Genomic DNA, 72,089 nt, shown 5'->3' with positions numbered 1-72,089 from the left:
TTGCCATCCCTGGAGATGAGGATGTCCCACCTGGCACTGACCTCCTCCAACAGGACTCCCAGGCACTCATCCGAGAATGAGCAGGCTGAGTGCCCACAGGACTTGCCCTCCAGCCTGGTGTGCCCAGCAGCTGCAGATGCCATTGCAGCTCAAAGAACGGTTTCATCAAACGACTCCAAAGCTGCAAAGTGTCCCCTGGCAGCCTTCAGGGAGCTGCCTCTGCTGCTTTTAAATCCACCATCGGGTCACCATTGGACCTGGCGCTCGGCAGGCTCCCGCCCCCGCCCAGCCCTTCCAACCATTGAGCAGAGACGTTTCATGCTGGGCGACCCTTAATTGGTCACCCAGCATGAAATCGCACTGGAAGCGCAATCTCACCTGGAAGTGGATTATACGTCTACTTCCGGGCCCGCCCACTTCAGGCCCATTTGTTTAATTGCAAATATTTCTAAATAAACTTTTAAAAAACCTCAAGGGCAGGATTTTACGCGTTGGCGAGCAGGGGTGGGGCCCGCTCGCCGATGCGTAAAGTGACACGTGGTGACGTCAGGGAGAACTCCCAACCTCACCGCGCCCCATTTAAATTTTCAGCTGCGCTCCCGTCGACCTGTCAATGTCCAATTGAGGCCATTGACAGAGTCAATTAAGTAATTAAAGGACCTGCCCATCCAACTTTAAGGTTGGCGGGCAAGCCAGGGGCCCCGGTGGCAAACAGATAAAACATGAAACCTCATCCACGGGCAGGATGAGGTTTCATGTAGATTTTTAAAAATTTTAATAAAGTTTTTGTGAAAATCATGGAATTGTCCCAACTCATGTGACATTGTCACATGAGGGGACATGTTCGGGAAATTTTACTTTTGTATTTTTAGATTTTTTACATTTTGAGTCGATCTCCCTGAGGCTGCACTTAGCCTCAGGGAGATGAGTGCGCTCTTTCATGCGCATGCGGGAAAGAGCGCACTCTCGATTTTGGGATTTCCCCCCCCACCCGCCCGCACAGGGAGCACATAGCGCTTCTGTGCGGACGTCACGCTGGGCGGGCCTTAATTGGCCTGCCCACGTAAAATGGCGCTGCACCCCCGATTGGGGGTGCCGATCGGAAGCGCGCCTGTGCGCGTCCACTCCTCAACTTCACCCCAACGGGGGGAAAATTCAGCCCCAAGGATGTATATTATCGAAGCAACGGCCAAGGATAAGCTCTAATTATCATGTCTTTCCTTTTCCTCATTCTATTATTGTATTTTACCCTTTAAATCTTCGGTGGAGGCTTGCATTCATTAAGATGAGGAATCTCAGTGCTATTTAGGAAAGGTGAAAGAGGTAAACCAGGGAATTATTGACCAACATCTGTGGTCATGTGATTACCAGAATCTCTAATTAAGGGCAGAGTGACAGAATACCTTGAAAATATTCAGCTGACCAGAGAGCCAGCATGGTAGGTTGTGCCTGACAAACCTGAATGAGATTTTTGAAGAGGTGACTAAAGCAATGGACAAGAGACTGACTATGCATGTTAATTATATAGATTTTCAGAAGGCACATGATAAGTCCCTCATACAAAATTATTAGCTAAAGTTAAAGCCCATGGAATTGAAGGCATTTAATTGACCTGGCTAGGAAATTGACTGAGCGTCATGCAACGGAGAGTAGGGCAAATGGGGCAGCTACTCCAATTGGCAGGATATGACTAGTGGTGCCCCAAAATAATCTGTGTTGGGCCCTCAACTATTCACTGTATTAATTAATGACTTAAATGTTGGGATAGAAAGCCACAAATCCAAATTTCCCAATGACACAAAGATAGGCAGCATTGGAAGCCATGTGGGGTAGGCATAATTCCAAATGTGGATTGGAAATGTCTATTTCTAAACGTTCAGAATCCTGTAGTGCCAATTGTTGTCGTGGGTTACTGGTGTCAGTGTCAATTCTTCACACCATGTTCATTAGAACCGTTGAGGGTGTTTTTAAACTCAATTACACCCCAAAAGTGGACACGGATGGGGAATAAGTGAGTGCTAAGTACAGAGGAGATCGGTTCTGCTTGATCTCCTATTTTCAGCTCCGTCAAATTTCCTAGTCAGGTCTGGGGCAACATCTGAAGTCCCATCATAACAGGCAAGTGCTTCATTAATGCAGTCAAAAGGGGTCAGGGATGTTTTGCATGCCACTTGTGCAAGTCTGCAGCAGACCAAGCGCAACCCCCACACAATGGAAAACCGGCATCCAAGTTCGGTAAGAACTGATTGGTCAGTTAGGAGTAAAGGTCAATGAATAGAACGATAAAAATGTTTAGGTCATTTCTAGTCTTTTATTTTTCCTGCTAACACTTAGGTTTGCAAGCCAACATGCTAAGAAGATTACATGCAGATAGATGCCAAGGCAACACAGAATGACTGAGACATGCTCTGTGTCCTCCTATTGGCAACTGCTTTCTCAATTTAGCAAGTCAAAACCCTTGTGAAAGCTCCTTTTCTTTAAAGGAGCAAACTCACTGGCATTATCAACATATGTGAGTGCCTGACTGACTCTTATGCTGCAAAAATGCCTGTGACTAGGGCTGGCACATGCAAGAGTGGTGATGATAACTTGAAACATGACTGCACATCCTTGCTGGCAAACTACAGTCCTAATGGATAGGGAAGGACAACTCTCCTTGCAAGCTCCTCATGCAGAACTTCCTCACCTTATAGCAGCCATCAACCAGTGTCTGTTTGGGTGGAGGGGGTGGGTGTGTGTGAGGTTTGGGCAGGAAATTGGGTGTCCCTGATGCCTCTTAAAATTAGCCTGCACCTCATGAAGTGGAGGAGCAGTCTGGCTGTCGACAGAAGGAGCACTTCTGAAGGGAAAAATGGTTGTAGATCAGGCTCCCAGATGCTCCACTGCTGCTTTGGGTGTTGTGTGCAGGCAGTGAACAGCAGGTAGGAGATGCTGTTACCCCTGGGGGACAGAGAGCACCTCCACTGTCAGTACTGGAGGAGGAGGCTCAGCCAGTTGCTGTCTTATCTCTGTAGGGATTAGTATTAACAGGGGCATTCAGAGCATCACTTCACTCTAGCATCACTTCATTCTAACACTCTGTTCTTGCACGGACCCACCGGAGTGCTGTGGTGTCACCCCATTAGAGTGGCCTTGGCTCCATTGGAGAGGAACTTGCTGTCCTGTCTCGCTGCACCAGTGCCCTTGTCAGTGTCACAGACATCAGGACATCAGGCTGCTCCGCCACTTGCCTACAGGCCTATGTCTGCACTTAGAGTCCTTTTTACCTTCATTCTTGCCTGTTACTTCTTAATCCCCTGCCACTTGTTAATGTCTTTTGAGGGTCTCCATGGGCTTTCAGAACTTATATCCAATTATTGTAACACTCCCCTTTAATTGACACCAGCCCTTTCAATTTGACATGCACACAATTTTCCTCTCTGACAATCAAGCTCACAGACTTATGAGTCTTGTGGAACATAATTATGCAAAGAGCTTACACCAGAGGGTTGAGTGCTAATAGGACTGAATCTTTCAGAAGGGATTTAGACTAATTCTTAGCTATTTTGAACAGATAAAAATCAGCCTCCAACCTTTAATAATCAGAGTCTGGCAATGTATCAATGGGACACCAGCTTGATTTAGACTGCTCTGAAGAGCATTAAACAAGGAGCACTTCACCGGATGCTAAAATGCCACTGTCTGTAATTTTGGTTTTAAAACATAATAAAGATATTCCTTTTCATTCAAACTTCAATCATGAAAAATCTCCAAAACAAGTTAGGAACTTCGGGACCAGAAGCAGGTCTGTCAACACCTCAGGCCTGTTCCATCATTCAATTAAATTCTGGTCAACTTGTAGCTCAAACATCTGCAGCCCGTGATACCTTTACCCAAGTAAAATTTATCGATTTCAGCCTTGAAAGCTCCAATTGTCCCGGTATCCACAATATTTGGGAGAGAGTTCCAAATTTCTATTACTCTTTGAGTGAAAAGGTGTTTCCTGATTTAGTTCCTGAATTGCCTAACTTAAATTGAAGATTATGTCCCTACTATTTGATTCCCCCAAGAGAGGAAATAGTTTCTGCGTATTTACCCTATCAAATCCCCTCAAAGTTTAAAATGAAAATACTAGGAGGTGTCAGCTGTGGCTCAGTTCATAGCACCCTCGCCTTTGAATCAGAGGGTTGTGGGTTCATGTCCCACTCCCAGAAAACCAAGAACTGTGATTGTACTCAAAGAGTTGCAAACTGTGACTGTTGATAACTCGAAAGGGTATAAAGTAAATCATTTTGAGGTGTCAGCTCTGGCTCAGTTCATAGCACCCTCGCCTTTGAATCAGAAGGCTGTGGGTTCATGTCCCACTCCCGGAAACCAAGAACTGTGAATGTACTCGAAAGAGTTACATGCGATCTGTTGATAACTCAAAAGAGTTACAAAGAATGGTCTGGCCAGATGGTATGTAGTGTATCTAGCTATGCTGTCCCTGATCAGGGGCTGCTTGGTGTCAATCATGCACATTAATTAAAGCCTGCATGATCAATTTCTTTCCAAAACCAACCATTCTTACAGTTGCCATGAGTGCAAATTTAGAAATGCTTCACACTTGAGCTATGACACTTAATGCTGTGGCTCCTCACCAATTCAAGTCTAAATACATTTCACATGGAGCTGCATACAGAAAATACTTTCATCCTCAATCTCAGGCCCTAAAGGAAGAACAGTTTGCTATAATCCAGTGCACCACACATTCCCCCACATCTCCCCCACCCGCACCCCCCCCCCTCCTTTTATCATCCCTTTCCTTTGAAAAGAGATACACAGAAATGACAAGAGAAAAAAGATAAAAAGAAAAATGAACAAAAGCGGTTCTCAAGATGGGTTATCATTACAAACCTATTCATATCAGACTGACAGTCACGATCTCCTTTATCATTTCAACTATTGCCTCCCTTAACTGACTATGAACAAGCTACAGTCTACATTATTTAAAAGTGAAGGTTATTTCATTGTACTGTATGTAGCATCATCTTAAAGACCATTGTGAAAATCTATTCCAGTGACATCATGGCCCAAATACTCATTCACGCAGAAAAACAGGTGCCCAGGGGTTTAGGTGCATGTCCCAACTGCTTATTAATGTGGACATAGAGACCCCATGAAATTAGCGGTGGGACCTCATTATAACGGGTCAGACATGCAGCCAGCACCACCTGTGTGTCTGTTTGGGTGGAGGGGATGGGGGTGTGTGAGGGTTGGGCAGGAAATTAGGTGTCCCTGGTACCTCTTAAAATTAGCCTGCACCTCATGAAGCGGAGGAGCAGTCTGGCTGTAGACAGAAGGAACACTTCTGAAGAGAAAAATGGTTGTAGATCAGGCTCCCAGATGCTCCAGTGTTGCTTTGGGCATTGTGTGCAGGCAGTGAACAGCAGGTAGGAGATGCTGTTGCCCCTGGGGGACAGAGAGCACCTCCACTGTCAGTACTGGAAGAGGAGGCTCAGCCAGTTGCTGTCTCATCTCTATAGGGACTAGCAGGGGCTTTCAGAGCATCACTTCACTCCTGCATTATTTCATTCTTATACTCTGTTCTTGCACGGACCCACCGGAGTGCTGTGGTGTCACCCCATTAGAGTGGCCTTGGCTCCAACGGAGAGGAACTTGCTGTCCTGTCTCGCTGCACCAGTGCTCTTGTCAGTGTAGCAGAGCTGGGCCAAACTGTCCTGTCCCAGATTCTGTCCTATGCAGTCAGTCTCTCAAGGCTCAGAGATGCTCAAGCTCATCTACTATGTCCATCTGAAATAACCTCAATTAAAGTTTAGCAGCCTTCTCTCTTGCAAAAGTTGCCTCAGGGTTTAATAGCACTGGGGAAGGTGAACAGCACACAAAACAGGCACCAAGGAGTTGCACAAGTGTGATCCCTAATTATTCTCATTGAATATAAACTCAGTTGTTGGGTTTTTTTCTGGATTTGGTGTTAATATTTGTAGTGAGCTGGGGGCAGGATCCATAAGGCTGGACTGGATTGGCAATAGCGTGGTGGTATTGAGGATGGTGGTGATAAGGGTTGCAGGACTGTTTATGTACTGGGGAAGGGAGGGGTGGTCAGGCACTCTTGGATCAGGTGCTCTCTAGGAACTGTGCCATTTAGGGGCACTGGTCATGCTCCTTCTAAATCTCCTCTTCCACTCCCTATTACTTAGGTGCTGGTAAGGACTGGCCCCTCAGTATTGCGAAGGTATGGAGCATGCAGCACACAAACAAAAATTGGACTGTGAATGACCTCAGCTTGCACCGTCCATGTTGCAGTCAGTTTCTTCAGGTACTCAGCAGCCAAACCAATGGCCCTGAGAGCAACCACTGGAGGCTGTCAAATGAAGGGAAAGTTGAAAGACTTTTATTTTCCCTATTGTGCGTCTAAGAGAGCAGTTTTGAACCTTCCATCTACAGATTAAAACTGTGGACTGCTGTCAGCCACCACTCGACCCCTCCCAATTTTCTGCCCCTCCTCCAACGCACTTGAAACTATCATGGAGCATCTGAAGTGCACAATCTTGCTGCTCCCACAAGTGGGACCCTCTAGCTTGCCAGATGTGGCAGGCAGATTTTTTTTTGTCGTAGTCCTGATGCCAGCATTATTGAGGGCGGGAAGTTGGCATTGAACCGGGATCGCTACTCGATTCGGCCACATGCCAAACTCTCAGGTCTGGTTAAACAGCCTTCTTTAATTCTGGCTTCAAATTTGTGACTATTTTCAATGGACTAAACAAAAGTAATAATATGTGCATAGATATATTTCATTATTCGCAGAGATTGTGACACTTATGGTTAAACCACATCTTCAAAACTGTTTGTCTGAGTTATGCAGCAAAACCACCAATTGTTAATACTCAAAACCCTGATAAACAGGAAACACGTACAGATGGTTGAACGAACACTGTAGGGAGTTTCTGGACAGTTCAGAAAAAACACATTGACAAGTAAAAATACATCAACAGAATAAACTTTTCCTTGCAGAGACATTATTTTAAAACATAAACCCCACTAGTTATGCAGTTGAGATGCAAGACCATGTGGGTGCCTGCTTTTGACAACAGCCAGAGCCTTAAACAGAGTAGCAGAGTTCCCTTTTGCCATTACCAAAAACTAGGCCCTGTCAGGCAGTGAGTACAGTGCGTACAGGGGTACATCACTGCTGTGCATATAACCAACTCACGAATCCAGGGTCTGGTTAAGCTTTGGGTGTCCAGATGGTGGACACTGATGGTGAAAACTGATTCCACCCAATCCCACCCAGTCACCCACCATGGAGCTTACAATCAACTCCATTCAGCTCAAAGTCATTTTGTTGTGAGAATTGAATTATCAAATCATTTGAATAAAGGGAATTTTGAGTTGGTAGGAGTGGATTATATTTGCTTCCACAATTCATTGATTTCCCTCTGACTAGCCCATCAAACATGAGGTATGTACACCATTATCGACTCTTGAATTCTCATTGATCTAGGAGAGCTATACTTAGACCAGATATTAACCTACATTATCCACAGAGATTGAAATAGAACGAAAAACAAGAGCAGGCAAACCTATTAGGTTGTCTGTTACTCTCCTGTTCCCTCTGGGCCTGTCTTGGTTGGGCCTCCTGCTCAGTACAGACTTGAATTTCTTTCATCTCCAATGTTATGCAACAGGACACATGAGGCAGAGAATATATGCAAGTATCACTAGTTATTGCACTTGTAAGTGTGTTCTCTCATGCCTGGCCTAAAACCACAAATAGAAATTAAAACTGAAAATCTATGTGGCCCTGAAATTATGGCAAAGATCAGCAAATGTAGTTACCCAAAACTCTTCTCTTTGCTATTTTAGTGGGGATATTAACCCAGTTGTAAAAGAATATACCATTGTTAGGAATGTGTTAGATTTCTTTTCCATTCTTTCCCATTTTTTCCCATTCCCAAACATAGCTCACTTATGACCTCGGCCGGAATGTTCCGGCCCCGTTGGAGTTGGTCATCATGGTGGGTGGGGTGGAGCAATATGGCAAGAAGGCCAAAAATTTGTTTCATGCCATCGTGAAACTAGTTTGTGTTTATCCACTCCACCCATGGCGGGCTGTGTTTCCTGTCGCCGCACATCGGGAACCTAATTTCAATACTTTAGCATCTCAGTATAAGCCCTGCTCGCCGAAATCACCCCACATGCTGGATTACCCGGGCACATCGGTGTGATTACTTGCCAACGTGTTTTAGGGGGGGCTCATGGGCAGGTCTCTGCCTACCAGACCAGCTGTAAGGCAGGAGGGGCTGTTCAACAGCTGCAGGGCTAGGCCACTTCTCCGCCCTCCCCAAGCAAGCCTGCACCCTGCAGCCACCCCCGCCTTACAGCTGGTCTGGTAGGTAGAGACCTGCCTGTGAGTCCCCCTAAAAGTGATGTGGTGCTGCTTGCCAAGCCTGGCGCTGATGACTGCGAGTGCTGCCCGAAGCAAGGCAGGCAAACAAACCTCGACATCCCGAGCGAATTGTAGCTCACCAAGAGCGTGCCGCTTATACACAGTTGTGAAACACGTCAGTGTGTAATCACACCGACTTGCCCGGGTATTCCAGCGCCAGGGGGATGATTCTAGCGAGCAGGGCTTATAATGAGATGCTAAAGTATTGAAATTAGGCTCCTGGCGGCAGCAGAACCGCGGTCCGCCATTGATGGGTGGAGCGGACGATCGCAAACTGGTTTGATGATGACGTGAAATTTTTGGCCTTTTCGCCATTTGTTCCACCCCCCACCACCCACCCGCCATGACGCCTGACACCAACGGGACCAGATAATTCCAGCCCCAGTTCTGTTCTGAACTTATTGATGGGAGTCAGAATCATACCGCACCATCGCCCAAAGGATATTTCCTACTTACAATGTATATCCTAGTTCCGAGATGTGTCAAATAATTTCATCATCTTTGTTGCCTCTAATTCCATCCAACTTGTCCAACTAATTTCTTCCAGTTTTGGATTATATTGTAAACTTGGCAGCTTTCTTTCTTTATAATCCAGTTATACTGTGTATAAACTTAACCTCCGGGGATAACAGCTGTTGATGTCTTAATCCTTTGCAAACCTTCCAATGGTTTTGGTGACATCCTTTCATTGGCTTAATAACTTTATATTTGATGACTTTTAGGATCAAAATTAAAATTCCGGAGATTGGGTTTCAAAAGAGGTCATGTAACAATGCTTCTTCACATATAAGACCTGAGGTTTAAATGGAACTCAAGCAGATGGTACTGATTTTATTCTCTCCATACAGTGCTAGGGGAAAAACTGGGGCAGTTGCAATCCAATCCGCACCAGGTCCGAATCCACAGCACAAAGATATCATAATCCTACAGCAGTTAACAATGAGAATTTGATTTTTCTAAACTTCACATTTAGCTTTCGAGACTTGAAGGTTGAGATATTTGGAAAGACAAAGCTAAAACTCAAACATGATACATACCAGTGAGTACATGAACCTCCACAGCTAGCCAGAGAACAGAGTGTTGCTCCTATTCTCTCAAGCACCAAGAACCAGGAACCAATACACCAGGGAATGAAATTGCAGAGCCCTGCCAGATCAATAAAGATCAGAATGATGTTTATTGCCATGATTCAAAGACTGTGCTGACTAACTAGGGAATAGGGCTATTTATGCTTCACTCGTCTGCCAAGGAATCTGGCTTTGACTCACCTCGAGAGTGTCCAGAATTGAATAACTCTACCCACTGGACCACCAGGAATTAACATGAAACTTAAAGAACAGTATCAGATATATAAAAGGACACAGAAATATTGGGTGGAATTTTCTGTGCCCGCTGGTGCCAGGTGTGCTCGGTAGCGTTAGTGGACAGCATGGCAAGAAGGCCAGAAATCGGTTTCACGACATCGTGAAACCAGTTTGCACTTGTCCACTCAGCCCGTCAATGGCGGCCCACTGGGGAGGGATGTACACCGGTGTAGAACATGTCTTGGACTAGTGTGACATGCAGAAGCTGGGACTTACCCACCAGGGCCTTGCTCACATTGTGGACATCTGAGGAATAGAAGATGCTGGAGCCCGACAGCAACGGCACACTAGGGCACGTCCATGGCATGCTGGGTTGATTCTCATGGGCATGGCTCTGCTGAGAAGCAGCTCACGGAAGATGGAAGGTCACCATTGAGGGTCTGCTCACAACGGATGATGGTCAAGGGGGTGGAGAGGAAGGTCCAGCTGTGTTTGAGAGAGGAAGATATACCGGGGGTGGTGGGAGAGGAAGAGGTGTCAGGATGGGGTGAGGTCGGGAGGAGGGGGAATGAAGGTGTCGGGGGGAGGTGGGGGGGAGGGAGTACAGGGAAGAGGTGGTAACAGGGGACAAGATGGCAACTGGGGAGGTAGGTGTAAGGCGGGCGGAAAGTGTGAGGGAAGGCGTTCAGAGGGGGAAGGATTGTGGAGAGGATAGGGAAACAGGGTGAGGAAGGAGTGCGGAGAGGGGAAGAAGTAAGGCCAGAGGAAGAAGTAAGGGTGTCTGAAGGAGTCAAGAAGAGGGAAGGACCAAGCAGGGGAATGGGGGTGAGTCCAGGGGCAGAGGGGAAGGGGTTTCAAGGGGGCAAGGGGTGTGGAGGAGGGGATATACAGATGAACATGTAAGGGAGCCCATGGCTGCCTCCAGGGGAGCAAACTGAGGGTGGGTGTGGAATGAGGAAATGATGAGAATGACCGAGGGCAGAATGAGGCGGTAGGGTGGGAGGGTGAGGGTTCAACAGTAGCAGTAGAAGGGATGGCGAGGGTGGTTGGTGGGGACTCAGAGGCAGACATGGACCCTGGGGGTGAGAAGGAGGGGGTCAGGGAGGTGAATTTGGATGGGGTGGGATTTTCGGGAAGGAAGGGAATGTGCACGTTCACCTGGACATCACCGAAGGAAAAGGGCTGCGGCTGGTAGGTCATGAGGGGAGGTGGAAGGTGATGCCGGGGAGGGGAGGGGTGGGGGGGGGGGGGGGGTGCGGTGGGGGGGGCGGGGGTGGGGGGGTCAACTGTGATGGAGCAAAGGAAATGGGTGACGGGGGAGGGGAAAAGACTGGGGAGCACATGAAAAACTGAATCTAGACAATGCTGTCCAAATCGAAAGTGAAACGACAGTCGTGGTGGATGAGACCAGGTGCAGCATGGGAGTGTGATCATTGGGTGGGCGGAGATGCAGATCAGTTCAGATGGACAACTGAAAGTGAACCCCAGCAGGCAGCATTCAAAATGCTCAGGACATTGAGGTGAGTGTGATACATGAAGGAGTCGCGTGCGTGGGAGAGTGCTCGCACGAGGCTCTGAAAGGCCCTGACACACACACACACTTCTCCCTCCAGAATCACTCATTGGTCAGCTGCTTCCTCTCCGGTGACAGAGGATGAGATTGAGGGGGTCACAAGCAAAGGGGACTCGGAGTGAGCGGACAGCCTTTGAGATTCCTGAGTGGATGACCCAGGGGTGTGCAGCTGCCGGACCTCCTCCCTTCGGGGCCTGGGCCTGACTCCCTGAGGGGAAGGAGCACCTGGAGGAAGGTCAAGGTGTCCCGTTTCCCTCTCGTGTTGTCACTGCAGGAACTCACCCATGTCTCCCTTGATGGAGTGCAGGTCTGCACACATCTCCACATTCTGCTAAAGCAGGGTCTCCATGGTGTCTGCCATCCTCCCCATGGAGACCTCCATACACGTACATGTGGGCACCACTTCATCAGAGAGCAGGCGGATGCACTCCTCTGACTCGCGTGCCACTCTGTTGAGGACTTCCAACTGCTCTGTGTGACATTCCCATGCCTTCTGCTGACTCTCCAGGATGAGTTTGAAGGCCAAATGCAGAGGCTCATCATCTAACTCAGACCTCACAGTTGCCCTTCCCCAGCAGTCCTCCGAGTGCCGGGGAGCTTGGCCGAACGTTCCTCTTTCTCGTGCGGACACGTGTCCATATGGTGACTACCAGGTTGTGAACCCAAGCCTGCTCTAGATCTAGGTCGCACCAAGGTGTGTCTCTGCACGGGTGCAGGGTGTGGGTAAACGCTGTGACGGGTCTTCCATTCTGCTTATTTCCAGCTCTTCAATGGAGGAGGTGTCCCCTTGGCTGGAGGTGAGAACCTGGATGGAGCTGAGGGACTGGCTGGCTGAGGGTGTTGGTTGCTTGGCAGAGCTCGCTGTGAACCAAAGCCGAGATAATTAGTGCCTGGCAGCAGAGTCAAAAGCAGGAGAGAGAGCACTCATAGTTGTGTTGAAAGAGGGATGATGTGGTGCAGGATCCTTACAAGGGTGTTCGCTGCTGACCTCACCATAACCGCAGGCATGGTCCTCGTCCTCACCAGTCAGCGCGATGGCACGCTCCTCAAAGTGAGTGAGGGGCCTAATGTGGGCTACTCCACACCCCCCCCGGCCTGGGACCTCTCCCTGCTGATGTGAGTCAGCTTCTCCTGCATGGAAACAGATGGAGAGAGTGTGAGCAGGACACATGGCGCTGCATGGAATGTTTGTGTGGTGAGCAGAGCCATGGACAGGTTGAGGATGCGAGATCAAGAAGGTATGAGCCTGATGGGGATATGAGGGTGTGTGTGAGAGTTAGTGGTGTTGTCCTTTGAGGTGTGAGATCCCTGTGGATGTGTGATGGGATTGTGAGTGTAAGAGTTGAGAGTGATGAGAAGAGTGACTTACACTTGTGGAGCGGATGAGACCATTCATCCTGTAGTGGCACTGGGTGACTGTCATTCTTTGCAGGGCATTGGCACTGACCAGCACTACCACCAGATCCCATGCAGGATTAGTGAGGTTGCTGCCTCTCCTGTGGCCAGAGTAGGGGTTGTGCACATCACGGCAGGCCTCCATGGCATTTAAAAGGCACTCGAGGGATGCGTCACTGAAGTGAAGGGCTGCACTTTATGCCTTTTGCCTTTTTTGGGCCACCCTGTTTTCCGTGCGGCAGTCCTGGGCTGGAATCGCTGAGAGGTGTGCACATGGCTGCACTTTAAATGTGGCGCCTGGCATGATGAAGCGGTGAGGTGATGTTGTGGTGGGTGAATGAAAGCCTGCCCGCCATGGAAACGGCATGTTTCCTGGGAATACATAATTAATGCAGCGGGATTGGAACGATACGGCATGAGAAGCCGCCATTGTGGCTGGAGGGTAAAACATCGTTTTATTCACCTGCTACCGCACTTAGTGCAAATCTAGGGCGATTCCACCCATTAAATCATCAGGTCAGGAATGTTTTGCGCTTTGCTTTAAGAGGTTAAATAATTAATCCTTTGTTTCAGGTTTTGACCCAAATTTTCTTACTTTTTTTCCTGATTCAGCCAGTTCAATCTCTTCCAACTTTTGCTATCTTCTTTAGTAGTCCCTTGGGATCAAGGATGACTTACTTACATTCCAGTTCAATGGGTTTTGAGATGGCTGGTAAATCCAATGGGCAATGTGTTGACTAACATAACATAAGATGACAAGAAATAGGAGCAGGAGTAGGCCATTCAGCCCTTTGAGCTTACTACACCATTCAGTGAGGTCTCATGGTGAATCTTCCACTTCAAGACCATTTTCCTGCACTATCCCTGTATACCTTGATGTTTTTAATATGTAGAAATCTATCAAACTCAGTTGTGAACATACTCAATGACTGAGCCTCCACAGTCCTCTGGGGCAGAGAATTCTAAAGATTCACCACTGTCTGAGTGAAGAAATTCCTGCTCATCTCAGCAATGGCCTGCCCCTTATTCTGAGACTGCGTTTCCTGGTTCTAGACTCCCAGCCAAGGGAAACATCCTTATTGCATCTACCCTGCCAAGTCCTGTAAGAATTTTGCATGTTTGAATGAGATCACCTCTCATTCTTCCAAACTGCAGAGAATAAAGGCCCAGTCTATTTATTTTGACTCTGTCACATGCGGGGCAGGTGGCGCTTCAATGGTTGGGTAAATGGGTTGTTTGGAGGCTTATGCACTCCGTCCGACGCCTTGACTTCACCTCTGCACATTCCTGACAAAGTCTTCGTGCCTTCCCAAATGAGCCTTCTCCATTTTGGTCAGTCGCAAGCCAGAGTCTCCCTTGAGTCGATAGGGACATTTTACCTCTTTAGGGATGCCATGAGGACATCCCTAATGTGTTTCCGCTGTCCTCCTGGGAGTCTCCTGCCGTAACCGAGTTCCAAGTAAAGCAATCCCGGAGTCTGGTGTCACACATACAAAGGACATGTCCCAACCAGCGGAGCTGGTTTTGAGTGATTAGCCCCTCAATGCTGGGCGTGTTAGCTTGGGAGAGGAGGCTGCTGTTGGACCGCCTTTCTTGCCATCAGGTTTGGAGGATCTTGCTAAGGCACCTCTGGTTGCCAGTGCTTTGAAGTGCCTGCTGTAGGTTACCCAAGTCTAAGAAGTACACAGGAGCATGGGGATCGCTCCTATCTGGTAAACCATGAACTTTCTCTTGGGTTCGAGATCCTGGTCCTCAAATACTCCTTTCTTCAGTCAGTCAAAGATTGAGTTGGCAGATTGAAGGCAATGATGAGTTTCATCATCTATGTCTGCCTTCGTTGAGAGGAGGCTCCCAAGATACGGAAAATGGTACACATTTTCCAGGATCTCACTGTTGATCTTAATCAACAGCGGGTATATGTTTTGCTGTGGGAACTTTTGCTGTAGAATCTACTCGCACACGAGAGACAAATATCTTAATTTTGTCTATATTCATACAAGTACAACCAGAATTTTCATATTTTCATTTCTCTTCATTTGGCTTATGCCAAAGCTCTTATCCAAAAGGAACCTTTACCCAGGCAGGAATCAATTCGATACGATCCAAGTTTCCTAAAAATATATAAGTAGCTTTAACGTTACCAGAACCTTACCAACTTTTGGTTTGGTTCCAGCCAGGAAAAACATTGACTTGGCCAATCACCATGAATGCTGGAAATTTGTGGGTACACAACAATGATATTCAGAACATGCAGAAGGATCTGATCTTTCTGTATACATGTGCCAACCTTTGAAAGCGCAAGTAAGGCTTCTTTAAATGACAGTAAGGTCTTCTTTAACTATTTAAAAAGGAACATAGACCCCTTAGAGCATAGGGTTGGGGAAATAATAATGGACAACCAGGAAATGGCAGAGGAGTTGAATAAATACTTTGCATCAGTCTTCACGGTAGAAGACACTAATAGCATTCCAAAAATACTAAATAATCAAGGGGCAAAAGGGGGGAGGAAATAAATACAATAACTATCACTGGAGAAAAAATACTAGAGAAACTAATGGGGCTAAAGGCCATAAGTGCCCTCGACCTGGGTTGCATCCTAGGATATTAAAAAAAGTAGCCACAGAGATAGTGGATGCACTGGTAGTAATCTTCCAAGAATCCTTAGATTCTGGAAAAGTCCCAGAAGATTGGAAAACTGCCAATGTAACAACTTTATTTAAAAAGGGAGGGAGATAGTAAAACAGGTAACTGTAGGCCAGTTAGCTTAACATCTGTCATTGGGAAAATTGTAAAGGGTGTAATAGCAGAGCATTTAGAAATGTATAATATAATCAAACAGAGTCAGCATGGCTTCATGAAGGGGAAATCATGCCTGACAAATTTATTAGGATTCTTTGAGGATAGATAAAGGGGAACCAGTAGATGTAATATATTTGGATTTCCAAAAAGCGTTCAGTAAGGTACCACACATAAGTCTACCTAATAAGATAAGAGCCCTTGGTGTTGGGGCAGTATATTAGCATGGATAGAGGATTGGCTAACTGTTAAAAGACAGAGAGTTGGGATAAGGGGAAATTTACAGGATGGCAACCTGTAACTAGTGGAGTGCCACAGGGATCAGTGCTGGGGCCTCAATTATTTACAATATATATTAATGACTTAGATGAGGGAAGTGAATGTACTGTTGCCAAGTTTGTGGATGACACAAAAATAGGTGGGATGGCAAGCGGTGAGGATGACACAAAGAGTCTACAGAGGGATTTAGACAGGTTAAGTGAGTGGGCAAAAATTTGTCAGATGGAATATAATGTGGAAAAATATGAGGTTATAAACTTTGGCAACAAGAATAGAGGAGCTGAAAATTATTTAAATGGAGAAAGACTGCAGAAAGCTGCAGCACAGAGGGATTTGGGAGTCCTCGTGCATGAATCCCAAAAAGCTAACTTACACGTTCAGCAGGTAATAAGGAAGACAAATAGAATGTTGGCCTTTATTTCCAAGGGAATGGAGCATAAAAATAGGGTAGTCTTGCTAAAACTATACAAGGCACTAGTTAGACCACACCTAGAAAACTGTGAACAGTTTTTGTCCCCTTACCTAAGTAAAGATATATTGGCACTGGAGGCAGTCCAGAGAAGGTCACTAGGTTGATCCCAGGTATAGGGGGTTTTCTTATGGGGAGAGGTTGGGTAGTTTGGGCCTGTACTCATTGGAGTTTAGAAGAATGGGAGGCAACCTTATTGAAACATATAAGATTCTTAGGGGGCTTGACATAAGGGAGGCAACCTTATTGAAACATTTAAGATTCTTAGGGCAGATGCTGAGAGGTTATTTCCCCTTGAGGGAGAGCCTAGGACCAGAGGGCATCATTTCAGAGTAAGGGGGTGCCCATTTAAGACAGGGATGAGCAAGAATTTCTTCTCTCAGAAGGTAGTGAATCTGTGGAATTCTTTACTTCAGAGAGCTGTAGAGGCTAAGTCATTAAGTATATATTCAAGGCTGAGATATACAGATATTTAATCACTAAGGAAGTCAAGGGTTATGGGGAAAAGGCAGGAAAGTGGAGTTGAGGATTATCAGATCAGCGATGATCTCATTGAATGATGGAGCAGACTCGGTGAGCCAAATGGCCTACTTCTGCTCCTGCACCTTATGGTCTTAAGCCCATCCAAACATTCTGGCAATGGAATTGGATTCCATAGCGCTGCTGATGTTGGTGCTACAGAAGCCTCAAAGGATTAAAATGGCACTGGCCACAGTCCCGGTTGCTTCTGGCGCAGCCTGTGCAGCACCCACGCTGTGAATCATTCTAGCGTGGGTCTGTCATGCATACACAGGAAGCATCAGAAGAGGTCCTAACATGGCATCAAGCAGCCAATTTGTACTCATCTCACTAAATTAGTCCGCGCATATTCACTCAACAGTCATGCTAATCACTCACTGCTGAACAACTGCACGAGGTACCCCCCTCTCTCCCCCAACTAGTATTATTTAAAGGTTCATTCACTAACTTGTGGGTGAGTTGCTTTTGACTTAATGTTGTTCTGGCAACTTTCGTACGAGTACTGTGGCCTGTGTTTGGCAAACTGCTGTGTACATTCAAGGAGGCACCCGGATTTAGTGATTCAACTTTGCACGGGATGGGGGGGGATGTGGTTGCATTGCCTCTGGTTCTGCAACATTAGCAACAAGTGAAGTGAAGGCTGCAGAGTGGGGAAGCTCTGTGAAGAGGAACAAGGAGGGCTCTACACAGAAGGCCTTCATGATCACATATTATTCGAGAGCTCTCCTACCTCCACCTCACACAGGAACAATTAATGCCTGAGGTGTTTCAGCTTCGACAAGGTGGTGATCACAGAACTGTGCCACATCCTTTAATACAACCTGAATGCTCGAACCAGGATGAGGATAGAGCTGGCGGTGGCTGTAAAGACTTTGAACTTTTACACATCTGGGCCTTTACAGATGGTAGAGGAACAAATCTGCAGGGAAATTACAGAGAGAGATGCAGACATTAAAGAATAGTCCCTGGGATGAAGGGGTTATCTTATGAGGAAAGGTTGAGCAGGTTGGATCTATACTGATTGGAGTTTAGAAGAATGAGAGGTGATCTTATTGAAACATATATGTTTCTGATGGGTTTGACAGGGTGGATGCTGAGAGGATGTTTCCCCTCATGGGGGAATCTGTAACTCGGGGGCACAGCTTAAAAATAAGGGGTCTCCCACTGAAGATGGAGATGAGGAGGCATTTCTTCTCTCAGGGGGCTATTAGTGTTTGGAATTCTCTTCCCCAGAGAACAGTGAAGGCTGGATCATTGAATATATTCAAGGCTCAGTTAGACAGATTCTTGATCTACAAGGGAGTCAAGGGTTATCGGGGGCAGGCAGTTAAATGGAGTTAAGGTCGCAATCAGATCAGTCATGAAATTCTTGAATGGTGGAGCAGGCTCAAATGGACTGAATGGCCTACTCCCAGTCCTATTTCTTATGACCTTATGATCAATGAGAAGAGAAAGGATCTAGCCAGGGTAAAATGGAATCAAAAACTGACAGGAAGAATGCTAATGGGGCAATAGGTGATCTTTAAGGAAGAGATGCTTTAGGTACAAACTAGATCCATTTCAACAAGGGTGAAAGATAGGGGGACCAAAAACAGGGCTCCTTCAATTATGAGGGAGATAGAGATTAAGATGAGGCAAAAGAAAAGGGTGTTTGATGTATGTCAGGTGAATTCTTCAAGTGAGAATCAATTCAAATACAATAGGCTGAGAAAGGAGGTGAAGAGGAAAATAAGACTGACAAGGAGCGAGTGTGAGAATAGAATGGTGGTCAACATTAAGAGGAAACCAAAAATCTCCTATTGGCAAGTAAATAATAAGTGGATAGCAAGAGGTAGAGTGGCCAATTTGGGACAAAGAAGGTGATATATGCCTAGAGGCACAGGCAAGGTGAGAACACTTTAATGCATTGGTGTTCCTAAGGAGGAATCTGGCAAAATACCAGTAGAATCAGAGATAGCAGAAGCAATGGTTGGGGTGAAAATTGAGAGGGAGGAGGTACTGGAAAGGCTGGCTATATTTAGGGTAGATAAGTCGCCTGGCCCTGATGACTTGCATCCTAGGTTGCTGATGGAAGTGGGAATAGAAATAGCAGAAGGGCTTACCAGAATCTTCCAATCTTCCATTGATACAGGGAGGTAGCCAGAGGATTGGCGAGTGGAAAATGTGACACACTTATTTAAGGACAGTGGTAGCAACTAAAGCTAGTTAGTTTACATCAATAGTGAGTAAAGTTTTAGAAGCAATAAGCAGGGAAAAAATCAACAGGCACCTGGAGAGGTTTGAGTTAATTGAGGAAAACCAGCACGAGTTTGTAAAAGGTAGATCATATTTGCCTAATCTAATTGAATTTTTTGATGAAGTAACAGAGGTGGAATGCAGTCAATTTTATCTATATGGATTTTAAGAAAGTTTCCTTGTGAAACCATATCTGGAGTACAGTGCACAGTATTGGTCTCCTTATTTAAGGAAGGATGTAAATGCATTGGAAGCAGTTCAGAGAAGGCTGACTGGACTAATATCAGGAATGGGCAAGCTGTCTTATGAGGAAAGGTTGGGCAGGCTAGGCTTGTACCTGCTGGAGTTTAGAAGACTAAGAGGTGACTTGATTGAAACGTATAAGATCCTGAGGGGTCTTGACAGGGTAGATGGGGAGAAGATGTTTCCTCTTGTTGGAGAATTTAGAACTTGGGGTCACTTTTTAAAAACAAGGGGTTGCCCATTTAAGACAGAGATGAGGAGAATTTTTTTCTTTCAACGGCTTGTAGGCCTTTGGAACTCTCTTCCTCAAAAGTCGGTAAAAGCAGAGTCATTGAATATTTTTAAGGCAGAGCCAGATAGATTCTTGATACATTAGGAGGTGAAAGATTATTGGGGGTAGGTTGGAATGTGGAGTTGAGGTTATAATTAGATCAGCCATGACCTTATTGAATGGCTGAGCAGGCTTTAAGGGCCAAGTAGCCTACTGCTGCTCCTATTTCATATGTAGTTCAATGGGGGACTTTAATTACCCGAATGTAGACTGGGACAGTCGTAGTGTAAAGGGTGGAGAGGGGCAAGAGTTCCTAGATTGTGTTCAGGAGAATTTTCTACAGCAATGTGTGTCCAGTCCAACAAGAAAGGATGCACTGTTGGACCTGGTTCTTGGAAATAAGGTGGGCCAAGTAGATCAAGGCCAGAATTTTGTGTCCCATGGGTAGGTGTGCGCCTGACCTGAACGGGTGTAAAATCATGCGAGGTGACGTTGGGTATGTGTCCCAACATTATCGCGTACTCATGCGATATTGCTCTCGGCGGGTGCATGCAATAGTCGGAAGAGCGTCCACCAACAAGGAAGCTGGCAATTAAGCCCATTAACGGCCCAATTGTAAGCAATTTTTTTGTGGCCTGTCCAACTTTACGGTTGGGAGATGGGCCAATCAGCTAGGCAGGCTTTACATTTTTGATGAAACCTCATCCAAGGGCGGGATGAAATCTCCGTTAGGATTTAAAATAAAAGAAAATATTTGGGGACTGTTTTTTTTTGTGAGGTATGCTTTCAGGCGCTCGATTGTGCGGCTTGGACATTTTTTGTGTTTTTTTTATTATTTGGAGGTCTGCAGCTCCCTGAGGCAGCTGTCTGTCTTCAGGGAACTCAGTGGAAGCGCTCATCGGCACCCACGGTGACATCGGCACCCACCCTCTTCCTGCCCCCATCGGCAGTGCTGAGCCTTTCTCAGGCCCACCGATCGTGGGTGCCCAACGAGTGCAAGATTCAGATCCAAGTGTCAGTTGGGGGAACATTTAGGAGACAGTGATCATTGTATTGTACGGTTTAGGAATGAGGTAGAAAAGGACAATGTGCAATCCAGACTAAGAATAAGTAACTGGGGGAGAGTCAACTTCAATGAAGCAAGAATGGAGCTGGGCCGGTTAGACTGGAACCAAAGATTCATAGGAAAAACTGTAGCTGAACAATGGGCTACCTTCAAAGAAGAAATGGTTTGAGCACAGTCAAGGTATACTCCCTCATAAGGGAAAGGTAGGGCAAACAAATCCAGAGCTCCCTGGTTGAAAAAAGGAGATAGAAATTAAGATAATGAAGAAAAAGTGTGCTTATGACAGGTGTCAGGTAGAAAATACAATGGAGAACCAAGCAGAATACAGAAGGCTTAGAGAGGAGGTGAAAAAGCAAATAAGAGAAGCAAAGAGGAGTTATGAGAAAAGGCTGACCGCCAGCACAAAGGGGAATACCAAGGTCTTCTTTCGGCACACAAATAGTAAGAGGGTACTAAAAGGAGGAGAAGTGCCGGTTAGGGACCAAAAAGGGGATTTACGCATGGAGGGAGGGGCATGGCTGAGGTGTTAAATGAATACTTTGCATTTGTCTTTACCAAGAAAGCAGATACTACCGAGGCCACTGTGACAAAGGAGGAAACTCTGTCGCCAGAAATGTTCAAAATTGATAAGGGGGAAGTGCTGGAAAAATTGTCGAAACTCACAGTTGACAAGGCACCGGGACCGGATGAGATGCATCCAAGGATATTGAAGGAAGTAAGAGAGGAAATTGCAGGGAGCACTGGCCATAATCTTTCAGTCTTCCCTAGACTCAAGGAGATGCCAGAGGACTGGAAAATTGCGAACATTATTGTTCAAAAAGGGTGGTAGGGATAAGCCCAGACCAGTCAGCTTAATTTCAGTGGTGGGGAAGCTTCTTGAACCAATTATTCAGGACAGAATTAATAATCACATGGAAAACATTGAGTTGATTAGGAAGAGCCAGCATGGATTTCTAAAGGGGAAATCATGTTTAACTAACTTGCTGGAGTTTTTTGAAGAGGTAACAGAGAGTGTTGATAAGAGTAATGTTGTTGATGTGGCATACATGAATTTTCAAAAGACATTCGATACAATGCCACATAACGGACTTGTGAGAAAAGTTATAGCTCATGGAATAAAAGGGACAGTAGCAAATGGATACAAAATTGGCTGAGTAATAGGAAACAGAGGGTAATGGTCAATGGATATTTTTCAGGCTGGAGGAAGGTTGGTATTGGGACCCTTGCTTTTCCTGATATATATTAATGATCTAGATCTTGGTGTGCAGGGGACAATTCCAAAGTTTGTAGATGATACAAAACTTGGAAGCATTGTAAACTGTGAGGAGGACAGTGTATAACTTCAAAAGGACATAGACAAGTTGGTGGAGTGGGCAGATAGGTGTCAGATGTGGAAAAGTGTGAGGGGATGCATTTTGGTAGGAAGTATGTGGAGAGACAATATAAAATAAGGGGTACAATTCTTAAGGGTGTGCAGGAGCAGAGGGACCTGGTGTATATGTGCATAGATCATTGAAGGTGGCAGGACAGGTGGAGAGAGCAGTTAATAAAGCATATAGTATCCTGGGCTTTATTAATAGGGGCTTAGAATACAAGAGCAGGGAGATTATGATGAGCGTATATAAGACACTAGTTAGACCTCAACTGGAGTATTGTGTACAATTCTGGGTACCACACTATAGGAAGGATGTGGATGCATTGGACAGGATGCAGAAGAGGTTTACGAGAATAGTTCCAGGGATGAGAAACTTCAGTTATGAAGATAGCTTGGAGAGGTTGGGACTGTTCTCCTCGGAGAGGAGAAGGCTAAGAGGAGATTTTATAGAAATGTTCAAAATCATGAGGGGGCTGGATAGAGTAGATAGGGAGGAACTGTTCCTGCTCATAAAAGGATTGAGAGTAAGAGGGCACAGATTTAAAATGATTTGCAAAAAAAGCAAATGTAATGTGAGAATATACTTTTTCACACAGTGAGTGGTTCGTGTCTGGAATGCACTGCCTGGAAGTGTGGTGGTGGCAGGTTCAATCGAGGCATTCAAGAGGGCATTAGATAATTATTTGAACAGAAACAATGTGCGGGGGTACAGGGAAAAGGCAGGAGAATGGCACTAAGTTTAAATGCTCATTCGGAGAGCCAGTGCAGACACGATACAGCTTAACATTCTGTGATTCCCAGTACATTGTCTATCACATATCTGGGAAGTGACGTAGGCCATCTACATCAGGAGAGCCGAAAATTATTTTCTCCCTCAGCAGGGAGAAGCAGGATGAGAGGGTAAGTGGTTTTGCCAGAATAGCAGGATTCCTGATGGTGCAGGGAGCGATCAACTGCATGCAGGTGGCCCTGCCAACCTCCCAAGCCAACAGGGAGAGACATACGAACTGCAAGGGCTACCATCTATCAATGTGCAGCTGGCATACGAACATATCTCATGAGATACTATCTCGTATCAGTGAATGCCACCTGTCCTGGCAAACGCCACGATGCTTTCACCCTGAGGCTGTTTTTGCTCCTCCACAGGGAACCAGATGCTGGTTCACAGGGACAAAGATTACCCCCTGTACCCCCTGTTCATGGCTCATGACTTCCCTGCATCACCCGATCACACAACAACAACAAGCATATAATAAAAGCCATGGAGCCACCAGATACATCGTGGAGCAGGCCATTGGTGTGCTCAAGCAATGCTTCCAATGCCTGAACTGTTTGGCCCTTCAGTATACGCCAGAGTGAGTGCCCAAGCTTGTCAGTTCTATCGCATCCTCATAACTTTGTCATCATGAGAGAGCAGCCATTTCCAGCAAAACCCAGAGGCCAGCTTGGAATGAGGAGAAGGATAAGGAGGATTAGGAAGAGGAAAAGCAGGAAGGATGCATCTTAGACCCTTTCTCTCTGGATTGGCTGTCTGAGAGTGCCTGCTCAGCCTCTGGATTCCATAAAACGACTTCACTTTATCACCATGAACCCATATGACCCTATCATTACATCCACCTGAGGCACCCCAGCACGGCATCCCCTTCGTCACCATCCTACAATGAAAGCCACCCACATTTTTATCTTTATCCAACAACACATCCAATTATACAATCGGAAGTAAACTATTTGCCCCGTACATTCCTTTGGTGCCTGTCCTCATGGTACCTTTCCCTGCCCGAGTGCTCCTATGGACTGCTACCTGAGTACCTGGTGGAAGACTGCTGACTTCCATCAGGGGGAGACTGCAGATGGCCTTTCAGAACAACCATGAGCAGATCTGGCTCCACAAGGTTCCAGCTTTGGACTGCAGCCCCTCAGATGGGCGACAGCAGTCTGGGCAGGTTAGCTGAGAGGCAATAGCAAGGGCAATGTTGGAGTGGCACTGGTGGGAGTAAGAATGCTGTCATCCTGAGAGAGGACAGCAGGTTCGTGCTCAGCACTACCGCTCCCACGGGCCGACATCTCATCAACTGGAGTAACTGGTTGGAGGAGAGATTTTGAGTACTGAAATATGCAGCTATGACAGCAACTGCCTGAGGCAATATGGCAGCAAATATGGACCACATGACCTGTGTCTCCATTGCAACATTTAAACATTGGGTACTTTCCACTTGTGCTTCTGTGGAAGTTGAGACATTAGCCACTGGACACCACATCACAGCTGGGTCTGCAACTGCTACTATTGAGTTGGTCAGGGGATGGGTTCCAAGCTCTGTACAAAGCCCTCTGCCATGTTGGAGTCAGACCCTTCCATATTACTTGATGGTGACAGGAGGCTGCCTGGTAGAACTGTCAAAACACCAAGCACCTCTGTGTGCACATGTTCATCATCGTTCTCCTATAGGCCATCGGCATTCTCATCTGAGTCCTCTGCAGCAGAAATAATCTGCAACCTCATCCTCTGGAAGCTGGTACACCACCTATCCTTGATCCCTGACCTAGCTGCAGCCCACTCATGACACACCATATGCAGACCCTGACTCTATACTAACATCTAAAGTTTGTGCAGTGTCAGTATCTGCTGGTTTCAAGTTTCAAATCAAGGGATGGTGCTTCTTCATCAGAGGTTTGGTGTAGATCTCTTCCAAAGTTACACCACCTGCAGCCTGAAGTTTATGCCAGATAGCAGGATGAGGCTGGGGGTTGAGAAGGGGCATAAGGAACATACGATCATCCTGAATGCTTTCAGCGGTGACGGATGCTATATACTCTGTGATGTGCAGGACCATCTCCTCCATTGGGATGAAGTCGTGCCTGATCCCCAATGGTTCTTTGCTGCTCTCTTGTATTGTGGGCAACATTGTCTTGCAACAGAGGCAGAATGTCAGTGGTTGTATTGCACTGTTTTTGAGTGATGTGCCTGCCTTAAGTTGAACGGCTGGAGGTACTTGGAAGCAGTGAGAGGTGGGTATGAGGCTGGCATTATTGGAAGGCTTGGGAGGTTGAGGTGGAGTATTTGAATGTTAGGTGTGAGTTCTGAGTGTTAGGGACTGCTGATTAGTGAGTGATGGGGTGTGGCGTGGTTGGTGGTATGATGGGTAGGAAATATCATGTAAAAATCCATTCACTAGCCTTGACTACCATGAGGCCATTAAACATCTTGCAGCATTGCCACCAGATCTTCAGGGCCAGAGAAGCATTGACCTCCCTGGCAGCAGCTCCCATTCTATTCGGAGGGCATTCCTTGGGAGCCTTCTGGCCCCTCACAGACACAGAGCAAGTGACAGCACAGAGCACAGCGGGGGCAGGGCCATGAAATATGGTGAGCCATTCAAAAGCCCATTGACTTCAGCAGGACCATAAAATCCCACCAGTGTAAAAGTCTGCCCATAGCATCTACCTCCACAACTAAAGCCTCCAATGTCACATTTGTGAACCCAGGGTCGCCTCTTTGTCCTGGCACTCCATTTCCATTCTCTTCATTTGCCGCAGTCACAATTCAGTGCAGCAACTTTTTCAGAGGGACAGATGGCCTTTAGGAGCTTGAGGCTAGCTAGAGCACGTCCTAGCCTCGCATGTTGTTAGGCCCCTGTTTTAATTGCCTGCAGCCAGCAACACAGATCTCATAAGGCTGCACATAGAAATCATGGAAATGAGGAGGTAGCATGTAGTTTGAGTGCTACCTACTTTAACAGGAATGGGCTCAAACAGATTGTTAATTGTGCCCCTCTGTTTTCTGTGCTTCAAACAAAAATGATCTCCTCACCGTCCAAGGACCCAAACACTCATTTCAAGTGAAGCAGCATTTCACCTGTACTTCCCTCAACTTAGTCTACTGCATTCGTTGCTCCCAATGCGGTTTCCTCCACATTGGAGAGACCAAATGCGCTGGGTGACCGCTTTGCAGAACACCTTCATTCTGTCTGCAAGCATTACTCAGACCTCCCTGTCGCTTGCCATTTCAACACTCCACCCTGCTCTCATGCCCACATGTCTGTCCTTGGCTTGCTGCATTGTTCCAGTGAAGCTCAACGCAAACTGGAGGAACAGCACCTCATCTTCCGACTAGGCACTTTACAGCCTTCCGGACTGAATATCGAGTTCAACAATTTTAGATCATGAACTCTCTCCTCCAACCCCACCCCCTTTCTGATTTTTCCCCCTCCTTTTTGTTTTTTCCAATAATTTATATAGATTTTTCTTTTCCCACCTATTTCCATTATTTTTAAATGTATTTCCATCCATTGTTTTATCTCTACCTTTTAGCCTTTTTCGATTCCTTCACCCCACCCCACCCCCACTAGGGCTATCTGTACCTTGCTTGTCCTGCTTTCTACCCTTAATTAGCACATTCCTTAGATAAAAGCACCACCTTCAACACCTCTTTGTCCTTTTGTCTGTGACATCTTTTGATTATCTCCACCTATTACTGGCCCTCTATCCAGCTCTCTTGTCCCAACCCCCCCCCTTAAACCAGCTTATATTTCATCCCTTTTCTATTTTTCCTTAGTTTTGTTGAAGAGTCATGCGGACTCGAAACGTTAACTGTGCTCTCTTCCTTAGATGCTGCCAGACCTGCTGAGTTTTTCCAGGTATTTTTGTTTTTGTTTTCGATTTCCAGCATCCGCAGTTTTTTGCTTTTATAAAAATGATCTAGTTGGGCATGTAGCTTGGGTCAGAAGCACCACTGCTACTGATCTGATAAAGTGACTATAATAAGGGCTTTTGTATGAAACAGAATTATTACATTGAAAGTCATTATATTGCAGGAAGGTTCATTTAGTCGATTATAAAACCATCTGATTGACAGAGAACAATCCTCTACAGCAGATAAGTGCCATCCACATTCAGTAGTGCTTTTGAATCAGCAAACATTCAGTGTAACAAAATATTGACCTAATTTACAAAATAGCATCAACCCTTTAAAGGACAGTGTGGGTTCCTATGTAAATCAGGGTGCACAGTCCTCTGTATTTCTAAACATATCTTTAGATTTGCATTAAAGATTGACACCACCACTTGTTTTTTTGACAGATACCACCCACATGTTTGAAAGCTACAAAATTCAACACCTAAGGAATAAATTTAAACACGGTTGGCAAGAAATGGGGCTCAGGCGTGCATTTTTTTTTTGATGCTATGAGCACCCTTAAATCTCCAAAACGATATCCACAAAGATTGCATTGAATGGGCACAGGTTAATTGTGCATCGTTTTCAGGGGCTATCCAATTTAGCTCCCATAGTTGCTTGCACTGACTTCAGTTCCTTAAAGGGGCTCTTGTCATAATGTTGTGGAGATTATTGGAATAAGTTTACTGAAAGTCCCGAATACCAATTCTGAAGGCTGCTCAAGTTGGTAGATGCTCTCCTGGCATTAAGCAGCATTTTGTGTTATTGCTGAAATATTTGGTTGGTTGTAGATCAAAAATTTCCACATGGCTAATGCTGCATATTTGAGATAGACAAATTGCAAACTAGATACAATCATTGGAAAGTTAAGTGACCATCACAATAAGTGTTGTGACGATGACCATAATTATTTGTATTACAAATTGTTATTTCAATGACAATGTTATGCTAGCTCGTATTAACCAAACACGATAAGTGCCAGCTGTACCACACTTAACATAATCAGCAAGTAATAATTAAATGACCAATGTGACTGTTTCATCAATTAACACCTTACAAAAATGTGAAAAGATGTAAAGTGATGACAAATTAAATAATATTTTTCAATGCTGGAGGTAATAGCTGTCAGTTAGGCAAATCATAACAAAGTGGTATTTTAAATAATAATAATCTCCTCTTTGATGGTATGCTTTGTACTGTCTTCTTAACAGTAGCATTTGACACAAAATGGCTTTGCTTTAATTTTATGTGACACCATCTATCTCCAACCAGTCATAAACTGTCAATGCTTTGAACTCTAATGGTGTCTTCCTCAGCCTGATGGTTGTGTAATTCTGAAGCTCATTAAGAAATACTGAAAGGTACTGATATAAAATAGTGAAGATACTGAAATAAAAGTCACTGAAATAAAATGTAACATTTCTGTAGCAAAATTACTTTCAGTAAGAGGTGTAATTATTGTGATATTGATTCTATAATATTAAAACACTTCAACATTATTTTAACTGCAAAATATAATTACTAATATTAGTTCTACTCATTCTCCTATTCTTTTGTGTCCCATTCTCACTGTTCCATAGTTATTTTTCTAATTTTAGTCTACTTTTCCAACTAATTCCTCCTTCCATCTCAACTACTTTAATAAAAACTTTAAATTCTTTCCCTCCTTCCTCCATGCTTAAATCATCAATGGGCGAAAACGAAAACAACTTTCTAAAAAAAGTGTCTTGGTTACCTGATAAACAATTTTCATATTTATCAGACATTTCACATTAGTATGGCCTCATCAGGGCTACAACTACAGGTCAATCTTTCATGTCTTCAGAAGTTGTTCAATGAATCTACTCAGGGGCTACTGAACCTGCAGCATGACAGGATCTTTCTTTTAATTCATTTTTGGGATGTGACCATCACTGGCAAGGCCATCATTTATTACCCATCCCTAATTGCCCTTGAGAAGGTGATGGTGAGCTGCCTTCTTGAGTCGCTGCAGTCCATGTGGTGTAGGAGCACCCAATGTTCTGTGAGGAAGGGAGTTCCAGGATCTTGGCCCAGCGACAGTGAAGAAACAGCGATATAGTTCAAAGTCAGGATGGCGTGTGGCTTAGAGGGGAATTTGCAGGTGATGGTGTTCACACGTGTCTACTGCTCTTATTCTTCTGGGCGGTAGAGGTCGCATGTATGGAAGGTGCAATCGAAGGACCCTGAGTGAGTAGCTCCAATGCACCTTGTGGAATGTACACACTGCTGTTACTGTGCATCAGTGTTGGACAGAATGAATGTTTAAGATGCTTGTTGGGGTGCTGATCAAGCGAGTTGCTTTGTCCTGGATGTTGTCAAGTTTCTTTTTTGTTGTTGGAGCTACACTCAACTAGGCAAGTGGAGGTATTCCGCCACACTCCTGACTTGTGCCTTGTCAATGGTGTCAGGAGGTGAGTTACTCTCCACAGAATTCCCAACCTCTGAACCGCTCTTGTAGCCACAGCATGTATATCGTCCATCTAGTTAAGTTTCTGGTCAATGGTAACCCCCAGGATGTTGATAATGGGCGATTCAACAATGGCAGTTCAATGTCATGGGGAGATGGTTAGATTCTCCCTTGTTGGAGATGGTCATTGCTTGGCATTTGTCTGGCATTAATGTTACTTACCACTGATTAGCCCAAGCCTGAATGTTATCTAGGTCTTGCTGCATGTGGGCATAGACACCTTCAGTCTCTGAGGAATGGTGAATGGTACTGAGCATTGTACAAGCCTCAGCAAATAGTCCCATTCCTGACTTTATAATGGAGGGCAGGTCATTGATAAAGCAGTTGAAGATGGTTGGGCCTAGGAAACTACCCTGAGGAACTCCTGGACAATTAAACCATCTACAGCACTGGCAGGCCTAATAGTGGTATAAATTCTAACCTCTATAAAGCCACTGACAGACAAAATGTAAAAACTGTTGGAAAAAACTGGGACATATGGGGACATAGGGAGTGAATGGGGGTATGAGGTGGCATGGATGCGGCATGAGGAGTGTGTGTGGGATGAGGGGATGTGAGGGATGAGGGCTAGAGGACCTTATATTGTTTATTATAACTGGGATGATGTCCCACAGCAACAAGGTGAGCCTTTTAAACAGCCCGCCTCAGCACCCAGCGGCCCCCGTGGCTGCCTCTGAACTCTCTCCTGGGGAGGCTGACCCGACTGCAGCCTGCACCTGCAACACCCACAATAAAAATCCCATCTTTTCTGGCACTTTCACCTGAGGAGGGCAGGCCAAGCTGGGAAATTAGAAAGGAAATTTCCTGACTCCCCCCTATCTGCCTCAAGGATGAAATCCAGCCCTGAAAGCCTATCCACCGTCAGCACAACTGCTTGTGCCATTGTTTACAGATGTGAACATCTTGCACTTTCTTCCCAGTCCCCTGACCCCATAGCAACCAAGCCACCCAAGCTTGTTGTCAGGCAGAATTCAGAGCAGTTCACATGACTCCCTTCCTTCCTCCATTTTAGCTAGAATTAAAGAGACAGTAAGAACATAATCATCTCATAAAACATTACATTTATTGCATTGCCTGTACTTACACTCTGATGAAACAATGCCACTGTTGGCACAGGGAAATGCCACCCAACATGTCCCTTACAGCCTGTGATTTGACCAACTTTCTTTCCCTGTGCATTCCTAGTTGGAGACTAATGAGCTGCATTCAGAAATCGAACGATGTAACTGGTGGTGGACTTGACAGGGGCAGAATGGCTTCCCCTGAAGAATGTGGGATTCACCGTTAAACATTCTGTTGCCATAATAATGTCATTCTTAGTTTGGCAGTTTATTCTAGAACATTCTTCTATGGCTCTCTTAACCAGTAACAAGAGGAACAGAATGGCTGCAGGGGCATTCTGAAGGGGGAAGATGAACAGCCAGAGGTCATTGGGACCAATGACATAGGAAGAAAGAGAAACGAGGTCCTGCAAGCAGACTTTCTGGAGTTAGATAGGAAATTGAAAAGCAGGACTTCAAAGGCAGTAATCTCCGGATTACTCCCAGTGCCAGGCAGTAGTGAGTGTAGAAACAGAAGGATAGAGCAGATAAATGCATGGCTGGAGGGATGATGCAGGAGGGAGGGCTTTAGATTCCTTGGGCATTGGGACCATTTCTGGGAGAGGTGGTACTTGTACAAGTTGGACGGGTTACGGGAACGGGACCAACATCCTTCCGGGGATGTTTGCTAATGCTGTTGGAGTGGATTTAAACTAAATTGGCAGGGGGCTTGGATCCTGAAAAGTAGCTCAGAGGGGAGAGAAGCTGAATGGAATTAGAAGTTAAAATGCTAGTGAGTCTGGAAGGCAGAAGAAATATAGTTAGATAAGAAAGAAGTGAGTTTAGCAAGGCTAAATGGAATATATTTTAATGCAAGGAGCCTGAGGAATAAGACACAAGCTGAGGGCACAGGTAGGCATGTGGGAGTATGATATCATAGCTATGACCGAGACCTGGCTAAAAGAAGGGCAGGATTGGCAGCTCAACATTCCTGGTTATAGGGTATTCAGACAAGATAGAGAGGGGGATGGGTGGGGGGGTCGCAATATTGATCAAGGAATCAATTATAGCAGTGAGGAGGAATGATATCTTGGAAGGATCATCAAATGAGGTCATATGGGTAGAAGTAAAAACACAAAAGGGGCAAACCCTCTGTTGGGTGGGTACTATAGGCCCCTAAAAAGTCAGGGAGAGATAGAGGATAAAATATATAATAAAATTTCAGAGAAGTGTAAGAGTAATAAGGCAGTAATAGTAGGGGATTTTAACTACCCAAATATTAACTGGGATAGTTTTAGTGTTCAAGGTAGGAAGGGAGCAAAATTTTAAGTTGCATCCAGGTACATTTAGTACAAAGCCCAACCAGGGAGGGGGCAGTTCTGGGCCTAATATTCGGAAATGAGCCCAGGCAGGTGGAAGGCATATCAGTAGGAGAGCATTTTGGAGATAGCGACCATAACTCAGTTATATTTAGGATCATTATGGAAAAGAATAAGGTTGGGCCAGGAATAAAAGTTCTAAACTGGGGAAAAGTTAATTTTACTAAGATGAGATACAAATTGGCCCAAGTGGACTGGGAGCAGCTACTTGCAGTTAAAACTGTCAGAGCAGTGGGATGCATTCAAGGAGATAATAGCAAGAGTACAGGCCAAATACGTTACCATAAAGAAAAAGGGGACTAAGTCCGGAGAACCCCGGATCTCAAGGGACATAACGGTTAGGATTAAGGAAAAAAGGAAGCTTATGGCAGATACCAAGGGCTCAATATTGCAGAGTGCCTAGAGGAGTATAAAAAGTGCAGGGGGAACTTAAAAAGGAAGTTAGGAAAGCTAAGAGAGTGCATGAGAAAGCATTGGTGGGTAGAATAAAGGAAAACCCAAATGAGTTTTTAAATATATAAGGAGCAAAAGAATAACTAGGGAAAGAGTAGGGCCAATTAGGGACCATAGAGATAAAGTTTGTGTGGACCCAGAAGATGTGGGTACAGCCCTCAATGAATACTTTGCATCTGTCTTCACAATGGAAAAGGACGATGCAGGTATAGACAACAGGGTGGAGGACTGTGAAATATTAGAGGAAATTAACATAGAGAGAAAGGAGCTACTAGCGGGTTTAGCGGCCTTAAAAGTGGATAAATCCGCAGGCCCGGATAAGATGTATCCCAGGCTGTTGAGGGAGGCAAGGGAAGAGATATCAGGGGCCCTGGCAGTCATTTTCAAATCCTCTCTGGCCACAGGTGAAGTGCCAGAGGACTGGAGAACTGCTAACATTGCCCCATTATTAAAAAAGGGAGGAAGGGATAGACCAGGAATTTACAGACCAGTCAGTCTAACCTTGGTGGTGGGGAAGTTACTAGAAAGAATTCTGAGGGACAGAATATATCTGCACTTGGAGAGACATGAATTAATCAGGGATAGTCAGCATGGATTTGTTAAGGGAAGATCATGTTTGACAAATTTAATCGAATTTTTTGAGGAGGTATGCAGGAGTGTTGATGAGGGTAATGCATTTGATGTGGTCTACGTGGACTTTGGCAAGGCTTTTGATAAGGTCCCTCATGGCAGGCTGGTCAAGAAAGTAAGAGCCCATGGGATCCAAGGCAAAGTGGTACGTTGGATCCAAAATTGACTGAGAGGCATGAAGCAGAGGGTGATGGTAGAGGGATGTTTCTGTGACTGAAAGTCCATTTCCAGTGGGGTTCCACAGGGCTCAGTGCTGGGGCCCTTGCTGTTTGTGGTGTACATAAATAACTTGCACTTAAATGTAGGGGGTATGATCAAGAAGTTCGTGGATGACACAAAAATTGGTAGGGTGGTAAATAGTGAGGAGGATAGTTGTAAACTGCAGGAGGATATCAATGGACAGGTCAGGTGGGCAGAGCATTAGCAAATGAAATTCAACCTGGAAAAGTGTGAGGTAAAGCACTTGGGAAGGGCTAACAAGGTAAGGGATTACACTATGAATGGTATGATCTTGGAAAGTACTGAGATCAGAGGAATCTTGGTGTGCATATCCATAGATCCCTGAAGGTAGCAGGGCAGGTAGATAAGGTGGTTAAGAAGGCATATGGAATACTTGCCTTTATTAGCCGAGGCATAGAATACAAGAGCAGGGAGGTTATGCTGGAACTGTATAAAACGCTGGTTAGGCTACAGCTGGAGTACTGTGTGCAGTTCTCGCCACCACATTATAGGAAGGATGTGATTATACTGGAGAGGGTGCAGAGGGGGTTTACCAGGATGCTGTCTGGGCTGGAGAGTCTGAGCTATGAGGAAAGACTGGATAGACTGGGGTTATTTTCCTTGGAGCAGCGAAGGCTGAGAGGTGTGTAAGATTATGAGCGGCATAGATAGGGTGGATGGGAAGGCACTTTTTCCATTAGTAGAGGGGTCAGTAATGAGTGGGCATAGATTTAAGAGGTAGAAGGGTAAGAGGGGAGTTGAGAAGAAAGTTTTTCACCCAGAGGGTGGTGGGAGTCTGGAACTCACTGCCTGAAAGGGTAGTTGAGTCAGAAACTCTCGTAACATTTAAGAAGTATTTAGATATTCACTTGCATTGCTGTAGCCTCCAGGGCCATGGGCCAAGTGCTGGAAAATGGGATTGGTGTAGTCAGATCTTTGTGGCTAGCACAGACACGGTGGGCTGAATGGCCTCCTTCTGTACTGTAAACATCTGTGAGTCTATGAGGAGCCGCTGGAGTTCATTCATTAAGTATGCCTGCTCCATGGGCCAATGGGCCGTCTAGAATTTAATGAATGATTTTCAGATAAAATGGGTAAGTGGATATGAAACCTTTCTCCCAATTTCCCATAAGGCTAGTCTTCCCTTGCTGTAAACTATGTAAATCAAATGTAAAAAGTATCCTTCCCCTTCTCCCTCCCCGTCATGGAATATTTGCTGTTCCTTCTACCTCCCAATGGGCACCACTCGGCCTCAATGACCTCTTTAACCTCCACTGCTTATCCAGAAAAGCTGAACTTGTTTGGTGATTTTCTACATTAAACAAATGATAACTTTGGAAGTAACTCTGACTGAGGAACCGTTTCACATTAGTAATGGCATCAGGAAGAAGGATTGAGCAAAGTAACTACTTTATCCCACAGAGTAAGCACAAAAGCTGTTTTGGTTCCTTGATGCTCCAAACCCATTTTAATAATGTAGCATTTTGGTATGGTTGCAAACAGAAGTGAAATAGAACACAGAAGTCAGCAAAAAATGGAACTAGAAATTGTTCAAAAGCATAGTAAAGGCCTACAGGCCAATGAAACATTTTTCTGCTTAGTGCTAACTGTTTGCTGAAAAATTAAAAATGCACAGACAATGCTTCTCAATTCAGTCACAGGTATTCAATAATCATTCTTTAATGCAGTAAAAATTAGGACAAAAAAAGTTTCCTCAGCCTGCTGGCAGTCCATTGCTACATTACTTATTTTACATAAGATGCATTAGCAGCAAATCCATTTCCTCAGGCACACCATTGTTCAATACTGATCTACATTTCCTGCTTGTCTAAGGTAGCCTGACGTCAGTATGTTTTTAAGTTGTCAACTGACAAAGCCTGTTAAATCTAGAGAGACACACACAGATGGGCTACTGCCAGCTTTTACAGTTCTTCTCATTACATAGTGATGACTGCACTGATATTGATTCTGACACAGGGAAACCGAACCTTCACTCAAAACATTAAAGACACTGCCATGATCAAGGGATTGAATTCCTCCACAATGACTATCCCAAGGTGTGCTTTGTGGCAGCCGCTGAATACTGAATTTATGTTATTGTTCACCACAATCTAATTATTTCTCATCTGCTCGCTGCAAGGGTTTGATTTAATCCTACTTCTCACATAGAAAGAAAATAATTTGCGTTTATATAGCACCTTCCATGACCTCAGAACATCCCAAAGCACCTCACCGCCAATGAATTACTTTTGAAGTATGGTCATTGTTGGAATATAATGAAATCCAACTGGAAATTTATGCACAACTAAGTTCCTCAAACAGCAACGAGATAAATGTTTTAGTGGTGTTTCTGGAGGGACAATGTTACGACCGAGATGGAAGGAGTGCACTGTCTGTCTCTAGTTCTACCACTCTACGGGTCACAACATATAGTTAAATGATTTTTCCAGCTAGCTATACAGCCAACTCTGCTTTACCAATTAATCCCAGAATGACCGTACAATGCCCAGGTTTCTTCAATAAGCAACAAAATTATTAGTTTATTATAAAAGCACACTTGTCAAGTAGAAAGGCAAAGCTTATTAGCATACAGTATGAAATATGACAATATAATAATTACTCTTTCTAAATACCCTAACTCACATGACAAACACACACAACAAAATAAAATAGAGGAATTCTGCCAATGTTTAAAAGTCAATGGTTCAAGGAAAAAGGGTCAATTTTGGGTCCTTCAAATTTTATCGTTTATATGGTTGGTTTCTCAGCATTGGGAAACAGTCGATGACCCTGCACTACTTTTCAGGTGGACTTCGAGGAAAATTTGCAGTCAGTCAATTTCAGAATGTAGAGCGATTTCGGAGCAAATTCCATTCACTTTCTTCTTTGGACTGGGCCCAGAGCTTCAGGAGCTGCTGTCTTCTTTACCCAAGCAGTTGATCCTTCTTGTTTCTTCCGACCAGCCGGCCAGCTTTTAAACACAGTTTTCAAAGCTTGTTTTTTTTTAAAGTCATAAATCACCATGCGACCCTTTTGTAAACAGTCTACCTGGGTCAAGAGGTTTCCAGTTTCCTTAAAACTGCTTAAATGCCTTTTCTTATAAAATGCTGTCTTTTCCAGTAACAGCAGCAACCAGGCTCCTTGCATTAACCCTTTAACGGATAGTGCCTGTAAAAAACACAAATTCTCCCAGAAAGTTCTTGGTCGTTGAAGATGAACCATTTTCCAAGATTAAAGCATTTATGGACACTGTGCTGTTGTTTAAATAATGCCATAGCCATCTTTTACGGTCACTTAAGAGGGCAGATGATGCCTTGGTTTAACATCTCATTCATAAGTCAGCACCTCCGATACTGCAGCGCTCCCTCAGTAATGCACAGGAGTGTCAGCTAAGATTGCATGGCCACACATTTAAATTCCCAGTTTTTTCTTCTGTAGGTACATTTTTTGATCTGAGAACAATTTTACTGTCAATATTTCCTTGTCATATTTAACATATATTATTATCCCCACATGCTTTACCAGAATCTTAATGTTTCACTGAAGTGATGGAAATGTTCATGCCTATTTCTTAAGCAGCGTGCAGTCACAGTCTTTGCAAAATTACGCTGATTGATATTGCAGAAAGTGACTAAGCTATTTGATGCTGAATCTAATTGAGTGAAAAACGTAGTTTAATAGCGTAAAGCTCTTTGAACACGATTCAGGGTGCTGGCCATCCTAAAGTATCAGCAACAGCATCTAATCATAAAAAGCCCACCAGTTCTCCAAACATTGGGCATTCATTGGCACAGGTGCTATGTGGAAACATGGAATAGGGGATATAACAAGTCATGTACATTTTTATGCATTTTCCAATAAGTTAGAAAGAATCACTGATAGAGGTTTGGGAATAGATGGTCCAGGTGCCTTCATATTCAATCAATCAATCAAAGGGCAGAGGTTGACACTACAAAAAAAGAGACATTTAATCAATTGTTAAGTGCAGACCTTCAAAGGCAGTGTCACAATTTTATTTTCAACAACAAAAATTGCGTTTTTGTCATCATTCCTCATCAAACAGGGTAGTCAAGTGCCTGACCGTAGGGTTCTTTACTGTTACCATTGAGCAAATTGTTGGGGTGTATTTTTTTCATTCAAATGGCGTGGGTGTCAGTGACAAGTTCAATATTTGTTGTTCATCCCTAATTGTCCTTGAGAAAGTGGTGTGAGCTGCCTTCTTGAACTGCTGCAATCCATGTGTTATAGATATACCCCACAGTGCTATCAGGTAGGGGGAACCAGGTTTTTGACCCAGTGACAGTGAGGAAACAACAGTACACTTACCAGTGAGAATGGTGTGTGACTTGGACAGGAACTTGCAGGTGGTGGTGTTCCCATGTGCCTGCTGCACTTATCCTAGTGGTAGCAGTCATAGATTTGGAAGGTGCTGCAAAGGAGGCTTGACAATTTGCTGCAGTACATCTTTTAGATGGTTTACACTGCAGCCACAGTATGCCAATGGTGGTGTGAGTGAATGTTTAAGATGGTGGATGGGGTACTTATCAAAAAAACTGCTTTGTTTTTGATGGTGTTGAGCTTCTTTTGTGCTTTTGGAGCTGCACTCATCCAAGCCATTACATTCCTGACTTGTGTCTTGTGGATGGTGGACAGGCTTTGTGGAATCAAAAAGGAAGTCACTCGCCACAGAATACCCAACCTCAGACCTGCTTTTGTAGCCACAATATTTATGTGGCTGGACCAGTTAAGTTTCTGGCCAATGGTGATCCCAGGATATTGATGCTGGGGGATAAAGGGATAGTGATGCTGTCGAATGTTAAGAAGAAGTGTTTTGTGTTGTTGCAATTAGATTCCATCTTGTTGGAGATGGTCATTTCTTGGCATTTGTGTGGCACAAGTGTTACTCACCACTATTAAGCCAGAATGTTGTGCAGGTATGTTTGCAGGCAGGTACAAACTGCTTCATTATCCGAGGATTGGAAATGGTGCTGAACATTGTGTAATCATCAGTGAACATTCCCACTTCTGACCTTATGATGGAGGAAATTTCATTGATGAAGCAGCTGAAAATGGTTGAGCCTAGGATATTGCCTTTAGGAACTGCTGCAGTGATGTTTTGGGGCAGAAATGATTTGCATCCGCTAACCACAGCCATATTCCTTTTGTGCTGCATAAAACTGCAGGAAGTGGAGAGTTTACCCACTGATACCCATTGGCTTCAGTTTTGCTTGGGCTCCTTGATGCCACACTTGGTCAAATGCTATCCTGATGTCAAGGCAGCCACTCTCCACTCACCTCTGGAATTCAGCCCTTTTGTCCAAGTTTGTATCAAGGCTAATGACGTCTCGAGCCATGTGGAACCCAAACAACGAGCATCAGTCAGCAGGCTCTTGCTCAATAAGTGCCACTTGATAGCACTGTCAAAGACACCTTCCATCATCTTGCTGATGATTGAGAGTTAACTGATTGGGTGCTAAAGGGCCATGTTGGATTTGCCCCTCTTTTTGTAGACAGGACATACCTGGGCAATTTTCCACAATGTCGGCAGACGCCAGTGTTGTAGCAGTACTGGAAACAACTTGGCTAAGGGTGCGGCTAATTCTGGAGCACAGGTCTTCAGTATGACAGCGGGGATATTGTCAGGGCCCATAGCCTTTAGAGTAGCCAGTGCGGTTAGCAATTTCCTAAAATCATGTGAAGTGCATCAAATTGACTGAATATTGGCATCTACGATGCTGGGGACTTCAGGAAGAGGCCAAGATGGATCACCTATTCTGGCTGAAGATGGTTGCAAATGTTTCAGCCTTGTTTTTTGTACTGATGTGCTGAACTCCACTACCATTGAGGATGGGGATGTACGTGGAGTCTCCTCCTCCCATTCGTTGTTCATTGTCCATCACCATTCACTGGCTGAGGGTGGAATGCAGATCTTTGATCTGATCCATTAGTTGTGGGATTGTTTAGCTCTAACTATTGTATGTGCTTCCTCTGTTTAGCATGCATATAGCCCTGTGCTGTAGCTTCACCTGGTTGGCACCTCATTTTTTGGTATGCCTGGTGCTGCTCCTGATATGCCATCATCATTGAACTAGGGTTGTTTCCACTGGCTTAATCCTAATGATTGGATGAGGGTATGCCAGGCCATTAGGTTGCAGATGGTGGTGGAATGCAATTCTGCTGCTTTTAATGGTCCACAATGCTTCATGGATGCCCCGTTTTGAACTGCTAGGCCTGCTCTGAATCTATTCATTTAGCATGGTTGTAGTGACACACAACACAATGAAGGGTGTCCTCAGTGTGAAGACGGGCTTCATCTCCACGAGGACTGGGCAGTGCTCACCCCTATTATCACTGTCTTGGTTAGATGCATCTGCAACAGGTAAATTGGTGAGAATGAGGTCAAGTAGGTTGAGCCTCCTGTTAGTTCTCTCACCAACTGCCATTAGGCCAGTCTGGCAGATATGTCCTTCAGCTTGGTCAGTTGTGGTGCTACTCAGCCACTCTTGGTGATGGACATTGAAGTCCCCCCCACAAGACTACATTCTGTGGCCTTGTGACCCCCAGTGCTTCTTTCAAATGGTGTTCAACATTCATTCACCAGGGCAATACGTGGTAATCAGCAGGTGGTTTCCTTGCCCATGCTTGACCTGATGCCATGAGACTTTACAGGGTCCAGAGTTCAGAATCAATGTTGAAGACTCCCGACTGGATACCTTTGTGCTGCCACCTCCAAGGGTACTGACCGGCCAATGGAACAGGATATATTCAGGGATGGTGATGGAGGAATCTGGGATATTGGCTGAATGGTATGAATTTGTGAGTATGACTAGTCTGTGGAACAATTTTGTCACCAGTCCCCAGATGTTAGTGAGGAGGACTTAGCAGGGTTAAGTGGGTGTGCCTTTCTCATATCCGGTGCCTAGGTCAATGCCGGGTGGTTCTTATTAGGCTTTGTCAGAGTGGCTTGATACAACTGAGTGGTTTGCTGGGCCATCTCTGAGGACATTTAAGAGTCAACCACAATGCTGTGCGTCTGACTCACATACTGGCCAGACCAGCTAAGGATGACAGAATTCCTTTTCTAAGGACATCTGTGAATCAGTTGGGTTTTTATGACAATCTGGGTCACCATGTAGCAGCTTTTAATTTCAGATTTATTTAATTGAAGTTAACTTCCTCAGCTGCCAGTAGTGGGATTTGAACTCACTGAATCATTGGTTTAGGCCTCTGGATTCCTAGTGCAGTAACAATCACGATGCTACTGTACCCATATATTGTAAGTATTTGCAAGTAGCTAAAAGTCACATTGTTAAAGGTTATCAATACTGTAGCAGTATCTTTTCAGTGATAAGGGCCCATTACACCCTTTACGATAGCGCTTTTAATTTTGGAAGTTCCAAGAAGCAGCGTTTTCTCAATATCATTTGCTAGAACACCGATGGTTGTTTTCCTGGACAAAATTCACTTATTGACTAGGTTATGTACAATGTGTGCACTGAACATTGTGTCATCATTACAGTACTGCACATTTCAAACATAAATACAAAAAAATATAAAATCACTAACATTTTAAGAAGCCTTTCAACTGGATGTTTTGTGAATAACATCACACCGCAATGATTTGTGTACAATAATTGAAATTGATTTAACCATAGTGAAATGATCTGCACAGATTGCAAAAGTTCAACATTCCGCTGTGCAGTCATTGTTGGTTTTGCATGTTATTCTGGTTTCCTGAATTTTTTTCCCTCCTTAGATGTAGCCACCCCCACCTATGCACAATTACGAACATTTATATAAATAAACTGAATTTTGAGGGATGAGTCACAAATGAATGCACCATGTTAATGAATACAGCATTATTGTTAAGGATCGCACATCTTACAGAATTATGGCTATAGTTCTGGCTCCCAGTCTCTTTGGGTGATGCTTGAATGTAACATAAAGGATATCTTTTTGGGGAATTCTTCAGTTTTCAGATGATAAACATGTTTATTCATTTTAATTTTTCTTCAGGTTATTTTGTTGTTCCCCAAAATAAGGAGCATCAGTGTTCTAACACTAAAAGTGTTCTGCCCTGCAGATTGACAGAAGTAATCCTAAACTACTGAAACCTGCACCCCAGATCTTGAGGACTGCATTGTCCTTCGAGGAGAATCTGGTTCAACTATTAACATAGAAACAGTGATTAAAAAGCTTGAACCGTCATGGGTATTTTCCATCCCTCCAAAAATTTCCAACAAACACCTGGAGAGAACATCAGACAGAAGAGAGGGTGAGGTTAAAACTAAATCTTGTGAAATCATCAGAATGTTCAGCAGAAAAACTCTGCTTTGGTAACTGGCTCATTGGGAATAATTGAAACAGGCTTAAGACATTCTCTTTAAGGAAGACTATTGTTAATCTATATCTGTATCTGTGTGTCCAACATGATGCTAAATTACAAACCAAAGAGCACAGAAATGTTTAACAGATGTACTATAACCTTAAAACATTAGCCTTTGTGGAACTCTTAACTGTAAATCGTCATAACAAGGCCTCGGCCTAACTCTAACTCCAGCCCATCACCCTTCCTTCTAAACTACTAGGCATTAGTGTATATTCTTTCAGGAACAGCAAGAATTAGATTTTACTCAACCTGCATTAGATTGGCATCTGATATATAGGACTGAATAATACGCTGTGAAAATGGGGCTGCCCTATGCCTGCGCCAACATATTATCAGGCACAATGACGTCAGGTCAGGTTCCCCGAAGTCATGATGTCGGAAAGCGAGAAAGCAATAATGCGCCTGGTGGGAAGCCCTAGAAATTGGGAGCCCGCCCACCATATTCCAATTGCCAATCATTGGTCAGTTAAGCTTATTGGCAGCCTAATTGACTGCCATAATACGTGCTGACTGTGGTAAAACGGTCAGAGTTTGGGGAGAACATCAGGTGAGGAACTCACTTTTTTCAATGGTTGGATGTCAGGGCAGGTTTAAAGGCGTCAGTTGGGGCCTCGGTTTGACTTCAGGCTGCTGTGAGTACTGTTAGCAGTTATTATTAATAGGTGCATAATGAGTGGATTCTTTTGGCTTTTTAAGGCTGAAATTAGCCTGCAGACTTGTGCACTTAGTGCCTCATCTGCACTTCAGCCTGTTTGGTTTGAATAACATTGAGATAGTGGTTTCCATGGGAGACACATCTTTCAGTGAGGAGGAGAGGAAGAGAAGGAGGAGATTGAGAAGGAGAGGGAGAAGGCCAGAGGTTCAGGGGTAGGATGCACTGCAGCTGCATGATGTTGGAAGACTTGCGCAGGAGCAAGGGGCTGCCGAAGACAGGATGCTGTGCAGAGGCACAACAAGGCCTTAAGCTCACATTCAAGTATACAGGGAGAAAATGAGATACCTTCAAATGTCTGAGACACAGTGTCAGAGGAGACTGCTGAGGGAGGCAAGGGAGGAGATCGCAGGGTCTCTGACCCGAATTTTTAATTCCTCTCTGGCCACAGGGGAGGTGCCAGAGGACTGGAGAACAGCTAATGTGGTTCCGCTATTTAAGAAGGATTGTAGAGATAAGCCAGGGAACTACAGGCCAGTGAATCTCATGTGAGTGGTAGGGAAACTATTAGAGAAAGTTCTGAAGGAGAGTATCTATCTCCACTTGGAGAGGCGAGGTTTGCTCAGGGATAGTCAGCATGGTTTTGTCAGAGGGAGGTCATGCCTAACAAATTTGTTTTAAATTTTTTGAGGAGAAGACCAGGTGTGTAGATGAGGGTAGTGTAGTTTATATGGATTTCAGCAAAGCCTTTGACAAGGTCCCACATGGGAGTCTTATAAAGAAGGCAAATGCACATGGAAAACAGGGTAATTTGATAAAGTGGATTCAAAATTGGCTTAGCTGTAGGAGACAGAGGGTGATGACAGAAGGATGCTTTAGTGATTGGAAGCCAGTGTCCAGTGGCATACCACAGGGATCTGTGCTGGGTCCCCTATTATTTGTCATTTATATAAACGACATAGATGACTATGTGGGGGGTAGGATTAGTAAGTTTGCGGATGACACAAAGATTGGCCGGGTGGTTAACAGTGAGGTTGAGTGTCTTGGGCTACAGAAAGATATAGATGGGATGGTCAAATGGGCAGATAAGTGGCAGATGGAATTTAACCCTGAAAAGTGTGAGGTGATACACTTTGGAAGGAGTAATTTGACAAAGAAGTATTCAGTGAATGGCATGGCACTAGGAAGTTCTGAGGAACAAAGGGACCTTGGCGTGTGTGTCCATAGATCTCTGAAGGCGGAGGGGCATGTTAGTAGGGTGGTGAAAAAAGCATATGGGACACTTGCCTTTATCAATCAAGGCATAGATTACAAAAGTAGGGAGGTCATGTTGGAGTTGTATAGAACCTTAGTGAGGCCACAGCTGGATTACTGTGTGCAGTTCTGGTCGCCACATTATAGTAAGGATGTGATTGTACTGGAGGGGGTGCAGAGGAGATTCACCAGGTTGTTGCCTGGGATGAAACATTTAAGTTATGAAGAGAGCTTGGATAGACTTGGGTTGTTTTCGTTGAAGCAGGGAAGGCTGAGGGGCGACCTGATCGAGGTGTACAAGATTATGAGGGGCATAGACAAAGTGGATAGGGAGCAGCTGTTCCCCTTAGTTGAAGGGTCAGTCACAAGGGGGCATAAGTTCCAAGTTGAGGGGCAGGAGGTTTAGGGGGGATGTGAGGAAAAACTTTTTTACCCAGAGGGTGGTGATGGTCTGGAATGCACTGCCTGACAGGGTGATGGAGGCGGGTTGCCTCACATCCTTTAAAAAGTACCTGGATGAGCACTTGGCACGTCATAACATTCAAGGCTATGGGCCAAGTGCTGGTAAATGGGATTAGGTAAGTAGGTCAGGTGTTTCTCACATGTCGTTGCAGACTTGATGGGCTGAAGGGCCTCTTCTGCACTGTGATTCTGTGATTCTGTGTGATTCTCTGAGACTCAGGAGACACAGTGCAGGAGGAGGCTCTCAAGAGCCACAGTGAGATGCTGGCAGGGGATTAGCTTCTAACTGCGTGAATGGTCACCCAATGCCAGTAGCTGTGAAGGTCTCTGTGGCGCTGAATTGTTTTGCTACTGGATCCTTTCAGGCTGCCTGTGGAGACCTCCATGGAATAACGCAGCCTGCTGTCCACCACTGCATAAAGGTCTTCACCAATGCAATGTTCTAAAGGGCAGGTCAATATATTGCATTCTCCTTGGACTGCCACAGTCAACTTGAATGGGCCAGAGGCTTTGCGATGGTGGCAGGCTTCCATAAAGGTCAGGGAGGGACAGCACACATGTCACCACAAATGTCTATGACTCTATGGCTCCAGCCATAGGTAGCCCTGCATATTTATAAGCAGGAAGGGCTATCACTCTCTAAATATGCAGTTAGTGTGTGACTGTCATTGAAGGATAGTTTATGTCCGCGGTAGGTACCCAGACAGCAGCCACGACTCTTACATTCTCAGGAACTCTCAGGTGCCAGACTTGTTACTGGATGGTTGGCTGCTGGGTGACAAGGGTTACCCTTTGAAGGGGTGGCTCATGATGCCAGTGAGGGCTCCTAGAACATACACAGAGAGGAGGTACAACAACAGCCATAGCACAGCCAGGGCCATCGTTGAGCAGACAATTCGGCTTCTAGAGAGGGGTTTCTGATGACTGGATTGATCAAGAGAAGCATTGCAGTTCACTCCTTTCAGAGTGTTGCTGATAGTTGTTGTCTGTTGAACTCTGCACAACCACGCAATTCAGAGAGGGGATGCCCTGGAGGAAGAGGAGTCTCAAGATAACGATCATTCTTCTGATGAGTTTGATGAGGAGGTGAGGGAATACTTTGATGGAGAAATGCAAGGGCCTGCAAAGGAGTGCATGGATGGCTGTGACACAAGGGAGGCTTTAATAGGGCATGGATTCCAATAGGCCATGCTGTCGAGGCCTCCGAGTTGCCTGTACTCCCTTTATTTCTATTTTGTCCCATTTACATGGTGAGTTCTTTTGTAAAGTCCTGTCAGCACAATTACCATCTCCGTCCCTTAACCATTGCTGCATCTTGACACACCTTCTCATAATAGTCTGCCTGCATCACATCTCCTGTTATTTCCTTAAACCATAAAGAATCTACTCAACTTCTGCATGATGGCTGTGAAGCACATAGTTTATTTACAAATGGCCAATGGCCCCTCTCAAGGATACATAATCTACATGCACCCATGTGAACTGGTGTGTGTCTACTGTGGATCTTTCTAAATCTCTCCCGTGTGCTCCAGTGCAGTGCTCCCACCTCATTTTCAGCTGCTTTGGAGAGCGCCTGCTGATCAGTTATCCCCCTTGCCCTGGATGACTTTGGCCTTGAGGGCCCCACCACATTCGATATCTCCTGCAGAGTGTCAGGAGGCCCTTCCGTCATTGTCGCAATTGAGGTTGGCTGTGCCAATGGTGGAGGGGGTGGAGGAGAGGCTGCCCCCATTGGAAATGCCCTCAGAGGTGCTGCTGCTCAACCTCTGCCATGAGGACCATTGGGCCTCCCTGCCTTCCTGAGAGGGACCAGGAGCTAGCTGAGTGTCCAGGCTCCCAGTCCCACTGTTGTCCTGCCTCTGGGCCCTTGAGCTCAGAGCCAGATCAATGGAGTGCACGTCACGAATGCATATCCACGATTTTTTCTGCAATCTGCTGGGTTTGCCCTTCCGTGACAGTCGCCAGTCTGTTCATGGATGAAGCTTGGTGCCCCGAAGAGTGGGTAATAGCAGTGCACATGCCCTGATGAACACCTCCATAGTCTATGCCAGAATGCACAACACTTCAGGTATCTCTGCCAAATCTCCACAAACCTCACGCTGGACGTCCAGCATCTGCCACCTTACGGACGACTCCAGCAGCTGATCGTCCAACTCAGACTCAGTCTCTGGATCACCTTGAACACTCCTCCGACTGCAAGATGCCTGCTCCATCGCCCTCTCTGACAGCTGCATGTGCGATTATCATTATGGTGCCATTATCTGCACTGGTGCATGGTACAGGGAGATGATGTGACGCTACACCCTCCGAGGCTTCCTTTTCCTCCTCAGAGGCTTGTGTGGGACCCTCGGGACTGGCAATCACAGCAGCCGATTGTTCACCTGCATAGGAGACAAGAAAAGGGCGTTAGGTGGCCATTCTCAACCTTCATGGTGTGTGCAGGGACACAACTTTCAACTATGTTAGCAATACATGGAGATTGAGATATTACTTTTTGCTAGCATTTAACAACTTCTACAATGCCCTCCTCCCTAATCCATGAGAGTCTTTGAATGTATAAAACATCAATGTGCAATTTACAACAGCACACCAGGTATCATGCACCCTCCCCCTCGCCCTTATAACATCTCTCTCCTTCAACTTTTGATCTCATCACCCTGAGGTCTTCCTCCAATTTCGCCTCTACCAATTGACCAACTCCATTCACTCGCTGACAGCTGCAGAACGCCCTCCTCCCTCGAGGTGAGGATAGCCAAGTTGGGCACATTGCCTCCTGTTCTGCTCCTCTCCGTGGCATTGTGGGCCCGCTTCTCCTGCAACGAGGTGTGACAGGGCTACGAATTAGATTCTCAGGGACACTCTTTCCTTCACCCTTTCATGCCCTGTGAGAAATATAAATTCTGCACAATGATTAGCAGCCAATACTATGTGCGCCTTCTGCACCTCACACCCCCACCCCCAGACCCCAGGGCCATGAACTTTGTCTTCTGTGCATGATATTGCCTCGGACTTCAGAGCAGTACACAAGGCATGACCCAGATAGAGTCTTTCCATAACCTTCCAATGTACACTGATGTCCAGAGCAGAGTCTTACTCACTCTTGTGGATCTTAAAAGATTATTAAGCAGCTTTTGGCATTGCCTCCACGTTCTAGGTTCTACGCACACGCTGCCCAACTCTGCAGTCACCTCTGTTCAGGTACCCTGCTGATTGGAGGAAGTCTTCTCTTCCCATTGGCTGGCATTAAGGCCTCATGCCTGTTACTCACAGCCTGGAGGAGGGCTCTGAGGGAGTCATCATCCAACCTTGGGGCAGTTCAGGCCCTTAGCCCCTCCCTCTCACCTCACTTCCTCTATCGGCCATTTGTGGAAGCAGAAAGATTGTTAGGAGCCAGCTGCTCCATATTCCCATATTTTCATGACGATTATGCTTGCAATGCATACCATGTCTGTGTCCTCTGTCACAGGCCCTTAATGCTGGCACTCTGCAAAAATTGCCAAAATAAGTTGCAAGTTCAATCTTATCTGTGCCAATGATTCTGAACTCCACAAAATCCTTCTTGCTTCCAGATCAATCCAAACCCAACTGGACCTGACATATTTCTGTGTCAGGTGCCCCTTTAAATTAGTGGCCTTGACCTCCCTCCGGGACGCGTCCTGCCAATTCGGGCACCAGACGTCCAGCCCTCCAACTCTCACGGGCGGAAAGAAGACATTGGTGGAACGTTGCAGGCCGGAAAACCGCCCAGCGGGTGATAATTGGCTGATTTGTACAGCATGCTGGAAGGTCGGGAGTCAGCAAGCCACTCATTCTCGGGTCCGAACTCCTGCCCACCGCCACATATTATTCAACCCATCGCCCTGTTTTCAAGAAAGGTAAGTAAAAAAAAAAAATGAATTTACCTTTGCTCTTGGAGCTTTTTTACTGCGGTCCTTTGCTGGCCAGAAACAAATTGGAGGGTGAGCACGTGCTCACCAGCAACTCGCTCATCCTGTGGGGCAGAAGAAGAAATGATTGCCTTCCCAGTACGGGATGAAGCTCCAGGGGCAGAGTTTTGCCCTCGTTGGGCGGGCTCGGCGGGAAGATGCCCGCCGCTGGCGATAGGGCCGAGGTTTCACGCTGGCGGGCCAACTCCGGCCCTCCCCGGGTGAACACCGGCTGCAAGATGCTTGAGAAGGGGCGGATGGGGGATGGGGGCCTGTCGGCTGCCGGCTCCAATGGATTACCCGGCGGCTGGTTCAAAAAGGGTCCCAGGGAGGCTGCCCGCCTCAGAGTTGCTGCAACGACACGGCTGCAAATGAAGCCATAGACAACAGGTGGGAGGCGAGGTCTGCTGGGCACTCAGGGCACCCCCCCCCTCCGTTTTTCCAATGACTGCCTCGCCGCCCTCCTGGAGGAGGTGGCTGTCAGAAGAGACACCCTCGTCACCAAAGGTGGGAGGAGGAGGCCACGGCACCTCATAAAGAGGGCATGGGAGGAGGCGGCAGCCCTGGTGAGCAGCCACGACATGCTGCAGTGGACCTGGGTGCAGTGCCGGAAGAGTTTTAATGGCCTGCTGCGCTCAGGAAGGGTGAGTATCATGTTGGCATGGGTTGGTGTGTTGAAGTGTTTTGGGCTGGCCATCCCCCCCCCCGTGCAGCTCAGGGGTGCTAGAGCCTGAGTGCCAACTGGCAATGACGCTGGAGCTGGCCAAGATGGTGAGCCCTGGCTGCTTTGACTGAGTGCCTTGCGCCTCCAAGGCCACGACCCCGATGTGTCCTGCAAGGTGTTCCTCAAGTGGGGTTGGCCAGGCTGCAATGGGGCTGCAGGTAGAGAGTGGACTAATCAATGCTCCTCTGTCCTTTCAGGAGAAGACATCCCATAACAATATTGAGAGGTTGTGGACTGGTGGAGGACACCCACATCTCTTCATCCTCTCCAGGAGGCCTTGGAGCTCGAGAAGTGCCATGCACCTCGGTCAACTGGCTGCCAAGAGGCTGGGGTGTCAGACGAAGGTAGGAGTCCAGTGCACTGGGGTGAGAGTTTCGAATGCTGCTGAAATCATCATTGATGGGAGCCTCCAGACTGGATTCCTCATTGGTCATTGAAAGACGATAGCACCAGGATGCAGATCTCCATTGTCTCACCAGGGTGCCTGGCATGCACAGTGACAGTGTGATGACTTAAACTAATGACATATCCTTCTTCTCCCTTAGATCTGCCACCAAGCAGCCAAGCGCAGGACCTCCAGGAGCTACTCTTGACACCGGAGGACAACCAGGCTCCAGAAGCACCTGCGTCACACCCACTCTCTGAACCAGCCACCAGTGCAGATACCAGCACCTCACTGGGCATTAGTATAGTGGCTAGTATCTTGGTGCGCATTGGTGAGGGCACTTCACACTCGCTTGAGGTGCTGGCAGAGGCAGAGAGTGCCGAGGGCACTGGCAGTCGGAGGACTGGTGGAGACTAGGACAATGCTCAGTCGAAGGTTGATGATGAGCCTCTGGAGTTCTCCATTAGGCAGCAGATGCTGGATGTCCAGTGGGATGTGCAGGAGGATCTGATGGAGATCCATGAGAGTATGCGTGCCATGGTCTCTGTTGTGGAGGAGTCCCTGCGGAGCAGGAGCACAGAGTTGACCCTCATGACCGAGCACACTGCCTCCTCCATGGAGAAAGTAACGACTCCCATGGAGAGGCTCCTCCAGGACTAGAATCAGGGGTTCCTGGGGTTGCACACAGACCTCAAGCCCTCACACAGGCACTGACTCAGGTGGTCTGTGTGCTTGTGTGAGATGGATGAGGCACCCAGTATCCCAGCCAGGTGCCCATCCATCAGTGGCAAGCAGGAAGGTCCACAAACGACTCATGTTGGCGCACGAGCCGCTTGTCATCTCTGCGGGCTCCTCTCAGGGCGCTGTGGATGATGGCAGCGCCCCTCTGCCAGTGACCGTCGCATCTGGTGAGGCTGCAGCGACTGGGGAGATGCCAGCCGTGGCACTGGCCGCTCCTTCCCAGGCAGCTCCAGCACAGGCTCCACTGGCCAGAGGACGCCCGCCAAGGGCATCAAGGCCAACAAGACAGCAGAGTGTTAGCCTTTTCGACCTTTGTTCTCAGCACCGTCCCCTCCTCCCACCCCACCCCGACTAGGGTCATCTGTCACTTTCCAGAGTGCTTACCCTGGTCCTGCCATTATCACATTCTGCTTTCCACTCTTAATGTCACCATTAGCACCTTCTTTAGCCAGTACCACCACCATTAACACCTCTTTGACCTTTTGTTTATGACAGCTTTCACAATCTCTCCTTTGCCTCCACATATCGCTGGCCTACTTTCCAGCTTCACCTGGTCCACCCAGCCCCCACCGCGCCCCCCGCCCCCCCAACCCCCACACCCCGCCTCCCCCCCTAAACAGTATATATTTCACCACATTTCTGCTTCTCTTTAGCCCTGAAGAAGAGTCATACGGACTTGAAACGTTAACTCTGTCTTTCTCTCCACAGATGCTGTCGGACCTGCTGAGTTTTTCCAGCATTTTTTGTTTTTGTTTAAGACAGCAGAGTCAGCAGGATGTCTCTACTGCCGGTGCCAGCGAAGGGGGAGCACCTAAACGTAGCACCCCGTAAACATAAGTTTAAAGCACCTTAAGTACAAGAGGGACCGGTCATGGGTGATCTTTTGTTCCCCCATTTTGTTTTAATTTTTTAATGGTGTGACCATCAACATCTGATATTGTTCTGTTCATAATCTGTGAGTGCCAACATTATATTACATTTGCTTTTGTGTTATTGTATGCTTCATTTGTTTTGTAGGTGCAGGTTATGCCAGGATATAATTCTGGACGTGGATGGCTTGAAACTTTGTTGCACAGGCACTGAGTGTATCTCGGGGGCAAATGAAAGGGTCATTTCTGAGATCCAGGGTGGTGGCAGTAGCCCTGGCATGAGGTTGTAACGTTATTTGGCAGCCTAGCTGAAGGAGCGTTGGATCAAGGTGTCCCTAGTGTCCCTACCTGCCTGGAGGTTACCAAGGTTTGGGTCCATGACCTCAGTGTCCTCCTCACCATGCTCCTCTTCAGACTCACTACTGGATTCATCATCTGTGACTTGTGGAGCCGTCTAGATCCTCTTCCTCCAGTGGGTCCCCCCTTGCGAGTGCCAGATTATGGAGAGTGCAGCATGCAACCACTAACGGTGACACCCGCTCTGGGGGTTATTGCAGTGCATTCCCTGAACGGTCCAGGCATCGGAAGTACATCTTGAGAAGACCTATGGTTCTCCCTACCACCACGCTTGTGGAGGTGTGGCTCCTACTGTACCGCTGCTCAGCTTCTGTTCTTGGATGGTGGAGAGGCGTCATGAGCCACTTCTTCAACGGATAGCCCTTGTCACCCAGCAGCCATCCATCCAGTCAGGGTGGAGCACTGAAGAGCCCCGGTACCTGGGAGTGTCTGACAATGTATACATCATGGGAGCTGCCTGGGTACCTTGCGCAGACTTGTAGAATCAGCATCCTGTGGTCACACACTATCTGCACGTTCATGGAGTGGAAGCCCTTCCTGTTGACAAAGGCACCGGGCTCACCCGCTGGCGCCTTGATGGCCACATGTGTGCAGTCGATGTCACCCTGGATACGGAAGAACCCAGCAATCGCTGCAAAGCCTCTGGCTCACTCAGCCTGACTGCCCTCGACGGAAGGAAATTAATAAAATTCAATGCCCACCTGAACAGAGCTTCTGTCACCAGCTTGATGCAACTATAGACAGCTGTTTGGGAGACTCCACACAGATCACCCACTGAATCCTGGAAAGAGCCAGAGGCATAGAAGTTGAGGGCCACTGTGACCTTCAGAGCCGCTGGCATTGGGTGTCCATCCACACAGTCAGAGCTGATCTCAGGCCCAATCATCTGACAAACAGAGGTCACTGTCTCCCTTGACAGACGGAGCCTCCTTCGGCACTGCACCTCGGACATAGTGAGGTAGCTGCATCGCTGCCTGTAAAGCAGGATAGTGGCGTTTTCTGCAGCCCCTTCTGCCTTGAACTGCCAGCTGGCCCTGCGCCCCTTGTGCCTGCGCCTCTCTTCCCACAGGTCCCTCCCCTGGAAGCTGCATAGGGACACCTGGCCCCCTCTCCCTTCTGCCCCTCTCTTCCTCCTCAGAGGAGGTGCCTCCAGCGGAGACCACAATCCCCATTACCAGGGTAAGGAAAGGCTGTCTGATACCTGGAAGGGTCCACACGGTCCGAATCCTCAGGGGGCCTTGGAGACAGCAATGAGTCCTGAAATGATGCATGGAAATGCTAAGAATGAAGCCCTGAACAGAGATGAAGCTGCCAAGTAGCAAGAAGCCACCAGCAGCAAACTACCTCCAAAGCTCCTCACTACTCACACTGGCAATGCTGCTGACCCTTTTTATGCCACCCATGGCTGAGGTTTTGCAAATTGTGGGCTGCCCGCCTGCCAGTTTTGCTCATGCAACGAGTGAAAAATCGCACGGGCAACGTTAAATCACCAACAATTGGGCTGTCAAGTGCCTTATCTGGCCTCTTAATTAATGGTGTGCACGACTCCGACTCCTGCACGTGCCCGCCGACCAAAATATAGTGCGAGTGCATGATGACATCGTGACGCTTGCCCGGTGCCATCGCATGCCCGACGAGTGGAAAATTCTGCCCCAGGATTGGTGTTGAATGTCAGCGAGCCGTTCGATTTTAATTCAGGCTGTGATGTTGTCGCCTTGAGACGAAAGAATGGCACGTTGATTTTGGCGGGTATCTGAGGCCCACCACATGATATCTAAGTTGAAATTTGAGATGGAAGACTAAAAACTGAGGCAGGCTCATGAGGAAAGTCAAATAATATGCAAATCCACCAATGGGAAAAATAAAAGAGGAAGGAAATGAGAGTCAGCCGTGCTGACTTTATATTCAGTTCACTAATTGGTGAATGCAGCAACATGCACTCTTGTGCAGGCCAATAATTGAGTTGGGGCCAAATTACATAACACTCGCCAACATATGCCATTGCATTGTAAGAGAAGTAGTTTGAAAAAAAGGAATTCAAATACGCCCACGCAGTAACCAAATCTTTGGGCTGAAACAAGTTTTGGCAATAAACATAATTTGTACAGCTATAGAAGTTTAAGGAAGCAACTGAAATATGTCAAAGGTCCAAAAACAACAAATTACTTTGTTTAATTGTCATTTATCAAGAGACCAGATGACTGACTGAAATATAATTTCATAAACAGACAAAAATTTCAATTTCCACAGCTTGAAGTAGTTAGATAATAATCTGATGGAGACTTCATTGAATTTCATTCTATTGCTCAACTGATTGCAATTTTTCAATTCTATCTGTTACCAAAGAATGATGCCCTTTTTAAAGGCTGTTCAGTAACAATTAAATTTTGTCATTTAAAAATATCTACTGAAAAAAATCCCTGCAATCTTCACATTGGTTTGGCACAATCCATACATGTACCCAGAGCGTTACCTTTCCAATGTAACATTATAAAGGCTGGTTGGTGGTGTGGTATCAGGCCTCTCACTCATTTGGACTTCACCTTAAAACATAAACTATTTTGATGTATCTCATACGGAAAAATATAAACCACCCAATGGGGTAGTTATTTGTCTTTACAGCCCATGCATTGAGCATCACCTAGTTTGGAAGACAGAGAGGAAAATCAGGTGGAGAAGATTGCAGTCCATTGCAGATGCTGCATGGGGGAAGAAAATGAAGTGGGCTAATTTACAAGCATGAGTCTCCTCCCGTTCACCAAGGCAATGTTTAATGTTTAGGCAATAAAGATAAAAATGTCCCTAAATACCTTAAAATAGATTTGCAATCTGTCTGTTTGACATATATTCAATGTTAACATTAGCATTCAACTGATTGCACTCCAGAAAATTACAGATTCCTTTATTTCCTACACAATTGATTTCTGGTTTCAGCTAGGTCATCAGTGAAGAATCATAAAGCATTTTATTTGCAAGGAAGCATTTATAAAAAGCTGTGTTTCAAATGGAATCACACTGCCATCACTCTTAGGGCAGAATTTTACGCCCCATGGGCAGGCACATGCCCAACTGGATCGGGAGTAAAATAGTGCACGATATTTCGGTTGGCGGGCACACGTGAGAGTTGACAGTGTGCCCACTGACAATTAAGAGGCCTATTAAGGCCATTAAACTAGCAATGAATTTGTTTTCTTCCCTGTCCGTCCAACCTTACGGTTGGCGAGCGGGTGAATAGGCCAGGTGGCCTTTGCATTTTTAGGAAACCTCATCCACGGGCAGGATGAGGTTTCCAATAGTAATTTTTTTTTAAAATTTAAACATCATTTTTAATATGACCCTGTTCATGTGACTGAGTTATATGTGGATATATATTTCCCTTATTTTTAAAATCTTTATTTTATATTTTAAAATTCTTCAGCTCCCTGAGGCAGTTCTGTACCATCAGGGGGCTTTCAGTGCGTGCTCCCCCGCGCATCCGCAGGCTTCAGCGCTTGCTCTCCTCCTGCCCCCGCCCCAGCAGCGCTGAGGCTCTCAGCGCGCGTTTCACACTAGCTGCCCATTAATTGGCCGGCTAGCATGAAACCGTGGTCAGGGCCCAATCGCGGGCAGTGGTCTGTCTCGCAGCCTTTCCCAGGGCTGCCCACCACGCCCACCCGACAAAGGAAAAATCCTGCCCTCAGGAACCAATTTTGAAACTGTTAGAGACATTCATTGTTGGGAACAGTTGTGTGGTGTGGGACGCATTACAAATAATGAAAGAAGATTCTAAGCACTGCATTTGGAAATAAAGAGCAAATGTGCTACTACTTAAATTTCCAAAATGGAGGTCAAGGTGAGACTTGCCTAGTGAAAAGCACAGTTCACAAAGTGAACATTGGTTTACAACACCCCAACTTGTTAGGTCTGTGAATCAAGCATGTTGTCACAATCAGATATTAATTGCCACTCCTATTTTTGACAGTGATACTGAGATAAGCTCCTCAAAGTGCTGGTCAATACTAACATCTCAGAATGTTGCTAAATGGTTATATCTCAGGGTGCTGCTAAACACTATCATGCAATCCTACTTATCAAGACCTGAAATTTGAATTGGAATTATACAAATGAATGAGGGGCAATCTGGGTACTATCAAAGTTCATACCATGTGCTATCACGGTGTGTTTGATCCCCAATGAATGGTGATATAGAACGATGAGATGCAATCTACAGAGAAGTCTCAAGTTCCTAGCACATTGAGTTTCTGATCTCAGCTGCATCACTGCAAGGGAAAATGTGCACAAAGCCATAAAGAGAATGGGTCCTTATCACATTGCTTTGGAATCTTCTGGCAAAGTGAAATGAGCAGAAGTTCAGGAACAGCCAGTGCCCCTCAACCCACAGTCCCCTCAACGTACATTGTCCGGGAAGATCATTAAAAAAAAGAGGGAGACATCAAAAATAAAAATGTTGATATTTCTTCAATGTATATAGAAAGAAAATTTAGTATTTCACTCCCATTCAACTTTATAACATTCAGCAGCATCATTTTCTACCTGCCTTGGATGTCTGAAATCTTACATAGTGGACATGTTGTTTTGGTGAGCAGAATGGCTCTGCTGGGAATCTTATGTAACTTTCTGGTGATGAACAAAACATTTTACAGCCTGAGTTGGTGGTTGACCTACCTTGTAACTGTACCGAGTAACTATTGGTTCTTTACAATCTCCCCCTCACACACACAGAAAGAAACAAACTAAACATAGTGTGCTCTTGTAGAAGCTTGAAACCTTTGAAATCAGCAATTCTTGTAAAAGGCACTTATGCCTGCTCCTACTTGTTGTTTGGAGGTATTCCAATTATCTGTGGTTAAAATGTAGGAACGTCTATCAGTCATTAGCTCCCTCTAGGTTAAACTTGCCAAAAGCAATGAGAGTTCTCACAAGACCTCACAAAGTTTACAAGTCAAGCACCCAAGCAATTGGAGGGGTAAGCGATGACAAATGATTTACATTCAGTTAAGTGCCAAGGAAATGTAAAGTCCAACAGGTTTATTTGAAGATTTAAAACCAGATTGGTATACAACTTACCCTGTTGGTAGACTCCTCTGACTGGTTGACACAGTTGTGACCTTCTGATTCTCTCAACCACTAAGTAGATTATTCTACATTGCAGTGATGTGCTGTACCCTCTCTTTCACTGCTGTTCTTGTCAAAAGAACAAAGACATTCTGCATCACTGATAATTTCCAAGTGGAATGAATGAAGACACAAACTTGTAATTAATGGCCTCCTTCTTTACAGGAACATTGCTTAAACAGAGATTGGAAGAATCTATTATAGAAGCAATTCGAGCGAGTCACTATTATATAGCCACAGTGCTACAAGTGATTAATTAAGTAATTTAACAAATGTAAATACAGAAGCCAAAATAAGATCAAAGTTTTATTAGTGTGTAGTGTGCAGCATATGTAATGGACACAGAATAATTGATAGGAAGAGGGAGATTAGTACAACACATTGATCTACATAAAAGACTGCTCTTGTAGTTTAGGACAGCATTTGAACCAGTCAGCTGCACTTCTACCTTGTAAATCCCTCCTTCCTATCCATTAATCTATATACATTCTAATCTGCCTCACAGCGGGGTGATGTATAGTGATTGTGCACAGGCCATAGCGTTGTTTCAAAACTTAAACAATGACAAAATTATAATATTCAGTAAAACTGGCAACCCCCGGACATAGTTGGTGTTAAATATGTAAGAATGCAGAGGTTACTGAAAGTTCCATTCAAGTTCTAGTGCTCGGTTTCTACAGTCTCCTTTGTTAGCTATCTGACACTGCTGCCCTGCCTCTATGTGCCACTGAACTGCGAATTGTTGCATGAATCCTGGCACTATTCCATTCAGTGGGATGCTGTGTGTAATCAAGCCCTTGTGTGGCCCATATAGTAAACTGAAGACTGGAAACAGTTGTATTCACTCTCCAGGCAGGAGCTAAAATGTAATTCTGAGAAGGGAAGAAAGAGATGACATAAATCATTCAAGCTTCCTTCTGCTGTGGTTCCTGAAGCAGTTTTACTAGAATGTGAAGAGTTCAGGTGGGCTAGTGCCAGCAGACTACTGTAACCTGCAGGTGCTTGTTAGTTCACCACAGCTGCACATTCCCCTGTATCACAGCATATTGGCTTTCTCAGTGGCTCATTAGGCATGAACTTATTGCTCAAAGTTTATAATTCTCTGGCTGCTTGTCAACTGCATATTTGTTTCAAGAAAGGAGTCTACAGCAGTTAACCCTATGTACAATTTTAATTCGGCTGCTGTGGTTGAGGTCAACAGGAAGTCCCAAGTGTTAATGTACTGTTGAGGCCTTTGACACTCTGGACAGACTGCAGCTTAGGCGTGATGTTAGCTCAGTGAAATCTCAAGCACCCAAAACACTTCACAGAGTACACCAATGGTTTTGAAAGCATGTCAGAATTATTACATAGAACTGGAACATTTTTTTCATTGGAAGAGATCAAAGGAGCTGTTTTATTTGTTAGATTGTCATCAGCTGAAGGAAGTTGAACCATCTCAACTGACAACAATGCAAGTCAGAATGCTTGTCTCTCCCAGGAAACAGTTTTCCTGTCTTTCATGCTTTTGTTGTTTGTTAATGGCCATGAATAATATCTTTTGTTCCTTAACTCTGTCTTAGCATCAAACATTTTGTCACTTAACAGGAGAGTTAATTCATTATATAACCAAATGGCAAAGCTTTCTCATCCATATTATTTATTGTTCACTATTGCAAGCATCTGGAGAGAATTATTGTGTGTGTAAATAGTTTACCATTTTTTTCAAAAGCTTTATTTTTCTTCATTTCAAATTAGTAGTGATACTGTGAGAAATTCCAGGGGGCAAAATTGGATAGCCCCCAAAATCAGATGTGGGATCACGATGCACGATTAACCTTCACTCGTTACAGGTGATGCAGGCAGCACGCAATCTTCATGCTACCAGCTCATTATAATGATCGTGGTGTGCAGCCCAGTGCTGAATGCACAGCTGAGCAGGGGGCCCAGTTCATGTAAGACTAACGCCACTTAAAGCCAGTCTGTATTACTTAAAGTTGGACTGCACCGCATAAAGGCAAGGCACATTCTGGCTGCTGCAGAGGCTGAAACTGGTTAAAGAAGAGTTCAAGACCACAAACAGCAGGATTGCTTGAGTTCCAATTTCCCAGATGACAAGAGCACACCACAAGTTCTCCTGTAGAGGACTCAGGCGAGGACTTTGATGCGAGGCAAAAAGGAAAAGGCTGATAGACACGTGCACAGAAATGCTCGGTGCATTTGCTGGCCAGCTAGAAAGCTTGCTGTCTCTGTCCAGGGACATGGAGGAGTCTTGTTCCAGCCTGGCACAAAACTTTACACAGAGCTTGGAGCCCATCCTTTCTAGCATGGAAATGATGGCCAACTCACTGAGAACATTTGTGGATTCAATCATCAGGCAGCATCTGATGTCTGATGTCTGAGCTTCCATTGCAGCACAAGCCACTCAATGTCTGAGTGCTGTAGTGGAAGATCAGACTAAGATCATAAAGTCTCAGCTTGTTGCCATGCAAGCCCAGCTTGGTGTGATGCAGGCTCAGGATCACACAATAGTACAGCAGTACTCCAGCTGAGGGCAAACTGGTGTTTTATAAACGTCCACCATAACTCTTTGGGTTGAATCGTTCCAGATTGGCACTGAGTGCATAGCAGATGGGAAAACGGATGTCTTACCCGCCAGCAGCAATGGCAGCTTTTCACACCGCTATCCTCCCCATCGTCAGTGGGACTTCGTTTTAGAGCAGGCTCAGGTTCGCAATCTGCTGGTCACTGTACAGACACATATCCGCAGCAGGAAGAGGCAGGTTCAGCCCAGCTCCCCGGCACGCAAAGGACTGCTGGAGAAGATGCATCTGTGAGGTCCGAGTCGGATGACGAGCCTCTGGATTCAGCCTTCCAACTCATCGTGGAGAGTCAGCAGAAGGCGGGAGGGAAATCACATAGAGCTGTTGGAAGCCCTCAACAGAGTGGTACGTGAGTTGGAGGAGTGCATCCGCCTGCTCTCTGATGAAGTGCTGCCCATATGGGGGTCTCCATGAGGAGGACAGCGGATGCCATGGAAACCCTGGTCCAGCAGAATGCAGAGATGTGTGCAGACCTGCACTCTATCACTGTAGCCACGGATGAGTTCCTGCAGTGGCAACATGAGAGGGAAATGGGGGAAGCTCGACATCCCTCCAGGTGCTCCTTCCTCTCAGGGGGCCAGCCAGGGCCCTCGGACACCCAAAGGGAGGAGGAGTGGCCGCTGGACACCCTGGGTCATCCACTCAGGAATCTCAGATGTTGTCCTCTCCCCCGAGTCTCCCCTTTGCCCTTGACTCCCTCAACCTCATCCTCTGTCATTGCAAAGGGAGCAGCTAGCCCACAGGAGGACAGCCAAAACAAGCCGGGGCCCTCAAGGCCTCGGTTCTCCAGAGGACGCACGCCGAAGTCATCAGTGGCAACAGGGCCAACTATTGTGTAGATTGTCTCCACCCCTCCTGCGAATGTCAGGGTAGCATCTAGAAGAAGCGTTAGGCCTAGAAAAGTTAAGGATTTCTGATCACAAGTGGTTGCACAGGTGAACACATTTTTTCAGTTTATAATCTAAAAATATATTTGCTTTGTTAGGAAGTAAAGATAGTTTAAGTGAGTTATATTTGTATTTGTGGGTGTTAGGAATGAGCTTTAGCTTTAATGTTTAAGTTTGATTTCTATTTCTGTATCTGTGTGTTAGGAAAAGATCAAATTGAGTTTTAGTTTCGCTTTAAAAGGTCCTTGCATTGCTAATGAGAGCTTTACGACCTATGCAGTTAAGTTAAACAAACAAGAGTAGAGAAACTGGGCTGTTGCCTAGCTACAGAGGTCCAGAGAGGCAGGTCCCTCCCACAGAGACACACAGAAGAAACTAGAAACAGCAGTTTTTGATTTGGAAGCTATTAAAGCTCAGTTGGTTTTGAAAGCAACTGCCAGGAGAGACTGGAGCAAAGGGGACAGATAGCCAATCCCATGCTAAAGAAAAGATCTCAAAATCCAGGGGAGTGGAGCAGAAGAAAGCCCCAAGAAGACCTTCTAGTCAAAGGAAGGACAGGAGTCTGGAAAAGGTCCTGTTAAGTGAAATTGAGAGTCAGGGGCAAGGAAAAAGGATCCAAGCTTAGAGGAACCTGGCCTCTTGCAAGCTGTTCTTGGTTTAAATCTGCTTTATGCAGCTTTTGTTTCTTTAACCCCAGAGGAACACATGTATTACTTGCTGGGTAGATTCAAAGTCCTCTCTCCGTACGCTCTTTCAACCTCAATCCCCTCTGGTACACCTTCCTCTCCCACTCACAGCTGGATCTTCCTATATCTGCCCTCCCCCCACCCCGGACGATCATCCGTAGCAGCCCATGGCCAAGACCCTGATGTCCTGAGGAAGACCGTAGACATCAACAGAGACCTCCCATCTTCCGTCAGCTGTTTGGCGGCAGAGCCATGTCCATGAGAATCCACCCAGCAAGTAATACTTGTGTTCCCCTGGGGCCCGGTAGCTGTAGGGCTCCAGCATCTTCTGCTGCTTGGATGTCCACAATCTGAGCAAGGCCCTAACGGTAAGTCCCGACTTCTGCATTCCATACTTGTCAAGATGTGTCCTGAGCAGGCGTGTTTTCCCTCTGACGTGGGTGGTAAATTTGACATTGCCAAATGATTCCAGCAAGTAGGGTTTATAATTAGATGTAGATGTATTAACATGATGTTTGCAACATGCATCAACGGGAAATGTGGCCCACCACTGGTGGTTGGAGCGGACAATTGCAAACTGGTTTCACAATGGTGCAAACCCAATTTTTGGCCTTCTTGCCATATTGTCTGCTCATGCCCGCCATTACGCCCAATGCCAACAGGGATGGAAAATTCCAGCCTTTGTTCTTGTACTCTATGCCACTATTTATAAAGCCCATGATCCTGTACACCTCAATATTCACTTTCTTAACCTGCCCTGCCACTTTCAATGATTTGTGCACATATATCCCCAGGTCCCTCTGCTCCAGCATCCTTTTTGTATCATATCAGACTTTTATTGCCTCTCCTCATTCTTCCAACCAAAATGTATCACTTCATGCTTCTCTGCATTGAATTTCATTTGCCACGTGTCTGCCTATTCCACCAGCCTATGTCCTCTTGAATTCTATCTCTATCCTCCTCACAGTTCACAATACTTCCAAGTTTTGTGCCATCTGCAGATTTTGAAGTTGTGCCCTACATACTCGGGGCTAAGTCATTAACAAGTTATTGACAGTCTCTTTAAATTTAGCTGGGGGTCCTTCATGATGCTGAATGCATCTTCAGTTGTGAGTGCTCAGAGGGAGCGTTAACTAGAGTAGAGAGATCTCAAATGGTAGGCCTGGCGTGAAATCAATATCAGATGCTGACTGACATCATGATCTGCCTACTATGCATACCCTCCAGCACAAGTATGTCACGTTAATGCCCTCACCAAGATGGCGACCTGCTCAGGCTGCACTGGAAATGGGCGAAGTGGAGCGGATACCATTTTGCTATTAACTGGCACTTGCAACACTGAAATTAGCAGCGCTGCAGGGCCGAATTTAATAACCACCTTAGAACATATAAAGATATTCATTACCATAGTTAGTGCACAACTGTTAAGCCCCAAATTAAAATTTTACTGACAATTAATGATACTCAAGTCAGTTTGTATAACTATAGGTTTTAATCCTTTAATGGGAAAAGTTTTCAACATCTGTAAGTTCCTTTCAATTAATCGTAATATCCAATTAATAGTAAGTTAATTTCCTTCAATTTCTCTGAATCTTCCCTTCAATTATTCATGATTGGGAATTCTTTTTACTTAAAGCTGTGAAATGTTACCAATTATTTTACAAAAAAATGAAGGCAGGTTTCCTAGCCCCTGGGCTCAGTCCATCCAGTGTGGAAGATGTGTACAAGGCCCAGAGAGGAGCAACAATCCTCTCACTGGATCCCTGCCAAGTCAGTGCAATACGATGTCTTCAAGATACAATGTTTACGTTTAATGTGGCAATGTATGTTCCGAACCTAATCTCCTGTTCTCTGAAGTGTAGCTTTGCTGGTGCCTACAAACAGTGGTCACTGGGATGCAGGCTTGTTTCAGGGTGGCCGGGTTGTACTATTAATGATAGAGTTGATCTGCAGGCACTTCTTGGGTGGAAACTTTAAGTTTATTTACAATATACTCCGCAGCAACTACACGTTTGCTTTCAACTCCAACTCTAATTTTATACTGACAGCTGAGGTAGCCCACACTAGTCTCCTATTGGCTACTTCAGATCATGTGATCTCGCCTAACAAGTATTATTCTCAAAGATACATGACACACTAAATAAAACCATAATTACTACATTCCTCCCCCTTTAACTTGGCTATACATATATTTAAAAGTACATATTTTTCAAGACAACATAATATTTACAGTGGGTAAGCAATTTACAAGTTCAGTTTTTAAGGTGGTTTCCTGGTACGTGTGGAATGTCGCAGCTCCACAACTTCATATTCTTTGTCAGGAATTTCTTTTCTGGAGTTACCTGAACGTCAGGTGCTTCGGAGGGCACTTGCAGTTCTGTATCCTCAACTTTTACAGGAACATCAGACATGTCAGTCCTGGGTTCAGTATCCTCAACAGGAAACGCAGACCCAGTCATGATCACTGGTAGAACCAAACCTTGGTGATTTGTCTCTCTCTTCCTTAAATGGTCAACATGTTTATGGATGATCCAGCCTTCCACCTCCATGTGGTAAGGTAGAGGTCCAGTCACCACACGTATTTCACCTGGTAACCACTTTGGTCTATAAATTTTGCATGTATACCAGCTCTCCCATGGTAAATTTCTTCTCACGACTATGCCAGTCATGCCTAGTTTTCTGGCTTCCCTGACTCCTTTCCACCTTCTCCCCTAAATTTGGCATTACTAAGCCCAATCTCATCCTGAGATGGCGTTTCAACAATAACTCCGCAGGTGCGACACCTGTTGTTGTATGAAGAATAGTCCTGTAATGAAAAAGAAAGCGTGCTAGCTTGATTGCTAAGGAATCGCCAGTTAGCTTTTTCATGCCTGTCTTGAACGTTTAAACCACCCTTTCGGCCAGTCTGGTTGAGGAAGGGTGGTACGGTGCAGTTTTCACGAGTGATACTGTTGAGGCTGATAAAACCATTGAAACTCAGCACGTGTAAATGCCTTGCCATTATTGCAAATGGCTACTTCTGCTAGTCTGTGAATGGCAAAACTCTGACGTAGTTTCTCAAATGTAGCTTCACCTCATGTGACTTCACCTCATATATGTCCAAACATTTTGAATGGGCATCGACAATGAGCAGAATCATTGTTCCCAGTCAAAGTAGTCAATGTGTAACCACACCCAGGTCTACCTTGCCACTCCCATGGGTGTAACGGAGCTGTCGCTGGCAACTTTTGCAGTTGCTGACATTGCACATAGTGCTTTACTAAACTCTCTATTTCGCCATCCATCCCAGGCCACCATAGGTAGCTGCATGCTATGGTCTTCATTTGGAAAATTCCTGGATGGGCACTGTGTAGTTCAATTAACAGTAGCTCCCTTTCCCTTTGAAGGAACTATCGCTCATGCTCCCCACAATAAGATGCCATCCTGGCTGGTTATTTCATGTCTTTTGTTGAAGTACGGTTCCATTTCATCAGATACGGGCTCTTGTGACCAACCATGTAGCACTTGTTCTCGTACTTGAGATAGGATTGCGTCTCGACTTGTCCAGTCTCTGATCTGTCGAGCACTTATCAGCGAGGAATCTAAGAAATTTAACAGTAAAACAAGTTCCTGTGGAACTGGGATGTGCTCATCATTTTCTTGTAAAGGCAAATGACTAAAGGCATCGGCGTTTGCGATTTGATTGCTAGGCCTATGAACGAGAGTGTATTCGTATGCTCTTAATTAAAGCCCTTCGTTGTGTTCTTGCTAAGGCTATGGGTGGTTTGGCCTTGTCCTCACTAAACAATCCTAACAATGGTCCATGGTCTGAAACGATTGTAAAATGGCGGCCATGTACGTATTGGTGAAATTTCTTGACATCAAAGATGATGGACAGGCCCTTCTTTTTCTATCTGCGAGTATCCCTTTTCTGCTGTGGTGAACATTCTTGACACGTAACCTATTGGCCGTTCCGTGCCATCGTCCATCCGATGAGAGAGCACTGCTCCCGTTCTGTAGGGACATGCATCACATGTCATCACCAATTCCTTTGTCTGATCATAATGCACTAATAGATTGGACAAGTGCAACAATTGTTTCACCTTTATGAAAGCTTCTTTCTGGGGCACCTCCCAAGACCAACATTGGTTCTTTTGGAGTAGAGAATGCAGGGGGGCCAGCACTGTAGACAAATTGGATAAGAACTGTCCATAATAGTTGATCATTTCTAGGATTTGAGCTCTGAGGCGTTCTTTGGTGCAGGTGGTTCTCTTATGGCTCTCATTTTCTCCTCAACTGGGTGGAGGCCCTGTGAATCTACCCAGTGATCCAAATAGATTACCTCCCTCGCTTGGAACATGCACTTATCCTTTTTTAAATGCACTCCAGCTTGCAAGAAACATTTTAAGACTTCTTCTAAGTTGGTCAAGTGCTCTTTTTCAGTGAATCCTGATCACCAATACATCATCTAAATAGACTACAACCTGGGGCAGTCCCTGCAGTAATCTTTCCGTTATTCTCTGAAAGATGGCACGAGCAGAGGAGACACCCGAAAGGCAACCGTGTATATTGGTACAACCCTTTGTGGGTATTAATTGTGACAAATTCCCGGGAGGCATTATCCAATTCTAGTTGTTGATAAGCATGACTCATTTCAAGCTTTGTGTACATTGTCCTCCTGCCAGCTTGGCAAACAGGTCTTCGATTCTTGGAATGGGGTGCCTGTCTAGCTTAGCTACTTTATTAACCATCAATTTGTAGTTTCCACAAATTCGGACGCTTTGGTCAGGTTTAAGGATGTGGACTATGGGTGTTGCGCATTCTGAGAACTGAAGAGGTTGTGTAACGCCCAGTTTCTCTAGTGTGTTCAGTTCAATGTCAACTTTTTCTCACAGGGCATAAGGCACCGGTCTCGCCTTCATGAAGCGAGGGGTTGCTTTCGGATCCACGTGAATCTTGGCCTGCAGGCCCTGGGTTTTCCCCAGTTCATCCTTAAAGATGGTGATGTGCTTTCTAAGTAGCTCTGGTAGCCCACTTGCTCTCAACTGGAAAATTTCAGCCCACTCTAACTTAATCTCCTTTAACCAATTTTTTCCCCAGGAAACTTGACCTTTCATCTGCTTCCATTATGGCTTATGCCTCTGCTTATGCCTTTTACTTGAATATCTTCACCCGTATATGTTTTTAGCTTGACGGCTGTTTCTTTTAAACTGAATTGATGTTCACCATTATTCAAATATCTGAAGGTATGCTTCTCAATTACTGTAATGGAAGCTCCTGTGTCCACTTCCATTCTAACAGGTTTGCCATTTACTTTCACTGTGACTGGTTCTGTCTTTCCAACTTTCAGGTTAAACAATGAGTAAATGTCTGAATTTGTTATTTCAGGCTCTTCAACATTGTGGATTTCATTGGTTTCTTCTTTTGTTTACAAGCCTGCTTGAATCTTTCCTTGCACTGCCTCATCATATGTCCATTTCAGTGACAATAGTAGCATTTGATTTTTTTAAGCTGCCAATCGCTAAAAGACTGATTGTTTCCACCTCTACTAAAATTATTCTTCGGTTTCGCTGCTAAGGTATTCTCATTCTTCAGCGAGCAGGGGATGTTTCCCACTTCTTGGCAGAGTCTTGCTTTATTGTGCCACCTTCAGCTGAGGTTTCCCACCCAATGTGGAGGATTATGCCATTTTGTACGCTCTGTGTTGCTTTTGAATCTTTTATTGCACTTTCCATGGCCAGCGCTATCTCTAGCACCTTCTTGAAATCCAGATTCATTTCAGTCAATAGTGTTTTCTGAATAGAGTCCTCTTTCACACCACACACTAAACTATCTCTGAGCATGTTGTTCAAAGTCGTATTGAACTCACAATGTTCCATTAACTGCTTCACATTTGTCATGTAGAATGCAACTGTCTCACCTGGGGCTCTTTTTTGCAAATTAACCCTGAACCTCTGCACCGTGACTGAGGGCTTGGGTTGAACGTGACCTTTCAGAGGTCCACCAATTCATCACAATTCTTCAAATCTGGGGCACTGGGTCAGATCAGACTGTTGGTTTTGCTCCCACAAGTACTCAAGAGGATGGCTCGCCTCATCTCTTCCCATGTAACCTCATTCGCTTGAAAAAAGAACATGAGTTGTGCTATGTGTTGAGACCAATTGTCTGTGGCAGGTTCAAAAGGATCAATTCTCCCAAACTGTGGCATTTTGAGAGGGAATTACTTCTCCAATTTTAGCAGAGCTTGCTACTTACAATCACTGGGCAAGGTACAGTGCCGATTTCTTTTTAACTTGATTTCTTCTGTTCAATCCTGTTTTATCATCGTCACCAGTTTGTTGTAGGTTAGTCGAGTTGTACTATTAATGATAGAGTTGACCTGCGGACACTTCTTGGGTGTAAACTTTAAACTTATTTACAATATGCTCAGCAGCAACTACACGTGTGCTTTCAACTCCAATTCTCTCTCTCTACACTGATTGCTAAGGTAGCCCGTGCTACTTTCCTATTTGTTACTACAGATTATGTGATCGTCACAGAATCACACAGTGCAGAAGAGGCCTTTTGGCCCATTGAGTCTACACCGACAGGGGAGAAATACCTGACCTACCTACCTAATCCCATTTACCAGCACTTGGCCCATAGCTTTGAATGTTATGACGTGCCAAGTGCTCATCCAGGTACTTTTTAAAGGATGTGAGGCAACCCGCCTCCACCACCCTCCCAGGCAGCGCATTCCAAACCGTCACCACCCTCTGGGTAAAACATTTTCTCCTCACATCCCCCCTAAACCTCCTGCCCCTCACCTTGAACTTATGTCCCCTCGTGACTGACCCTTCAACTAAGGGGAACAGCTGCTCCCTATCCACCCTGTCCATGACCCTCATAATCTTGTACACATACATCTTGCCTAACAAGTATAATTCTTAAAGGTACATTACACACTAAATAAAACCATAATTACTATAAGGCTGCTGTTAGAGAACAATGATAGTACTGGTAAGTATTCCTCTCAGGCCTCTTAGACCAGAAAAGGAACAAATGTTAAGAGGCTGGCTTCAAGGTACACCTTCCAACTTTCCTTGCCATTAAAAAAGGCATCCAGATCTTATTTAAAACCTAATCAAACACTTTTATATTATGGTTGATGGTGGAAGGAAGCAGTGTGGTCATGCCAGCTTTACAACACAAACCACATTTCTCATATAGAATCGCATAAAATCTGCAGCATAATAAAAAAGGGCTGTTTGGTCCAACTGAACTCTGCTGGCCTTTATGGACCATATGAGGCCCCTCCCACCCTAATTCTCCTAACCCTATCAGCCTATCCTTCTATTCGTTTCTCTGTCATATGTTCATCCAGCTCAGTGTTCCCAAACTTTAACATTCCGTGAACCCCTTTCGTGAAAATGCCAAATTTCGTGAACCCCTCATAAAAATAAATATTTTCCAGGGATTCTCTCCCTTAATTGAGTAAAAATTATAAAAGCAGTGATCTCGGAAATATAAAATTTGTTTTTTTTATGACACTTTATCGCAATCTATTAGTAATTACATTTATTATTATTTAGAAAATGCAATATGTGAAGGATAGCTACCTAATACAAAATAGATGCACAAAATCAAACCTTGTTATTTACAGAATTGCTAGACTGCAGGTGTGATTGATAGGGGGATGGCCCCGTCATTTCTATTCTGACCAGATTATATCACCAGCTGCCATTAAATGGAGACTTCAATAATGGGTGTGACAGCACCTGTATGTAGAAAAGCAATAAAGACATCTTCGATTTTCTACCAACAAGAGAAGCAGCACCCTACCATTCTGATGGGCAAAAATCCTCCCCCAGTCCTTCAACGATGTTTCTGTAATTCTGCAATCCTGTAAGTAACTAGGTTCGATTTTGTGCATCTATTTTGTATTAGGTAGCTGTCCTTTGCTTATTGCATTTTCTAAATAATGATAAATGTAATCGCTAATAGAGTGCAATAAAGTGTCATAAGAGAAACAAATTTTATATTTCCAAGATCACTGCCTTTATAATTTATATTCAGGTAAGGGAGAGAATCCCTGGAAAATATTTATTTTTAGGAGGGGGTTCATGAAGTCAGGATGGTCTACATATCTGATTGGCTCCTTTGGACATTTACCATCCTGAATGACAGGCTATTCAGCCAATGAGCACCAGGCCTGCCGAGAGCCCGGTCATTTGCTGGGCACCAAACTGACAGCTGTCATTTTCCCATAATTTTGGCGCGCAAACACTTCTGCTTCTGCCAATATGGGATTTTTCCCATGAACCCCCTGTAACATTTCTTGAACCCCAGTTTGGGGACCACTGATCTCCTTAAATGTATCTATGCCATTTCCCTCAGCTACTTCTTGTGGAAGCAAGTTCCATATTCTCGCCACTCTTTAGGTAAATATATTTCCCCTGAATTCCCTCCTGGGTTTATTGGTGACTGTCTTATTTCATATGGCCCCTGGTTTTGGTCAAATCCACAAGTGAAAATATTTCCCCAAGTAACTTACCTTATTAAACCCCTTCATAATTTTAAAGGTTTCTACTAGGTCACCCTCAGCTTTGTCTTTTCTAGAGAAAAGAGCCCCATGTTCAAGTTTTCCTGGTAAGAAAATCTTCTCTATTCTGGTATCATCTTTATGAATCTTTTTTGTACCTTCTCCAGTGCCTCCATATCCTTTCTGTAATATGTAGGCCAGAACTGTGCAAGTATTCTAGGTCAGAAATTTCCCCCCGCCAAGGCGGTTCTGCGGGGGTGGGTGAGGGCAGGCGCGCGAACCTGATCGGCGCCCCCAATCGCGGCTGTGAGGCCATTTTACGTGATGCGCGCCCGGAAGTGCTGTGCGCTCCAAGGTGCCTCAGAGAGATTAGTTTGACATGTGTAAATTTAAAATAAAGAAGAGAAAAAACTTTCAAAACATGTCCCCTCATGTGACACTGTCACATGAGCTGGGACATGTCAAAGAATTAATGTAAAAAATTTTATTACATTTTAAAACACTCCATAAAACCTCATCCCACCTGTGGATGAGGTTTCATGAAAATGCCAAAGCCGCCTGGGCTCTTCGCCTGCCCGCCAACCTTAAGGTTGGACGGGCAGCTTATTTAATTGAGTTAATTAGTTTATAAATGGCCTTAATAGGCCTTTGATAGTTCGGCGGGCGCGCCGTGCAGTGATGACGGGATGCCCGCCCGATGTCACCGCGTATCATTTTACACGTCGGCGAGATGGCCTCACCTCTGCTCACCGACCAGAGAATTCTGCCTTTAGGTCTAACCAAGTTTCTGTGCAAGCTTAACACAACTTCTCAATTCTATTCTGTGGAAATGAAAGCGAAAAAGAAAATGTTTTGGACAGCAGCTGTTTTTCTTAGCACTACCAAAACCCACATTCTCTGAGGATTGAACATGTAATTACGTGCATTGTAGGAGTCTGAATGTGATATTTGTGTGAGAGTGTGTGCGAATGGGTGAGAAGGGGAACAAAACATAACAAGAGCAGGATGACACAAGCACTAAGTTTGGAGAAGGCCTTCAGCTTTTACCTTCCCCACCCCCTCAAAATTCTTAAAGGCAACATAGTGATGGTCATTAACCCAGTAACAATAGGATAAGTTTGTAATTAATTTAAAACGTTGATGGAATCTGTAATTATTTTTTTTAAATGTTTGAAAAGGGTTTTTATGGGTTGAATCTGGTTACTGTAGCCCCTGTTCAGTTTACTTTAAATTCAGGGTTCTTTAGTACAGCCTTGACTAACAAAGTGAAGACTTGGAATTTGGTGAGAGGAGAATTTTAAGTGTTAATTTTGTTCTTAAATTTTCCTCTTAAGATCTAATATAGTCTGTAATTAACAGCAAACTTGGAAAGTACCGTGTAAGTAGTCAAAGTTCTTTCTTTCTTGCAATTTAGACAGGGTAAACACACTCTCAGCTGTAGGAGCTGAGTAGTTAGTTGGCTAATTGGTTAAATCTGGTTACTGTAGCCTCAGTTTAGTTTACTATAAATTCAAGATTCTTTAATGCAGCCTTGGAATTTAATGAGAGGGGAGCTGTTCATTTTCTCTTTCTATCTTTCTCACCCCATAGAAATTGGTTCTTGCTCTACTACAGGGAAAGGAGCTAGCTGTTTGGTGAGTATCTGGTAAGTGGGTAAGTCCTATTCCATCCCTAAGTTTTAAAATAGTACACAATTTGATGATAAAGTTAATAAAATATATAAGAAAGCAACAAAAATAAGTGATTAATATAATGAAGTCATTATTTAAAACACATTAAGGATGGCAGGACAGGTGATGTGTCGAGGCTGCAGCATATGTCAGTTCCTGGATAACATTGTGATCCAGGGCAAACACATCTGCAGTAAATGTTTGCGGCTTGAGGAACTTTGGCTCAGAGTCAATGAGTGGGAGGCTGAGCTGCAGACTCAGCGATACATCAGGGAGGGGGAAAGTTACCTGGATACTTTATACCAGGAGGCAGTCACATCACTTAGGATAGGGTCTTCTGATTTGGCCAGTGGTCAGGAGCAGGAGGCTGTGACTGCAAGTGAGGCAGGTTAGGGGACCCAGAGGGCAGGAGTGTGAGCCTCTGCAATTGTCCAACAGGTTTGAGGTTCTCGCAGCTTGTTTGGGTGTGGGGGCTGCAGGGTGGATGAGCAAACTGACCATGGCACCATGGTACAGGAAGCCATCCAAGTGGGGGGAGCAAAAAGAAATGTAGTAGTAGTAGGGGGAAGTATAGTAAGGGTTAAAACAAAAAACTACTGCGGATGCTGGAAATGCAAAACAAAAACAAAAGTATAGTAAGGGGGATTGACACTGTTCTGTGTAGCAAAGAGCAATAGTCCAGACGGCTGTGTTGCCTGCCCAGTGCCAGGGTTCAGGATATCTGCTCAGAGCTAGAGAAGAACTTGCAGTAGGAGGGGGAGGATCCAGTGGTTGTGGTCCATGTAGGTACCAACAACATAGGCAGGATGAGGAAGGAGGCTCTGCATAGTCAGTGTGACGAGGCAGGCACTAAATTAAGAAGCAGAACCTCAAAGGTAATAATTTCTAGATTATTAACTGAGCCATGTACAAATTGGCACAGGACAAATAAGATTAGAGAAATGAATGCGTGGCTCAAAGACTGGTGTGGGAGAAGTGGGTTCCAGTTTGTGGGGCACTGGCACCAGTATTGGGGAAAGTGGGATCTGTACTACTGCGACAGTCTACACATGAACCGTGCTGGGGCTGGTGTCCTCACAAGCCACCTAACTAGGGAAGTAGAGAGGGTTTTAAACTGAATAGTGGGGGCAAGGGATCAAATTTGGGAAGATGTGGTGAAGCAAAGAGTAGAGATGAGGCAAGAGAGACAGGTATTAATATGGGAAATGATAAACAGACTGTGACAGGAAGGGACAGAGAGTACAAATCTGAGAGTTAATCAGCAGATAAGGCTAGATGCTACAAAAATAATAAAAGAACAAAACTAAAGGTTCTGTATCGAAATGCACATAGCATTTGAACCAAAACAGATGAATTGATGGTGCAAATAGAAATAAATAAGTATGATTTGATAGCCATTACAGAGACATGGCTACAGGATGACATAGATTGGGACCTGAATATTGAAGGATATGTGACATTTAGGAAAGACAGGAAGTTAGGAAAAGGTGGAGGGATGGCTCTGTTAATTAATGATGGTATTAGCACATTAGAGAGGGATGACCTAAGTTCAGGAAACCAGGATGTAGAAGTGGTTTCGGTTGAGATGAGGAATGGTAAAGGCAAGAAGTCACTTGAGGGATTGGTGTATTGGACCCCTAATTGTAACTACACAGTGGGACAGAGTATAAAAAAAGAGATAATGGGAGCTTGGCAGAAAGGTACAGCAACAATCATGGAGGATTCTGATCTACATATAGACTGGAAAAATCAGATGGGCAAAGGTAGTGTAGATGAGGAGTTCATAGAATGTTTTCGGGATAGTTTCTTAGAACCACACAGTCTGGAGCCAACCAGAGAGCAGGCTATACTAGACCTGGTATTGAGCAACGAGGTAGGATTGATTGATGGCCTCCTAGTGAAGGCACCCCTAGGTAGCAGCGATCATAGTATGGTTGAATTTTACATTCATTTTGAAACGAATGCACCCAAGACTAGTATTTTAAACTTAAATAAGGGCAATTATGAGGGCATGAAAGCAGAGCTAGCTAAAGTGAACTGGCAAATCAGGTTGACA

The 72,089-nt window shown here is 45.2% G+C and overlaps 1 long non-coding RNA gene across 1 annotated transcript; it reads right to left on the bottom strand.

The window, feature by feature from the left end:
- Positions 1–33,710: 33,710 nt before the first annotated feature.
- On the bottom strand, positions 33,711–55,770 carry LOC144681307 (uncharacterized). Its single transcript, XR_013576757.1, has 3 exons — positions 55,661–55,770; positions 55,259–55,433; positions 33,711–33,894 (listed from the first exon to the last, which is right to left on the bottom strand). It is a non-coding gene; the product is annotated as an uncharacterized LOC144681307 (long non-coding RNA).
- Positions 55,771–72,089: the final 16,319 nt, after the last annotated feature.

Source organism: Cetorhinus maximus, chromosome 6 (genome assembly GCF_964194155.1).
Source record: "Cetorhinus maximus chromosome 6, sCetMax3.hap1.1, whole genome shotgun sequence".
Classification (NCBI taxonomy): domain Eukaryota; kingdom Metazoa; phylum Chordata; class Chondrichthyes; order Lamniformes; family Cetorhinidae; genus Cetorhinus; species Cetorhinus maximus.
The sequence above is the reverse complement of the archived record's forward strand: the minus strand, read 5'-3'. Positions and strand labels throughout refer to the sequence as shown.